Source organism: Metopolophium dirhodum, chromosome 1, assembly GCF_019925205.1.
Source record: "Metopolophium dirhodum isolate CAU chromosome 1, ASM1992520v1, whole genome shotgun sequence".
Classification (NCBI taxonomy): Eukaryota; Metazoa; Arthropoda; class Insecta; order Hemiptera; family Aphididae; genus Metopolophium; species Metopolophium dirhodum.
In genome coordinates, this window is record NC_083560.1 from 76948509 (window position 1) to 77020597 (window position 72089).

Genomic DNA, 72089 nt, shown 5'->3' on the forward strand with positions numbered 1-72089 from the left:
ACCTCCTAGGTGGCCGTTACCAGGACAGGTGCATGCCAACCGGTTTCGCCGCTATTATGTTCATTCCTTACACAAGGGATTATTTTTCCTTTATTCGTGCCCTCAGTGTAGTGGTCCATGACTTCTGAGTCCAACCAAACGTATTTTCTACCTTCTATTGTTATACTTTGTTACCACGTTGTTGTGCGAAGATAAATTTACAAACTTTGTTATAGGTAGTTATAATAACTGAGAAAATCGTGTTAAAAAGTTTCGATAGTCCAAGTGCAATATATTATACATTATTGTGTAGCGCAGAGAACTCGGATCGTGCAAACTATTTCAAACGACAACAATATATAGATAACTGGTTGTATACAGAAACTTCCGTCTACAATCCCTATCTTATTGCTCGGGGTGAAAATATACAATAATACAACCTATACAATAATTGGAGATTTTCACAATAAACGTATCAAAAATGACAGTCACCGCAAAGGTACCATGCCATATGCATGGGGCGCCATTAACGAGTATTATCTAATCCATTCAGATTTACCTGCAATTTTATTTTTAATTTAGGATTTATATTAATATATAGGTACCAGTCATTCGTACACATTTCCCTCGAATTATTTACTGGAGTAACCAGCGATGTGACGCCCATACTGATATATATTATACGTACATCGTATTTGCCCTGAGGAGTGTTTTCCGTCATCGTTGTTATCATTTCATCTACTTAGTCTTCAATTTTGTTGTACCGCGTCTGGGCAATAAAGTACGAAAAATCCAACGTCAGCACCCACCAGTCCCACAAACAACTTGTAATCGTATAATGTGAAAAACCACAACTGGCAAGCTGACATCGTTTTGCTGCCACCCAACCGCCGTGAATTATGATTTTGGTCTAAACGATTTCGGGTGTCAGGAACCAACCAACTTCTTGTGGTTACTTACTTACTTACTTCTGGCGGTAAGACAAATCGACGAACGAGTATACACTTGAGTCGATACAATTGTTTTTATTATTTTATTATTCTGGCAAATTACATGTAAATAATAAATATATTATAATATGTTATAATTAATATGCAATGGATATTATTATATTTATAATATATTTATATAATTATAATTATTGTTGTAAGTACGTTATTTAATATAATATTATTGCTCCAATTTCCCGGGGTTATATTATATATTGGTACACAATATTAATTTTATAGTTGATTGCTTTTATTGTTCTTCGAGAAGGATGTCGTTGTAATGAACTGGGGTCCCGTGGTAGAAAGGGCGGTAAAAACGTCCCGGGGTCAAACATTTGCTCTTCGACAGTGCGCTCGCATGGAGATAATGGTTTTACGAAACGTTTGCTCGCTGTACCAATATATTATAATATAATACATATTGTGTTTCGTTTGAACAGGGCCCGGTGCAACTAGATCTGTTCAAATAAAACGATATAATAGAATATATTTTACGTTTTCGAAATATGAGGATTGGTGAAACGAATCGCTGATGGTGGATGGTAGTTAGTTGGTGAGGAGAGGAGGGAATTGTAAAACGTTCGGTTGAGATCCCCCAAGGGTAACAGTGAGATATGGATGAGGGATAACAAACACAAAGACGCCACGAGAGAGGATGTTATAATAATATATTATTACCACAATAATATGTATTATATGCTGTGCGCAGTTACAACGAAAAATCTGCTAGGTATATGGACCATAATATAATGTTATTAATATTATTATTATTATTGTTGGGCTACAACACACATCGTAAATGGACCTCAACTGTGCGCCTCGTAGACGGTTTCAGCTTAACTTATTTTCTCTGAAAAGTACAATAGGTATACCCCGGCAACAGTTATCATTCGGTTTTATATATTTCGTTATATTATGTTACACACAATTGAGTTATTCGTCACTCAAATAACGTAATATTCTTACCTCCGAGGGTTAAATAAATAAATAATAATAACGAAACCCGTACTGATGCAGGATAACATGTTGCCTTTAAGCAACCAAAACGTGGTTACATCTGACCACCGAACACTTATGGTATCGAACCATAAGGTTACTAGAAAAAAACCGCACACAATTTTGAATCTACAAAAAATATGTATTCCAAACGTCAAAAACTTTCACCAAGTTTTACCTAAAGATTTGGAAGAAACATCTCATTTTTTTAAATTTAGATATTCTTACCACCAAAAGTGAAATAAATATAATAAATATATTATTAATATATTAGAAATTTAAATATATATACATTTTTTAAGTAAATAATCGTAATTTTTTTTATTTTTGGATAGGTCCAACCAATGTTAGGTAAAAAATAATACGATCGACGAGTTCTTAATGTCCAATATGTGCCGTTAATTGCTGTTTTTCCTATAGCTGAAATACAATTCTAATAATTACCACCATAATAATAATAATAATGCAAATAATTGTTAATTTATAAAGACGAGAAAATAAATACATTTTGAATTTTAGGTACTGTGCAAAATTATGATTTGGTGGACCGATGAAATATAACAACAAAAACAAAATTTAAATCAATTCTTACATAAATTTGGTCCGCATAAATTGTTATCATCGTTTCCGTTTTACAAGCTAATTTTGCTGATCGAGTTTTAAAATTTAATAAATTTAATAATATAGCATACATCATTTGTCCACGATATGAATTTAATTTAAAAAAAATAAATATGTAACTTAAATACATATTTTCGTATCGTATGAATAAATGTATGCGCATAAATTATAATAATATAGATACATCGGTGGTCTCACCAACATCGATGGAATTGTTAAACGAACAGTAAAAAATCTTTCGACACACAACTGAGTGGCGTATGTAAAAGCCACCGCCTCCCCCACTGGTCCTTTTACCTTTTTCGTGTGCATCACTGTTGCGGCCGTATATTATGCATATTAGTAAGAGGTAGGTACCTATCTATATAAATCGTATATATTATGTTGATAGGTAGGGATATGTTTATTTACAAAGGAGGGGGAGCATTAACTAGTTAATAAGTTTAATTTAAGTATAATGAAATTTTTTTTGAACATTTGAACTAGTTGATTAATTTGCGAATCAAATTAAGTTAAGAACTTAAAATATAATTTAATCGACTTCTGTTTAAATCATTTTGATATAGCTTTTTAGTTTTTTAAATTTAAAAATGTTTTTAATTGCTGTGTACATTAATTATTGTGTAGGTATCAATGTTTGTGGGGATACAATGTTTTAAATAAAAATAATCTGATAGGTATTTTAATAAAACTTATAAGTTAAAAGTTATTTAACGACTTCAAATCCACTACGTTTCAGTAATACTTAAAACGTTGAAGTGTATTTTAGATGGTTTTTTTTTCTAGAGTTGGGAGGGGAGTAGAATTATTTACAATATTTTTACAATTGTACAAAATACTATTTCGACAGTTCAAAACTTAAAATTAAAAAATACGTTTTTGGTATCAACATTTTCAGAAAAATCTCAAAATATTCTGGTAAAACGGCGTATACAACGGAAAAAGTAAGATAGTAATACCGGTTACAAGATATCCAGACGACCTTTTAATAATTAAAATAATCTACACAGAACTGTTAAAAGTTCTTATACCACATCAAATGTATGTTAATTGTTTACAACCTACACATTTTATAACAATAATTATGATCATTGCTGTTTGTATATTACCAGATTGAACAAAGTGGTTTTAATAGGTTACACACTGAACATCACTTGTATTGATAACACTTGATAACTAATTTCCCTCTAATTTGATATTATCATTTAACAATAAATCAACAAGTTAATAGATACAATATAGTATAATGTATATAATATAAACAAATACTCTATACAATTAAAAGGGCGTTTATAAAATTCAAATAGTTAAAAGAGCCTACAACATATACATTTTTTTTTTAAATTAATGTAACATTAAATATAAATTTAGTTTAAGCAATTTAATAAGAAATTTTAGTTCCATGGAGTCTCATGTTTAATATAATGTATAAATTAATGTTGTAACTTAAAAATTGAGTATTTAATCAGATTTATTGGTACCTATACGCTCTTAAACAAAATATCGTCGATTTTCATTTTTAAGCCAAACAATCCAAAGTAAAATGCTCCTACATTAGTGTAGGTCGGGTTTCGTTTTATTTTTAAGTATTAACCGTATAGACATAAAAAATGATCATAGATAAAAAAAAGGTAAACGTGTTAACATGTTAACGTATATTAACTAACATAGTAACATTTTTAAAAATTGTATAGGTTATATTACATTTTCTGATCATTAAAATGTATAATATAGTAACCGATAAAATTAATTTAAATCTTAAACAAACGCGTCGTTATAATTCACACTTTTTTTACTCGGCTATATTTTTTTTGCGAACAAGTATATAAACAAACACGTCATATACAAATTGGCGATTGTATACTAAACCATAGGGCCAAACAACACATGTGTAAATCGCTTTTTTATTCTTACGAGTTTCGGAAACGGTCATGCAAATTCGTGCAAATTGCATAGGTACTTACAAAATATTTTCATAGATAATTTTTATATACAATTCATTCAATTGTAATATTAGATTTTTTTTTGGGCGAATTTGAATACAGTAACGAATAATAAAGGACAAAACTCATAAAAGATTCGTGAATTCATTAATTTCAAATGAATAATCATATTATTTGTAGATCCGATATTGGGACGGCGGTGCGTTTTTAAACACATGCTGAATGAATATATACAATGGAATAATCGGTATGGCAGTAAAGCATATACGATTTTATAAAAGAGTATATTTCTTGTAAATGAAAAAAGGTCGATAAATGGATGTCGCTCTGCTGTACAGTAGGTTACAAGTGGGTTACTGTAATGGATGGTGTTAAATTTTAATTCAATGATATAATATCATTGTATAAGAAAAACGATTCGCTGAGCGAATACTGGTCAGTCATCTATGAATTCGACGAATTAAAACGTGAAATCTACCGATCAATTAATTGTATTCTTCTCAGACGGTGGCCGGGAACCTGTGGCCGCAGGTCAAATCCATTGAACTCCACACAAACAACAATTAAAACATGACTAATAATCAGATATCGTTTATTTATAAGTGATAATTAAAACAATTTTATCTGTATACTATTATTTTTCTTTATTAAAATAATTATTACATGTATGCGGTATGCTAATAATACAATATATTGTAGCATTTCAATATATGACAATAGAGTAACATTAGAGTAGGTATAAACAGCAGCCCCAAAAAATGGTAGCTCGGAGTGGCCGAGCGGACTAAGGCGTCGGTTTCGACGCGCACCGACGCCGGTTAAAACCCGGCCACGGGCGGAATTTTTCTCCGGTGTCCGGAGAGAGGCTGCCGCCTGCCATCCTCAATTAAAAATTCTGCAAAAACAAACACACACATATAATTAAACCTACAGTACCCAGGGCCGGCCCAAGGTATTTTGACGTCCCATTTTATACTTTTTATACTTACCTACATATTTTGTTTAAAATTCTTATATTAATGGATAGGATTGCAAAAATTATATGGATACCTACAATTTATTTTTATTTTTTATAATTAATATGTATTTAGATTATTTCTTTAATCGTATACAACATAATAATTTTTTTAAAATATACATTTTTTTCTAGATTTTAAATCAGCAAAATGTTGTATTGCTTCGTTTAGATCTAATTTAGAAACAATATCATTTTCTATACTGATTAATGCCAAATTGTTGAGACGTTCTTTAGCCAAAATTTACATAGTATCTATATAAAAATATACCCGGGACGCAGGGAAAAATCCAGGGGGGCTAGGGGCCTAGGCATTACTTCCGTGACGCCATCATATTGATTACCTATATCTACTATTATGACAATATTTTTAAATTAAGAATAAAGTATAATTTATTGTATTTGTGTTGTAAAAAATTTGTTGCCCCCCCCCCCTCCCCAGATCTTTGCTCTGGATCCGTGCCTGCCGGAACGCAATTTATATAATATGTACAAAAAATACCAAGACCGAAAATTACATAATACATTTTAAATGAGACGCAATTATCTATAGTAACCCATATATTTACCGATATGATAACAATTACAGGCATATTATAGGTATAGATACTTATATAGCTGCCACAAGAAAATTATAAGTACAAATTAAAAAAATATATAAAGAACAAAAATTCACGATAAACTTAGGTTTTTTTTATAATATGTAATACCTATTACCTATATGAATACTTGGGAGACTACCTAACCTAACCAGCATAATAGTGGTTTGCTACGCACGGCCATCCCGCAGATTTTTTTATTCAAAATGACGCTTTTTATATTTTAAATTAAAGGACCTAATCCAATTTAGGTCTTTTATTTTATATAGCAGACAATATCTATACTTACACCTGCAGTTTGCACGGTGTTGAGTACCCGCAGGGTAAATTAAATAATTTTGGACTGTTACTCAATTGAGCACAGATGCAATCAAACAATTGTAATCCAAAAATATGAAAATAGCATACGATTGAGCACAGAAGTACGTCCAACGTGGACGTTTTTACTAACTAAACTTACTAACTAAATAGCCAATAGGTAGGTACTTATTACAGCGTATATAAAGTAAGTTAGTTTAACTTATATTATAATATTTTTATTAAAATAATATAAAAATTATACGTATAAATAATTTTAAATATTGTTACCAGGCGCGTACTGAGTCCATTTTCCCTACCGGGAAACTGGATATAATTAGGTTCCACTTACTATGCACAATATACTTACTGATACAGGCGTATATAAAAAGTCGACCACCCTACGCCTATGTACTAATAGCAATGGGTCCCATGTATACCTATAACAATAGCCAGGTTATCTACCCATTTCTTACACTAGGAAAAAAACTATACAATTAACATGAACTTAAATAATAAACCAAATCTACATTTTAATTGAAGTTCTATAAAACTGAATAAATTCACAACAATATTAAAATAATTATTTTTATTTAAGTGATCTTGATTGTGTAGTATCTTGTAGTATCAGTTGGTGACAATATATTAATATGATATTTTGATCTGATTGAATGAAATAATTAAAATAAAGGAACATTTAGTTATTTCTGAATATTCATATGGATTAGTTCAATTTAAGATAATAATATTATACCTACCTAGTGCTCCTTGATTTTATATGAAAATTAAATTCGATATGGGTTTATTTATAAGTAAATAATATCAGCCACACGCATTTAAATGTGGCTTAATAAATATTTAACACAACGGCATAAACGCCAAATATTGTTCATACTATATAGCCGACGACGAGCATCTTATTAAATTATTATTTATTATGATCAATGCTGAATAAATAAATAATATACTAATAACAATTAACAATTATAGTTTTTGATAAATTATTATAGATTAAACATAAAAAAATATGATATTAATACCTATTAAACACGACAAGGAATAGATACTACGTAATAATAATTATTGAAGTTTTAATTTCAACACACAAATCTAAATAATAAAATTATTTTAACATTATAAACTATTTTCAATTCATTCAAATTATTATTTTAATAGTTTGTATTACTAAAGAATACAGAAATGTATTATTTTAGAAATTAAAAAAAAAAAATCAGAAACTTGCCTGTTTGAGCTGTATGGCAATCAGTCAAAAATGTTGAATTGTAGACTGAAGACAACAATTAAACAGTCTAAACCCGACGAAGAATTTCAAATGAATGAAATAAACTACGAATAATAATACTAGGTTAATAATAATATTATCGTCGATAATTATTATTAATCCAAGCAATATTTATAAATAACTTTATTATAAGCAGAAACAGACTGAGTATACGGTGTACCCGTATGCCGTTCTATCTTGTCTAAACATCTAGTGTTCACTAGCATTCTAAATAAAAATTATTTGTTTTTCGACGAATATATTACGTATTAGTTATTAGTTATTACTTATTAGTATAATATGATAAAAGCTAGTACAGTTAGTAGTAGGTACACCAAAAATTGCATTATCATCTACTAACCAATGAAATTCGTTATTTGTCCTTTATGTAATTTTCTCTTTTAATTTGTTCAATAATTTTAAAATAATTAATATTTATTTTGAAAAATAATAAAATTACTGAATTTAACTGAAACTACATGTACCTATATTTGGTAGGGGGCCCAGGTCTTATAATTTTTAAGAGGGCCTACAGGGATTTTCCCGGTATCCCGGTGGGCCAGTAGGCGCCTGATTGTTACTTATAATTTTTATACGAACAAAACGTTACGTAATGTACGAGTATTTTGTAAGACGTGCATGTGGCCAAAATTGACAATTTTCCATTAATTTGACTGTTCTCAATCGGGTTGTTAAAAATACCGAACCATGCTCAACAGGTTTTTCAAAAAAATAAGGACCACGCTCTATCGGGTTCCACCATGCCAGTGGATTTACCATGTCTTAAACTCCGTTATGTGTAATCTACAGTAACCTATCGTTATTGACAAGGATAAAAAAAAACGTAGAGATTGATGTTATATAATTCACTATAAATGTATTAGATCGATCTAACCTAACACGGGAGGGGGTCGTGGCCAACATTTTTTCTATGTACAATAGTGCCTTAGACTATATTATAGTACCTATCATAGTGATTACTCAAGTTCTAAAAAAGATGGAAAAAAAAATTGTGACCCAACCAAAATATTATCTGGCTACGGCACTGAATCGTACATAATATATTACACAATTGATAAATTGTTTTTATTTCTACTAATAATATGTTACTATATACGTGACGATATGACTACAGACCAGGACCGGCTCAAGTAAAAATAGTGAACTAGGCAAAATCAAATTTTGCCGCCCCTGACATTATAATATTATCAGTATTTTTGAAATGCCGCCCTCTTACTAAAGTGCTGCTTAAGTGCCGTCCTAGGCGTGGGCCTATGTCGCCTACCCCTTGAGCCGGGCCTGCCACAGATTATCAAGGCTGGGCAAGTTAATGATTTTTTTTAACTCAGTTAAGTTAAGTTAATATGCACCAATAACAAAAAGTTAAAAGTAAAAAGTTAATTTAACTATAGGTTAACTCAGTTAAGTTAAAAGTTAATACACACTTTTTGTTAACTTTTTATTAAGTTAAAAAAAAGTTAATTTGTTTATACAACGCTAGCGTACTTAATTTTTTTCCAACCCAAAACTAAATTATAGGATAAAGGGTTAATACTTCATACACTATTTCCATATAAGTTAGATTCTAATGATATACATTTTTAACTTTAAACAATTTACGATACATATTTTTTGACATGAAAACAAAATAGTGAAATATTATAAAATTAAAAACAAAATTAATTAACTTAACTTACTTCTTAAAATTAAAAATCAACTCATTAATTTCACGTTAATTAAGAAAGAAATTTAGTAAGTTAACAGTTAAGTTAATGAAAAGCCAAAAGTAACTAGTTAAGTTAAAAAGTTAAAATAAAATTAACTTTTTAACTAAACTTTAACTTTTTAACTCGTTAATGCCCAGCCTTGCAGATTATATTATAAAAACTTTTATATAATTTGTTTTTAATGATTTCATATTATAATTATTTGTGATATGATTAAAATTATATAAAAACAAATTACATACTGCAGCGGTCGTACAATGGTGATAATATTATGTATGAATTATTAATTGATGGGTATTTCGCATTCAACAGCTAATAATCCAAATCGCGGATAATATTGAGAGATTACTGTACTCATATTACATACCTAGATGAATACCAAATTGAATACAATCAAATGAAAAATTTAAAAACGATTTGGTAGTTAAAAATTTATAAAATGTCCAACTATTATAGCTAAGGATTAAAAATTTAAATCTAAGTTCCACCGTGGAAACACAGTTACCTACTTAAGTAGATTATTCTGAAACCAAAAAATCTCAAAAATATAAAAACACAGTTTTTTTTATAGTTATTTTATGTTCGAATTTGGACGAAATTACTTATTAAATAACCAAGAATAACGACTTTAGTTATTTTGTTGTAACTTTATAATAATAATTCAACTTACCGGCTTCCATATTAATAAAAAGACGTAATAACAACATAATTATAATATAAAATATCTACACTGATAAATCATCTCCGCTCAGAATCGTTTTTCGTATACAATTATATTATATCATTGAATTCAAATTTAATACCATACATTATACAGGGACCCACTGGTAACCTACTGTACAGCAGAGTGACATCTACTTACCCACCTTTTTAATATTAACTTTGTAGCAACGTTGTAGCTATTTGATGATATTTTAATTTGTATGTAACTATGTAAGTTATGAGAGTTTAAATTATTACAATAAACGCGTCACTCGCCTAATGTTAAATTCTTAGTACGACGCGTAAACGCATACATTAATTATACGTCATTTTTTCAATTTTACGGGCATTTTTTATACTTTTTTGAAATCTAGGTAATATTTTTTAAAAGCTCCATCTCGTACTCTTATTTTTAAAACTTTTGCACCCAATATACCTTTACCACCTAACCCTGTGATAACTAGGTGGGGAACATGGATAAACGCATCTCTATATTACTGTGAACACTTAAGTTCAATGAAAAATGTTATGAGAGAATTGAGTAGAGAAGAAGCCACTGCCATAGCTAAAGTCCAAGATTTGATCGACAATCAAACTCTAAAATGTAATTTAATTTACATAAAAACTAATTTTAGCTCATTGCCCGAGTCTATCAACCGTTTAGAAACTTCGGATTTGTCACTAAAAGACTCTATAAAAATAGTGGTCGATTTCCGACAGAAAATTCAACAATCTAAAAACGAAATTGGCATAGCTATACAAAACAAATTAAAAATGGTGTTGGAGAAAAATACTGGATTTGAAACGTTAAGTAAAATATCAAAAATAATTGATGGAAATGAATCAGACACGGCTCATTTCCCTGATGAGTTCAATATCGACGATATCACGTACATGAAATTTGCTCCGATTACTTCTGTGGATGTGGAAAGAAGTTTTTCATGCTACAAAACATTGCTAGCAGATAATCGGCGGTCATTTGTATTCGAAAATTTGAAGGAGCTACTGATTGTCCAATGCAACAATACAATTTAAACGTAATTTTCAGAATAAAAAAAATATACGTATATATTTTTTATTTTATAGTATTTTTGTTGTTTTTTTCAGAAAATTTTAAGCTGGTCGTTGCATGATAAGTCCAAACTTCAAACTTCATTAATAATATCAAGAAAATCCTAAATTAACATTTTTTATAATATTATAATTTAAATAATTTTTTACCGAAATATTAATTAATAATTATAATGCATTTTATAACATTTTAAAATCATTTTTTATCTTTTGGGCATTTTTTAAGGTCATTTTTAGGTTATTTTAAGGTCATTTTTTTAGGTCATTTTTAAGTTATTTTAATGTCATTTTTTTAGGTTTTTTGGGTCATTAAAATCCTAGCCCTAATAATAATATATGGATAAATGCTATTATTATATTGAATACAAATTTAAATATTGTAAAATAATTAATAAATATATTGATATCATTAGTTTTATTTTGAAAACTGTTCAGTAGTTATTAAGTATATTTTACAGACATACAGACAAACATCCATTTTTATATAATATATTTATGATTTAATCATAAAGAATAAACAAAAGGTAAAAAAAAAAAACAAACTATAATATTATATTGTGTTACATCACAATATTTTATATGGTTCATTAGATTATTACATATTTAAGGTATAAAACATCCGTTGTTCGTGAGTAGAACGCATAATAACGCATTTTAATTTACCTAATGAAAAAATGTAATTACAATAGGAAGGTTTTCAATTTTAATGGTTGAATAAAATGGCAAACATTTTGTGGAGGTCGAGATTATGTGGTCAAACGTGATAAGGGCCCTTTGATACACATCACATATGTATGGAAAGTATCGAAATCGTACATTCGTACGTATAAACTAATGAGACTCGGCCCGGGTGTCCTGGGTTGGTGGGGCATCCGGACGGAGTTTTGACTAAGTGTCATTTAAAAGTGTGCATGTATATATTTGTCATATGACGTTTTCGGACGGTTGTCACACATCAGTCCTCCGAAGGTAGAGTGAATTACCAGTTGTATATAAATAAGACATTCGGTCCCCATCCGGAATAAGGCCGAACGGAAAACATCTGTTCTAAGTTTAACGATCGTCGGACTAAGTACGTACAATGGAGCGCTAAATGGCGCTATCATATCCGGTTCGTGAACGGATCACGATTTCACAGATCTCGTGGCCCGTAAAATGCAGAATATTACCTATGTGTAGTAGCATTGCCATTCAGAGTAGACAATAGACCATTTATAGACAAGGGTCAAAGAGACTCACGGTGGTCAAAAAACTTTAACTTTTTTTAGTTAAAAAGTCAAAACATGTGTTCGTTGGAATGTATATAATCTATATAGTTATCGCTGTCATAAAAATCGATCATGGTTCACGGCAATTCATCGGCAGTGGATAGAGTACGGTATCCAGTGACGATGGTTTTTTTTTAAGTCAAAAAGTGAAAACTTAAATTTGATGCGGGGGGCTGCATGCAGATGTGGCGTCTTTATAATTAGATATTAAAACGAATAAAATCATAATATTATAGTTATTTTGTTGTAATTCAAAAATATTGTTCAGGTGGCCTTTGAAGACATCGTGAACGCGTTTTAAACGTTATTATTCCGCTTAAGATCGTGTAAGTAACAGGAACACATGCCGTGTTGGCTATGAATAAATGGCCCGTCGACCGTTGAAACCGAAGAACCTAATAAGTAGCGGTAGGTCAATGTGACCCTTGTACCACTGAGTCAGTTTTGACTTCATTTGAACCTCGTACGGTAGTAATCAAATTCCGTCATGGAAAATCCTGGGTCAAGATAGACCAAAGTATTGGCAAAAGTTGAGTTAAAAAGTTTAAACAATTAACTTTTTAACTTAATTAGTTAATTATTTTTGTTTCTAATTTATGAACTAATGTACAGTGTATAGTAAAATATTATTGGATCTGGTTTGTACATTATTGGAATACAATTTGAAAATACTAAAGTATTTTATTTATATAATTTTTACCCAATAGGTTTTTTTTTAAAGAAATTATATTTTTATCGTTATAATTGTATCACCTTTAAGATTTTTTAATGACAACATTTATATTTTATTTATTTGATATTCTAAAGTAAAATATTTTAAAAATTGTTGTTAAGTGTGTGTTATACAGTAAATAATATAACTCATATTATTATATTTTTATTACTTAGGTATTTATAAAATTATAACACTCTGCACTATGATAATTTATTAATATAAAACTATACAATTTAAAACTTTTGAGCTGTTTACGGATATACTCAGTTTCCAACTATTTAGGTTTTTTTCTATGAATGTCAATGAAACTTTATTTGTTGTGTAAAAAAGCTTGCAAATTTAATACAAAGCTCTTAATATATTGTCACAATGAGATTTAAAAAATATTAAAAATCCTTTGTCACAGTTTTTTTATAACCATTTAAAGTTCAAATCTTGAAAAAATACGGAAAAATCATAAAATTAGCAAATTATTTTGAGTTAAGAATTCAGAAAAATGTTTCTTTTTAAATCTAAGATTTGAAAATATAATACGAGATTGTTCATAAGTTTGTCTACCTTTATCTAAAATAAAATATCCACCATCAAATCAAATTAAAGTTTGAAGTTCGTATTTTCAAAATATTGGATTTTCACTCATTTCTCATGTAGCGACTTTGTTATTTTGTTGTAATTCAAAAACGAGAGTCTTTCTAGACCATAAACCATAAACCAAAATCGATTTTCGAATCAGATTTTTCGTAAAAATTCCCTTTTTTCCTTAATTTTTTTTTTGTTTTTCACGTCGCTTTTGAAAACTACTGAGAAATGTTTACTTTAGACCCCCCAAAGTACCAACTATCGTAGATTCTCTTTCCTATCAGAAAAGTTACTGTTGAAGAAAACCCAAGCATTTGTACTGTCCTAAAAGGTGATGACACACACATCATTATAAAATCAATACATTTATCGCTTAGCTCAAAATCTAAAAATGAATAAAACACATCATTGGATATTCAATACATTCATCGCTCCGCTGAGAATCTAAAATTACCAAAACAATCTACTTAAATAAGAGAAAAAAAATGTAATTTAAAAATAGTAATTTTATTAGAGACAGGTATGTGTTTGATAATGGGTGTCAGTGTAATTTAAAATATGAACTGTAATATTAATAGACAATAGTATACATTTAAATTTTAAGAATTATATAAAATTATTAAAACTTCTTTGATCAGCGAATGTGTGATAAAAATGAATTTGTTTATAATTTTGAGTTAACTTATATATACGCACCACACGGGGAGATTGCCTACCTGATAATATTGAACGCATTGCCGTGTCTACTATAGTATTATGCTTATAATATTATAATAATAGTTTATAGCCTGATTCAACGTCATAATATTATCACGAAATTTTCATTATGCCGTATAAAATAGAGATCTTATTATTTATTATATAGCTATGACAATAATAACGTTTAAATAAGTACCTATAGGACCCCAGAAGTCGGTTTGGCGCACAGATTATTTACTATTATATACTATATTTATAGATATATGTCGACGGGGATAAAAAACAAACGGTTTTATCGAAAAAAAAAATGAATAATTATATTTAGGTAACATACATAGTTTTCAAAAGGCCAGGGAAAAACAAAATGCAAATTAATAAAAAAGAGGAATTTTTACGCAAAATTGGTTTTTGAAAAACTTTCACTCAATGCTTATATTAGCATTTTGTATAAAAAGTTACTTTTTCAAAATATTTTGACTTGGTTTGAGCTGTTTAAGATCATTTTAAGATTCTAATATAATATTTAATAACGACAATTTGCGTATACTATCATTATATACTATTATATAGACGGCTAAAATGTGATGATTTTGAAATAATATGCTTTATAGTTTATAACATCTTCTCGGTAAGCAAAATATCAATTGCAACTGTAAATCTATTAACAAAAAAAAAACATTAAAAAAATACCCATTATTTATGGATTGGAGACTTCTCTAGTATAATATAATATTATACAGAAAACTGCCACACGGAGCAAGTTCGGTGTGTGGACTGCAAGAACGGAGTTAAACACAATAGTGAGACTTGGTCGGACACGATAATCGGTGGACGAAGAAAAAAAGATAAATCGATTATAATAATTGACCGGGATCATCGATGCATATTATTTTTTATGTTACGATATAATTGGTGGGTCCTACACCGTACGGCGTACATTAAATATGAGGGGAAGAGTGTGTGTTATTTCAATGTAGCAGTATTATCGTCATGACACCGACCGGAAGAGGAGAATAATATATTCGGAGTTGCCCGATTTCGGCCCGAGTTCAGATATTCGTATTTTATCCCCTATATAAGTATCCCGATTGAGTCCCGTCCAAGCACACATTCGTTCACAAAATGATTTATAATTAAGAAAATAAAGTATTTGAATAAAGTAGATATAAACGAAAATGTCTATCGTAAATCTCAAAATTCTTGTTTGAGCACCTACCGGGGGTAATTAATTCCCTTATTAAATTAGCCTATGACACTCACAAAGAATGAAGCTTTCTATTGGTGAAATAATTTTCGAAATCAGTTCAGTAGTTCCAGAGATTACCCTCAACAACGGTAACTAACAACTCCTCTTTATATAATAGTATAGATATAGACTTCTAAGAGTCAGAATTTTTTTTTTTACAAGACTGGTTTTTCAAATTTATCGGTATCAAGAACAGTTTTTGAAAATTTTGATTTTTTTCCCTTTAATTAATAACGTTAGATCCGATTTTATAATCTATCAACTTTAAGGGCTGACCCTAAAGCCCTAAAATATGTCCGATTTGTATAATTAATGTAGGTAGGTACAATAGGTACATACAATACAGCAAATTAATGTTCAGCAGAACTAATTTTGTGTTGTTAACTTTATGTTGTACCTACCTTTTTTTGCATACAACATAATATGGTTGAGATCATTATTCAATTACATTAATATTTAATTGTAATTTACAATAACATCACAGTATCACACTATATTACAGTATAATAATTCTATTGTTATATTATGCTTAATGCTTATGATATTTGAATAAAATATTAATTTAGTATAGAGAATGATTCCAACTAGTAGGTAGATAATAGCATTGATCTTAAATACGATTGTATTTAGTATTTATAATCAGTGGTAATAGGTACAGTAGATTTTAAGCAAAATTTTAGTATATTTTTAACTGAAGAATTCAAAATTACATAATAATAAATAATGATTATATAAATGATAATTTTTACAAAGTTTTATATTTTTATAATTTTTTTTATGACAATAAAAATATAACTAATATTTTTATCATTTCAAATTTATCAATATAAAAGTTTATATTATAGGAAAGTATTTCCGTGCAGTTCATTAAATGATATATTTATGAACTGAACATTTGATTGTAAATATTATTACAATACCATAGTATTATAGTATAAGTTTCCTTTTTAAGTATCTATAACTAGAAGTTTTCTAAGAAATGAAGGTTTCAGAATAAAATTAAAATAGAAGTAAGAGTGAACATTAAATAAATAAAAAAAATCTTTAAAAATAAGGATAGGTATACATTATTTGGTAAAATGTATCTTATAATAATATAAGCATTGGTATTTTTATAAAATATTCGAAAATATGAGGAATAGAAAGCATTAAAACATTCCCTTTTGTTGTTTGTTTCTTGCAGCATTTCTTCTGTTATGGTTCCCACTAAATGCTTTGTTCTCATTTTTCCTTTGCCTTTCCAATTCGACATTTGACCCAGATGGTTTAGCTGACGAAGAAGCTATTTTTGGCTTATCTAACATATTTAATAATTACAGATATTAAAAATAAAGTTTTATTTTTTGTTTTTTTTGGTAAATACTTACTTCGATTGGATTTTTTAGATTGCTTTGCAGCAAATTTCCTAGCTTGTCGTTCTCGAACTTCTTCAGGATTTTCACAGAATGGTTGAAAATTTGATACTTTCTGTGGTTCATCATCTGAAGACTCTTCTTTTACAACTTCAGTTATAACTTTTTTCTCCATTAGAACCCTTGGTACAACATCTGGTCTTCTCTTTGTATTTTCATCTACTGGTTCTGGTCGGACATATTCAATTTCATCATACGTATCATCATGTTCATCATTATAATATGAATTTAATTCAGCACATGTAACTTCAGTGACATAATATTTTTCATAAAATGGGCGCATTTCATTTCGGAAAGATTTATTGTCCAAGAGTTTTTTAAATTTTTTAAGTTTCTTATTTCTTAATAAAAATAAAACATAATATAAACACAAATTAATTATTTTGTATTGATAAATATTGTATATTAATACAATATATTGTAATACTTATATATTATTCCTTGAAGTAATAAAATCTACCCAGCTTACCCTTTAATTGAATGATCAAAACCAGTAGCATTATCCTCATACGCTGACATCAAAGGAAGATTTAAATCATACTGAGTAAGTTTTGAAGGGAGACAATTTTCCAAGACCATAATTACAACTTTTTCAGGATCCATGTCATAATATTCTAAACATTTCTACAAAACAATGAAAGATCAATTATAATTAAATGCAATAACGAGACGTGAGGTTTTTGGTTGGGGAGTCACTGAAAAAAAAAATGGCACTAATATGCATAGACTCCCCTCCCCATTTTTATTTTATCTATATGGTAAGAAATAAATGTTCAAAAACTAAAAAAAACTGAAATATTATATTAAAAAAAGTAAAAACGTTTCAACTTACTTAAAATGATAATTTAATATAATAACAAATCCAAATGTACACATTTTTTTTTTCGTATGAGTAGTTAATAATTCCATTGTTAAAAATGGCATTAATTAAATCATTAGCCCATGGCCCATGAGGACAAATTACAATATAAAACTATAAATATTAAGAAACAAGTACGACGTACCTATCATGATAGCGTGACAATGTGACGGCGGCGTCAATAATAAATATTGAGGACTGAGGTAATTACGAACAGTGAGACATGTCTCATGATGTACATAGTAAACCCCACTCACATTAGCATTCCCCCTGTACCCACGCACCCATATTTATACCATATTTGGAATGACCCGTATCGTCAGCTCGTACGCACGGCTGTTTCGCGCGCTTCTAATCTTTTTTCAGAATTCTATAACTGTACAACGAAAAACCGATTTTAACAAATACTGAAATATACATCATATATATCATATTTAAAATATAAAATAAAATTCACATTTTTAAATATTTTATAAAACAAAATAATAATTATTTATTTGTCCCGTGTTCTAATTTCTAAGTAGGGAGACATTGTCTCTTTGTCTCCAATGACGCTTCGCCACTGATTAAATGTTAGAATTAAAAAAATAAGAATTAACTAACCTGGATAAATCCATCTCCTAAATGAGGCAATAAATCTTTTACATTATTTATAAGAGACTGCAATTTTGCGTTCTCTATATTTGTACTAATGGTTTGTACCTAAAAAGACAAATCCATAATTATTATATATTATTTTTATTTATAATAAATAAAAAAGAAACTTGATAAAACAATAACCTCCAACTGTTGTTCTTGTAATTCTTTTTGTTTAAGTTCAATATATGGTTTATTAATTAATTCTAATGATTTTAATAAATAATCATATCTTGTTGAGTCTCTAAATGGGTTTTTTTTAATGAAATATTTACAAATAAGTTATGTATCATTAAAAGTTCTTACATTTCCATATTAGATTTTTGAAATTTCCTTATATCCTTAGTTAAATTATATACAAGAGTATAGTCATTGACAAATTCATTGTATTCTAGTAGCTCACAAATAACTTCTAAATATTCTTCTACTGTATTCTCTGATCTTTGTAAAAATTAAAAATTAAAAAATAAATAAATATAAAACTTTTTCATAAGTATAATTAACTTAAGATAGTATATATTTACTTATTTTTAATTTGGGTAGATATATGAAATAAACACTGTCTAACACTCTTCACAAGTAATAATCTTGATGCGTGAATCTTTTCTTGGAATTTTTCCATTTTATTCATAGCAATTACTTTCTTATAAACTATTGGTTTTATACTATGATAAAAGGAAGCTAATCTAAATAAACATAATATAAAAATAAAATATATTAGTTATTTACAAATAATTAGGTTTTAAGTTTATTATACATACTCAATATGAAATTTCTCTTGATAAAAATATGTAGAGGCCATTGGATAAATTTCCAAGAAATTCGTAATATTATATGATGTGTCTAATAAATAGTTAATATTATCTTCGATCAAACAAAGACTTCTTTCTTCAATGTCGGTAGAGGTTTCATTAATTTGACACAAGAGATTACCATACCCCATGTCTATTTCAATTTTATCTTGGAACTGACTTAAGCACTAATAATTTCGTTATTTAAAATGTTTAATATAAATATTATATTTAATCATATATTTACATTTTATGTAAAAACTCACTTTAATTGTAAATTGAATAAAGTTTTTTAAGTTTTCTTTGTATAATTTTTGACAAGTAAACAATTCATTGAAAATTATTTCTAATTCCTTTTTATATGATTGGCCATAAATTGAACATATATCAAACAACATGGGAATACTTATAATATTGTTATGACATAACAAGCTCCACATATAATGAGGTGACATACAACTCTCCTAATAAATTAAAACAAAAAAAATTATAAATTGCCTAAAAACGCTACGAGTATGAATACTTTATTTTCAAAGGATTTAGTTAATCGTTTAAATAACTTATAAGCAAAATTATCAATTTCATTGTAAATGGTTAACACATCACCATCCTGTGGAAGTTGATCCATCAAGTGAGGAGGAGCAGCTTCTTGAAGAAACGTACATAATCCCATAGTAGCTTGTTTGTTGAAAACAACTGTAGACCAAAATCTAAAACATTAAAATAATATTATTATAAACTCAAATATTATGTATTAATTATTGTGATATTTACTCTTTAAATGATAAATTGAGAAGTGTTTTAAAGTCTTGAACTAAATACTTCATCTGTTCTATCCAACATTCTTTTTGAACCAAATCATTGGTGATTGATTTTAATGGATGAATGTATCCCAAAAATTGTCTTTTTAAAGCAAACTTTTTATCCTAAAAAATAAATATTTTAATTCAATACTTTTAAATTTATTAAGATTAATTGTTATTATTGTATATTCAATGTTTCATTATTGTTTTAGGTATTCCTAATTAATGCTATAATAATAATTAGGGCTCGGAAGTTGTAGGAGTTGCATATTTTTCTGTATGCCCTTAATTTATAGCAGACCAAGCTAGAAATTCATTTTGTAGAATGACGAGCTTAAATTAAAATAATAAAAGTGCATACTTTTGCATATTTTTCAGTTTTAGAAAAAGTGCATATTTCTCAATTTTCATTTGCTTTTTATGCATATTTCTCAATTTTCATTGGATTCTTATGCTCGTTTAATATTTTTTAACAAATTGATGTATTTTTCTAATAGTTATGGTTTTATTATTTTATTTTTGATTAAATTAACAGTTGCGACCTACCTATTAACGGAGCGTATTTATCTTTATTGCACTAACGTCTATGCTATCGGCGTTATCGTTAATCTAATAGCAATTTGTTCTACCTATATAATAGTGTATTTATAGGTGTATGACTGAATTATTATATGGGCAAGTATATTTTCCCCGTCAGTCGTGTGTGAACTGTCGCGTGAAATAAATTCGTCCGTGCTCTGTAAAATCTACCTAAATGTTTTAAAAAATTATAATATGCCGACAATTTCACAAACTAGAAAATTCGTTTTAGAATTCGGCGAAAATGTTTTTTCAACAGACGGTACTATTCTATTTTGTAAGATCTGTGAAGTTAAAGTAAATTGCGAAAAACGATTTACGGTTACTCAGCATGTAAAAACGAATAAACATGAGCGGTTGTTGAATCGTCAACGAAATAGTATGAATAAGGTATCAACTACACAACAGTTTTTCTCTTCAAGTACCTCCAAAAAGTGTGAATATTCAAAAGATTTATGTAATCATTGATGTGTGCTAATATTCCTCTTAATAAAATTACGAATACTGAATTTCGGTCATTTCTAGAAAAATATACCCTTAAAGATATTCCATGTGAATCTACTTTAAGTAAAACGTATTTAAATGAATGTTACGAATAAACAATCGATAAAATTAGAAAACATGTTGTTGGGAATAAAATTTGGGTATCTATCGATGAAAGTACTGACGTCGAAGGTAGATTTATTGCGAACGTAATAGTCGGAACATTATTGGTAGATGGACCTGGTGACATATTTTTATTGACATCCGAAGTTCTTGATAAAGTTAATTTTTCAATAAAAGCTAAACTATTTGATTCATCAATGTTTACTTTGTGGCCAGATGGAATCCGGCACGATGACGTACTTTTATTTGTAAGTGATTCGGCTCCGTATATGAAAAAAGCTGGTACAGCTTTAAAAGCACTATATTCAAAAATGATTCACGTCACATGTTTGGCTCACGGAATGCATAGAATAGCAGAAGAAATACGTAGTAATTTCCCAAAGGTAGATAAATTAATATCGAGGGTAAAACAAGTGTTTTTGAAAGCACAGTCTCGTACTATACTATTTAAAACTGAAGCTCCTGGAATTCCACTTCTGCCGGAGCCCATACTAACACGTTGGGGGGACAAGGCTACAAGCAGCTTCATACTACTGTCAATATTTTAAAGAAATATACAAAGTTTTACAACTTCTAGATTCAAGCGATACGGTTTCTATTAGAGCTTATCTCCTATAACTTTCGAGCCCTAATAATAATTATTGATTACTAATTTTTACCATACCTACTTCTATTTTCCTTAACTATTATACACATATTTTAAAGAATGTCTATATTTTATTTACCCATTATAAAAGTTTTTATTTTGTTCATCTAAAATTCTAAAAGTATGAAGAGAACGCTACACAGACATTTGTTGTCTCCATTTTACAAATGCGTAATATAGCAAATTGTACGCTTAGCAGATCACGTTTAGTTCCGTTAGTTTAAAAATTAGAGTGAATTAACCTCTTATAAAATGTAAAGGTAAGATTATTACCTAGGGTATCTCATAGGCTTTTTGTTATATTTTAATTTTAAAGCAAGTTATGAGTATTTTACACATAGCCATCCCAAGGGGGGGGGGGCAAATGGGGCAAGTGCCCTAGGGCGTCAAAAGTATTATGAACTTAGGGGGCGTCATAAAAAAATAATAAAAAGAAAAATTTGGTGTTTTTATTTTAGATATTAGTTTTCATTTTATATTGTAATATCGAAAATAAGTACCTATCAAATTATATATTATATATGCCTTCAATAATATATAAATATCAATATTATCTGTGATTGACTGTGAATCATGATTATTAATATTAGGTATTAATATTAGTTTATTACCCAAAAAAAATATATATATATGTATTAATATCATTAGTTATTACCTATTGATTATAAATACTAGTATTTAATAATAAACTCATTATCAATTTTACCCACTTCTAAAAATAAATCGAGTTAGAGTAGTTCGAATGAATTCTGTAAATAAACATCGCTTATTCACTTGTACAAAATACAAATGTACAATCTACAATGTTGACTGTAGTGTTGTAGTGTTGTCTGTTGTACATGCCACACACAGCAACGCAGAACGTATGATTTAGGCCTAGCTATTAACATTATACATTCGTGGCGTTATAATCATAATATTAGTAACGTTTTAGTAATTAATATTTACCTTATTAGTTTTGTATTTTATTTTACAAATGGCCAAAAAAAGAACGAGTGGGACTCAAAATAGAAAAATATCAAGAAAAAAAATTGAAAAAGAAGAAGAACTAAAGAAAAAAATACCAAAATTACATACTCATTTTACTTCTCTAACTGATACTGTAAGTACATAATGCATAATTTAATGTAATACTCTTATTTTAATAAAATACCTCCATATTATATATCTAAACTTGAACTGATATTATTTAAGACTAATACAGTAAATTAATATATCAAGTTAATATTAATAGTCATTTTTTTGTTTATAGATTGAAAAAGATAGTGTAAATTTAAATGAAAAGTCTGCAGAGGTAATTGATAACACTATTCAAGAAATCAAATTGAAAGCTGATGAAGATGTAAGTATTACATACTTAATGAAATATATAGTTAATTACACAACACATTTAAGGTCAATAAATAAAATTTATTATAATATAATATTTAATATTTAGGTTGAAAACAGAATTGTAAAGAAAACTTGGATAATAAATGTATAATGCTTATTGATGTAACTGTAATTAATTTAAATATTTAATCAATGTAAACAATTAGGTTTTTATACTTTTATTTTTAATGATATACCTACGATATGAAAAATAAAATAGTTTTTGAAATAAAGTTATGAAAAAATTATATGAATATATATAAATATTAATTGCATTCAATATTTTTTTCCAGGATGAACACAATAATTGTAAACCAGAAAAAAATTAAATGAGAATTAACTACAATAATTTGTTTAGTAAAGATCCAGCAAAATGGGTCATTAATGAGTCAGGATTTGAATATTTTTTGAAGAATCAAGTAACAACCAATTTCCGAGAGATACAATTTAATAAAACTTTTCGGAAAATTGGCAAGTACAATAGAAAACTACCACGGAAAGCGTTTTATAGAAAATTACTTAATGGTGAATACAAATATCGTGATTGGCTTTTGTATTCCAAATCTCAAAATTCTCTGTTTTGTTTTTACTGTATACTTTTTGCTCCAAGCAAAACTAAATTTAGTCGTTCTGGTTCTAGTTATATAGATTGGAAAAATTGTTTGTTACATGTAATGAATCATGAAAAGTGTATTATGCATAGAGAATCAGTACGGATATGGTATTCTAGACAGCTTAATACCCCAAACTGTATTGACAATTCTCTTAAAATGAAAATTAAAAAAGAAGAAGCTTATTAGGTAAAATTACTTCATAGACTGATTGAAACTATATCATTTTTATCCATTAGAGGTCTTACATTTAGAGGAGATAATCAAATGATGAATTCTAAACATTATGGAAATTATTTAGGTTGTCTTGAACTTATATCAAAATTTGATCCATTTCTGGCTTCTCATATTGATAAATACTCCAATAAAGACCGTGGAAATGTATCATATTTATCTGGTAGAATATGTGATGAGTTTATTGATTTAATGAGCAAAACTGTCCTTGAAATTATTTGTAAAGAGATTAAATTAGCCAAATACTTTTCAATAATTGTTAATTCTACGGCTGATGTGTCTAAAGTGGATCAACTAACGGTCGCAATACGATATATCCGGTGTAATGGTTCACCAGTGGAAAGATTCATAGGATTTCTTCCATCAGTTGGCCATAAGGGACTTGAAATGGAATTAGCATTATTAAATATGTTTGAAAATTTAAGTATTGATATAACAAATTGTAGGGGACAATCATTTGATAATGCGAATAATATGTCAGGTGTGTACAATAGTTTACAAGCTAGAATAAAAAAAAAATAAAAAACAGCAGAATTTGTGCCTTGTTCGGCACACTCCTTAAAGTTAGTTGGTACATTTGCTGCTGAACTTACTTACTTAGGAAATAATTTCTTTCTTACTACTCAAAACATCTATAATTTTTTTTCTGTTTCTACTTCACGATGGGATATTTTATCAAAAGAATTGGATAAAATCCCCAATGCTACATTACCAAAAACCTACACGTTGGTCATCGCGTTATGCAGTTTGTTAATCAATAAAAGTTGGCTATGCTGGTATTCTTTTTGCTTTGAAGTTTTTGTCAACAGACATAAATCAAAAAAATGCAACAAGACATGAATCAAAATCAATATATGATAAAATTAAATCTTTAGAATTTGTATTTCTCTTAATTATTTGGACACCTGTTTTAGAACGATTCGATAAAACATCAAAAAGTCTTCAACCAGTCAATATTGATTTATCAAATGTTGTTTCTTTATATGATTCACTATTTGCATTATGTGTATGACCAAAGAAATAACTTTGAAATATTTCTAGAAGAAGCTCAACAATTAAGTGGTATTGATACATTTTCGGGGGACATGGCCAGAAAATGCATTTTAAAATGAGTTTTATTATTTTAAAATTGTAATACTTTTCATAGTTTTAACTCACTTTCAAATTAAAATATTAATAAAAGCATAAGCGATACCAAATCACTATAATATTGAAAATTAAACATAAAACGGATTCTGCTGAATGCACAATATTTTCTATATTTAATTTACTATAGGTACATACATGGCTGAAATATACAAAGTTATTGCAATAGTACCCCCACTATATCATTTTATCACATTAAGGAATTAAAATGACAGCGTAAAGGGACAACCTATACTGGCTATACTATGATATATACTAATATATGGACTGTACCCTTATGCTTCCATTTTATTTTTGTTTGATAACAATAGTGGCTATGTGCAATAACATTGTATATTTAAGCGATGGGTATATACGTATACGTTGTAGTACCTATGTATCAGTGTATACTATATTATAATTTATCAGATATAATAAAAAATACAATAGCGATGACTAAGGGCCCATTTTACAATCATAGTTTAAATCTCGGTTACGCCTAACCACTGATTTTACCGGCTGAATTCGGTGGTTAGTTTAACGATTGTAATACGGGCCTTTAATATGCAAGAATTGTAGACTAAAATCAAAAAGAATAATTATGACAATATCCATTAACTACTATAAAGTTCTGGATATTTAAGGAATAAGTTAGATTATGGCATAATGATGATGAAACTATTTTTCTGTTTTAAAATGTCAAAGTCAATTGTTATAGGTAATTGCTCGGGTAATTGAAAGTTATTTATTTAATATAAAAATACAGTTATTATACAACAGTATCAATTAAATAATACAATTAGAATTGAGTTAAATTTTTAGTGAAGATTACAATTGGCCTGTTTTACAATCATAATTTAAACCTTGGTTACGCCTAACCCACGATTGTAATATGGGCACTGATTTTACCGGCCAATTTCGGTGGTTTAACCTTAGTTTAACGATTGTAATATGGGCACTTAGTCTCTAGAATGTGTACTTATATAAGATTCTGTAAGCACATTAATAAAGCAATTCAAACCCAAAGACAGCATTGTAAGATAAGAATTTACCTACATAATATAATGTAATATAATATTATTTCAATATTTTACTTCGACAGCCATTTAGGCGTTAGTTTTGAGTTGACCACTGCGACGAAACTAAATGTTTAATACTTAATAGTAAGTACCACACAAGTTCAAGAAGAACAAAAATAGAAAGTATGAACACAGCACAGTTATAATAATACTAAATGACTAACTCTTAATTCACAAGTTATAAGTTAAAGTTATAAAATTTAAAATGTATTTTATGATAGGTATAAGAGACCGTGCAGTTGTACAACTAGCGCTCCCCATAGTCAATGTGCTTACTTTTACCGTGAAACAAATTACGGGCAAGGCGCAAAACGTATTATGGGTAAGACAAGCTAACGATACGCGCTCTGGTGGCATAATCCTCAACTCACATATTTGGAATGTATAGATATAATTTTAAATTGATTATTTTACTTTTTATAATAAATTAATTTGGCTATCGAAACTTTATACGCTTTTATAGCGAACTGTATTGGGAAGACAGATTAACACTGGGAGCGCGGTCGACGCCTATCGTACTGATGGTTAGGCGGGTTCCCCCTACGTGGGAGTCGGGACTCGAGTCGGGAGATTGTATGTATTTTTCCACATGTCGCATATATTTTCCTTCAAGTGAAGAATATTTGGATGTATTCGTAATATTAGTAGAAATTGCACTTACCAACATATTGGTATACAGTTAGCTATAAAAGCGTATAAAGTTTCGATACCAAAATTAATTTATTATAAAAAGTAAAATAACCAATATAAAACTATATCTATACACCGCGAATTGGAAGGTACAAATTGTTTCCACCAGAGCGCGTTTTGTTTATCGGTTTCCCCAATATTACGTTTGTAAGTACAATTATTTCTACTAATATTATCAAATACCTACATTTAAATACACTTCACTTAAGACAAAATGTATTTGAAATATCGGGAAAATAAATACAATCTCCCGACTCGACGTAGGGGGGACCCGCCTAACCATCAGTGCGATAGGCGTCGACAGCGCTCCTAGTGTTAATTTGTTTTGCCAATAATAATATGAATATTGTATCGTATTATATAATTTGTTATAGTCACGGACTAAGATATACAGGACTGGACACGAGATGAATATTGTGGTTACGAAATGTACTACAACAGCGGAGTTCGGGGGGATATTTTCCTTTTAGCATTACTAGCGCCGTCTTAGGGCCCGTTTTACAATCGTTAAACTAAGGTTAAACCACCGAATTCGGCTGGTAAAATCAGTGGGTTAGGCGTAACTAAGGTTTAAACTATGATTGTAAAACGGACTCTTAGTGGATACTTATGGAACTAGACATTTGTATGATATATTCTAGTTCCAAAAGTATCCGCTAAGACAGCGCTAGTAATGCTAAAAGGAAAATATCCCCCCGAACTCCGCCTGTTGTAGTACATTTTCACGGTCACCCCTCACACCGTCCAACCATGTCGTGTCGAGTCCTGTATATCTTAGTCCGTGGTTATAGTTATACCTACTATAATAAATAATAATATTGCAAGTTTTCATTGTGATTTATAAACATTTTGATAGATAATATAATATTTGTTAAATTATAATATATTATGTTGATTAGTAACTGATAAATCGAATTAATTGACGCTTTTCGTACGACCATATTATTGTACCTAAAAGCAAAATTGTTTAGTTCACATATGTATTTTGATTTTGTTTATAATAAATGAATATGAATAAACACAATTGGGAAAATAATGGAAAAAATTGTAAATAAACGCCTTATTTGGCACCTGGAAGCAACCAACTCTTTCACCGAAGAACAATGCGGCTTCCGCCGAAATCATTCTACAATTGACACCCTCGTAAAACTCCACACCGACATAAATAATGCAAAAAATAACAAACAACACCTATGTCATATCGCTCTTGACATTGAAAAAGCTTACGACATGACATGGCGAAACCGAATCCTCAAAATAATACCAAGGATCAATATCAATGGCAAAATGTTTCTTTTTCTGGGAAATTTTTTAAGCAATCGTACAATACAGGTCAAAGCACATAATGCAGTTTCTAAACCCTACCTTACTGAAAATGGTATCCCGCAAGGATCAGTCATAAGCGTTACAATGTTCCTCATAGCAATAAACGATATCTTCCGCAAAATGCCAAATCCAACAAAACATATTATGTTTGCTGACGACTGTTACATAATATACTGTGATGGAAATAACATAAAAACTACATTTAAGATCCTACAATCATCGCTACATATCCTCCAAAATTGGTCCAAAGAAACCGGCTTTAAATTTCCCCCCACCAAAAGTCAATGTATCGTCTTCAATTACAAACCCAAAATAACCCCTATCCTTATACAATACACCAATTCTGATAAACAAAACTATTAAAATACTAGTAATAATTTTTGATGTCAATCTTAAATGGACAACGTACTTAAAACAACTCAAAAGCTCCTGCAAAAATAAAATGAATATAATCAAAACTCTATCTCACCACACTTGGGGAGCAAACCAAAAGTCATTACTCACCATATACAAATCTCTTATTCTATCCAAAATTAAATATAGTTCACAAATATACAATTCAGCTAAGCCCAAGATTCTGGACCCTATTCACAACGAAGGAATCCGTTTGGCAATTGGAGCTTTCAGAACAAGCCCAATTGACAGCATCCTCAACTACGCAGGAGAAATCCCACTACAACTCCAAAGAGACCAAGATACATTAAAATATATCATTAAAAGAAAAAGCACACCCAACCACATTGGGCACAAGACTATTTTCAACAACCACATCACATCACCAATAAATACAGAACACAATAAATCTTCCACGATACGGGATATATTTAACAGATTACAACAATCAATTAATATTCACACCTAAGTCGTAAATAAAATTACGTTCCAAGCCACACCACCCTGGAAATGGGAACTGAAACTAAATACGGAACTTCTTGACCTTAATAAAAAAGCAAAAAATAATACAATAATCACCTCTATTTTTAAAAATACGATCCAGCACTCATTCTCCAACCACACAAAAATATACACCGATGCATCAAAATCCGAGCATGGAGTAGGCTTTGCCGTAATAAAAGATCCAATAACAACCAGTATTTTCTCTGCCGACAACTATGCCATCTACGAAGGGGTAATACTAACAAACACGCTAGAATCTAATGACATACTCATAATCAGTGACTCTCTTAGTACCCTACTAGCTCTTAAAAACCTATCCACCAAAAATGAAATAACTTTAAATATCCAATCAAAAATAATCGAAACAAAAAAAAATATAGAATTCATGTGGGTCCCTTCCCACACTGGCATTGCAGGAAATAAAAGAGCCGACAAATATGCTGACCTTGCAACAAAAAATATTTCAACCCCTACTTTAAATAACATATCTTCCATGGACATAATAAACTCTATTAATGAAAAAATACTCTCAATTTGGCAAAACCTATGGAATTTAATACCAACAACTAACAAACTCAAAAACATAAAAAAAGATATCAAAAGGTAGCACACCTCCCCTCAATTTAACAGACGCCTAGACACCGCAATCACCCGTATCAGAATCGGACATTCCGCACCCACACATTCATACATTATTAGTAAAGAGCCCCAACCAATATGCAACACATGCAACCAAATACTAACTATTAAACACATAGTGGAGGTATGCGCACTATACACCTCAATACGCACCGAACTGAAGATGCCACCTAATGTTGCAGAAGCACTCGGTGAACACAACACGCCAAAAATCATTAAATTCCTAAACATTACCAATATTATTAAAAAATTGTAAACTCTGTAAATAACAATTGTTAAAAAACTATTATTTCATAAATGTACACCTAACTTTAAGAAACATATATGTAACTTTCCCAGGCTAATAACCTTTGCTGTTGAAACCTTATTCTTTAAATAAAAAAAAAAAAAATATAAATAAAAAAAACCTAATAACAATAAAATTGCTATGTGGTGAATTGCTATAATACGTACAAAATTTCTGCAAATATAAAATTTTATAATTTCCCAAATCGGGCATATGAGAAAAAAACAAAAGACTGTTAGTTTAAAGCAATTAACAGAGTCTACTCGAGTCTTACTTACTCAGTAAATGAGAATATTAGAATAATACCTACCTATTATTTGTTACATTATTATAGTATTAATGGAAAACCTTGAATTCCAACAAAGAACAGTGTCATTTGTAGTGCTCTTTTTATTGAAAATAGAAAATCACTTGATCCAAGGAGCCCTTCTTCATATGTACCAACAATATTTCCAAAATTTACAGAAAGAAATCGAATGACCCATTACAGCAAAGTGCAAGATATGAACGAGCTATTAATCGTGAAATCCGAGTTATTGAAAATTAATCAAACAATACTGATTCTTTTCTAAGAGGTTCATCCCTTATTGTGGATCAAGATGATATAAATACTTCAGTTAGTATTTGTACAATATACACAAGTAATATTTTATGTGCCTCATGATAATTTTATTTTTTCTTGTGATTTTAATGGTAATAGTATTAACACTCAAGTATCGATTCCTAATAATCATTTCATAATTTTACTAAACCTACAATGGTTAAAAAATCGTGTGGTGTTAGATTTTAACCATTCAACACTTTGTTTTTTAAAATCGCTTTTCATGGATATGATTCAATCCAGTCAGAAAATTCATTAAAAGGCATAACTGGCACAACTTTTCAAATAGTTAACTTCTTTTTGACACTTTTACCTCAAAGTATTCGATTAATTATAAGTAAGGAAAATACTCTTTTAATTTGTTTTTAATGAAATTAAAACTTGGGCTAACCTATTCATACTTAAGAACATTTTTTTCAATTCACAGAACTGTTGGTAAAGTTTTTTTCAGAATACTTATGATTTTTAAGCCAGAAATGTAAACATTTGCCAAATCTAAGTACAATAATGGAAACGTTACCAGAAGTTTTTTTAAAAAAATACCCAATATTGTAGGTGCATTATTTATTGCACAGAAATTCAGACGGAACAGCCTAAAACTCTGGAACAGAAGGTTTGTATGTATTCACATTATAAAGGACGATATACTATTAAAGTACTTGTTGCCATAACTCCAAATGGAATTGTTAGCTTTTTGTCAAAATCGTATGGTGGTAGATCCAGTGACAGTTATATCACTAACGATTCTGGTTTTTTGAATAAACTTGAACCTGGTGACCAGGTTCTTGCGGATAAGGGGTTCCCAGAGATAAAAACAGGTGTTGATGGTCAAAACAGCATTCTTGTGATTCCTCCCATGCTCCATAATGGTAGATTTACTGTGGAAGAAGTTCTAAGCACTTATAATGTTGCTAGTATACGAATACATATTGAGAGGCTTTTTGCTAGGTTAATAACATTTAATCTACTGAATAAAAACAAAAATAACAAAATAACATCTGATCTATTGGTATAAATAGATAACATTTTATTTATGTGTTGTATGTTAGTACATTTAAGCAATCCAATAATAAAACAATAATACACATTTATGTAAAAACAATTTTTTTTTTAATTAACAATGTAAAATAGATGTAAGTATCATGACTATATGAGACGTATATAATATATATAAATCATATAAACCTGTTGCAATATGACTATTTATTTGATTTTACATAAGTTTGGTAAATATTATGATAATAAAATGAATCTATCTTAGGAATTAAGTTAGACAAAACAATTGGATCTCTTTTTATAACCAACAATAAAGGTTCAATAAAATTGAAAATATAAAAGTTACAATCACTTAAACATGTACAGTATATTAAAATTGAAGGGCTCCGTGCAACAACGAGACAAGTCCACTTTTTGAAATTGTTCAGGAGACATGTTTTATTTCACCAAAACTTTAAAAATTTATATTTTTATTTGTAACTACAACATAAGGATCTTGAATTACATGTAAATGGTTGAGTAAAGTGAATTTGCATTTTAAATAAATTTTAGATCTTATAAAATATCTTGCAAGTATGGAACATATGGACTTACCTGGTTTTTTGCTCATTAATTGTAAAAAAGTTTTCGAAAATTGTATTTGTTTTGTGTTTTACCATAAATTTATTTATTTATTTCTTAAAAACTAAAGTAAAATCCTTTAATGACAGTTTTATAAATAATTATAATACTAATCAATAAAATAAATTAATGAAATTTGATAAAATTTGTATTGCAATATAAAACATATGGACTTACCTGGTTTTTGCTCGTAAGTATGTTATGTAATTACTAATAAGGTATGCTATAAGGTTTTTTAAAAATTAAATAATAATTTTTTTATTCCAATTTTAACCATCAACAGGTACCTATAATCTATAAATATATTCATCAAGTATTATGTAAAATATTGTATTATATGTTTTATTAGAGTTATATTTTATTAAATACCTATAATTTAAACTTTTTAAGATACGTTGTGAAGGGTGTCAAATAACAACAAAGACTTTTTTTTATAATATTTATATTTTAACCAAAAAAAAATAGAGAATAGAAATCACCTTGTAATATTAATTTTATACAGCAAAATAAATAACATAACTTTTAGTTTTCTGAAGTACAAAAAAAAAATGATAATAACATTTCAATAAATTTAACAATAACCAATAAAATGAAATGCATATTATAACATTTAAAATAGTATATTACTTTTCCTAGTAATAATATAAATGTTATTATTTAACAATAAAGACTTATTTTTTATAGTATTTATATAACCATTTTAACAAAAAAAAAAATAGAAAATAGAGATCACCTTGTAACATAAATCTTAAAAAGCAAAATAAATAACATGATAACTTTTTGTTTTCTTATGTACAAAAAAAAAAAAATGAATATAACATTTTAATAAATTGAACAATAAATAATAAAATTCTGGTATAATATTAATTGATCCTGAGGGTGATGTTGAAAGTGGTTCAAAATTATTTTCTGGATCAGAATCAAAAGCCAGTATGCCACTGAGATCGTTATTTTCAAAAATGTTATAATCTGGATCTTGAGTGTCATCATCGAAATCAAAATCAAATGATGGGTCAGAGTTAGATTCATCATATTCAAGTTGTTTTGCTATATTATCACAGTTCATTTTGAAAAATAATAAAAACTAAATAACACTATGCCCGTTATGGAGCAGTTTCAAAACAATACATTAAAATGTATAATCAGCCTAATAATTTACAACTAGCAATAGAAACTAAATGCAAGAATTAACATGGTAACATATTTTCAACAATATGTATTATAATAATGATAATGTGTAAAACAATAAATATGACTATCATAATAGTACTATCAATACTACTGTTTACTACTTATAGCCAAAAGTTCTGTGTAAAAACCAGACAAGTCCGGACTTATCTGGTTCTTGCTCATAATATCTATAACCAGACAAGTCCATTTACTCAATAACTCCGTAAATAATCACTGGACATGTCTCGTTGTTGCATACAATTATAAAGAAAAAAAATCTCTATATGATAACATCAAAAAGTGACTTTTGAAAAAAAGTGGACTTGTCTCGTTGTTGCACGGAGCCCTTCAATTTGAATTTGTGTATAATATACATGGCTAGTGTTATAAACTAGCAATTGGGTTAACTGCTTAGTTTATAAGTTGCAGATAGCAAGACCGTTGGTAGAGGATTTCTTAGGTAGAGTTGATAAAATAATTAGACTGGTTGAAAGTTTAAGTTGTTTATTGAATTCTTCTGCATAAAATATTCTAAGTCTAATTTGACAAAGTTGTTATGTTGTCTTTCGTGAAGGTACTCGTCTGTACTATGGTGTCACACGTCTAATCCACAGGTTGTTTCGGGTCTGGTTTTATAGGGCCTCCTGCTCTCCTACTTCCCCCTAGTATATCAATTTCTCCGTGGACTTCGCAGGATAATGTTTACATTACCACGCCTGGTTAATCGGAGAGTCGTGTCCGTGTTATCGCGTTATCGTGTTTTGCCATATATGGTATACGCCATCCGACAATATTTAGATACTGTGCATTATATATATATATATATATATGTATATTTCGTAAGCAATTTCTAAATATTATATTCATACATTTATGATTAAAGCGAGGTTGTAGGACTTATTAAAATGCAAGATCGCATTGCCCTTTCGTTATATTCCCATAGGTTTTCTAATTGGATATATGACTTTGATTTATTTAGCCGAATTTCAATTAAGTACAATGTAATAATTAAACAATTCATTTATCATTTGTTAATTTTTTTTTTTTTTTTAGATTACGATTAGTATTACAATATATCATTATTAATTATTATCTATGTTAGTTTATACCAATGACATATATTTTTTTTTTTTATATATATATAGAAAAAAAAAATCTTTTCTTTCACAATATCACTTATTTTAGTGTTAGTATTTATAATATTAATGTTTAAGGTTATTACAATATTTTCTTTTTGTTTACATAATATATATATACTTTCCTTATGTATTTCAACTCCAACACCATTTTAACAATATTAATTAATTAATATAATTTCTTATTTACTTTCTTTTGTACCCTAGTTCTGTATTTTACCCTTACTTCCTACATGTTTTCCAACTCTTTTAGGTTATGTGTAAATCCTGAGGCTATCAGTAAATTTATACACCAAGAAAATTGTGAGGTATATTTGTACAATTCCCCGTATCAAACGATAGGAGCGTGTAATTTCAAATATCTAAGCCTAAATACTACAATCTGGCATAAGCTTTATCTGCAAAACACGTGGTTATATTATTGCATTTCGCAGGCAGTGACAGTAACATGCTCACAAAACTCTAGTAGAATCCTACTAACGCGCGGGTACAGGAAAAATTCAAATTTCCGATAATTGCGTTATATATATAGAAAATCTGATCTTAACACCATCGAGAACCCTATCATCAGAAATTCATAAAGATTTCGTTCCAGAAAATCCAAATCTGCACGCAATGTTAAAAATACCAGAATTAATTAACAGTCGTGTCCCCGAGAAAATAGATACAAAGAAATATTTTAAAAATTTTAATCAGTTTGCTGAAGATGCCGAAAAACTGTAAGAATTATCTAAAATGTACAACGATCCCAAAATATTTGTAAATCCATACAATAATTTTATTATAGTTTATATTAGTTTTATATTAGTTTATATTATTGTCATTTTAATAATAGCAGTAAGTCTGTACATGTTGATTAAATATAAGTGTAATCTACCCCGACTCTACAGACCGGAAGTAGCAGAGTTTGTGCAATCCATACACTCCCCTACAAATACTAAAAGCTTCAGAGCATATTATCAGACAATATTTTATATAATGGGTTGTTGGGTATCAATACAAATAATATACAGTTTGAATACCTATCATTAGCTAATTTTGATTGGAATTAACAAAATACTTGGTCACTAATAATATAAAATATCTATAATATTGGTAGGTAAGGTATTATATATATATAATATAATATAATATATTTAATGTAAATAATGTAATAATGTATGTATACAAGAAAAATAATATAATTAGTATGCACCTTGACAAATTTTTATTATTTTTTCACTTTACAGCTGTCCTTTAAATTAAAGAAAATATAAAAGTTAACTTATTTTAATTTCTATTTGTGTAAATGGAAAATTTAAAATTATTTAGTTTTGTTATATACTTTGATCACATTGTTGACTGAGTATCATATTGTTTATGTATTTTTTTTTTTGCCATGTAACTAATTTTTAATTTCCATTTGTGTAAAACAGAGAATTTTAAAATTATATGGTTTTGTTATACATTGGTTAATTTATTGGTTAATAAAGTATAAATTGGTTTTTAATATGTGTTTTTTTTTCGAATAACTAAATAAACAAAATATGTAAATATACTATATCTTATCTAATCAAGCATCATTATTTTATTTGCTAATACAAATCAAAACTAAATACACATTCTGATGTTTAAAAGAGTTATATTAATGTTGTTTTTTATTTTACTTATGAGTTACTAGGTATGTAATAAGTACATAGGTAAGTATATTTATTGAGTTTAAGTAAAAGCATCAATTTTAAATGATAATATTAATGATGTAGGTAATATGTGCACCAAAATGTACAAGTGTACACCTAATACAGGTGATGCTGTAAATTATATTATGGTGTTGAATCTAGGGTCCCCCGCATTAAAAGGTTTCTGGATATGCCACTGGATAGTTATTGCCAAGTATGAAAAAAAAACTGCAAAAAAATTTTTATCTATTTTTTTTATCTAGATAAATCACATTTTTCTATTATCTTTATCTAGATACTTTAAATTTTTTTATTTTTTATCTTTATCTAGATAAATTCCTACCAACAATCTATTATCTTTATCTAGATAATATTTTAGTTATCTATTCCCAACACTGATCTGAACTCACGGATGAGGTGAAACATGGTGATCATTAGACCCCCATGTTTCATGTAGTCCGGGGGGTGTTGTGAACCCCTGTCTGTATGCTATACGCAGAATGAGATATAGTAATAGTATAATATATGATAGTGTGTAAGCATATCAATATGTGAACAAGCAGAGTCACACGGTCTAAGGGAATTCGCTGTGTGGACAGTTTTGAGCCCGAGCGAGCCCCTACCGTGTCTCGCTGTCTGTATAAGAGTTAGTGTAGTACTGTCAGACCATCGAGCTGAACCTCTGTTAATCTTTTAAGTCTAATAAGTATTCTGTACAACTAAATTTCTTTTAAAATTGATTATATTAATAAAGTATTAGTGATAACTCATACACCACATATTTCTTTATTAACGAACAAACTCGGTTTTGGAGACGTCCATAACACTATGAAAAAATTTGTGGTGTTGTAAATATGTTGGATGAATACTAATTAATACCTAACATTATTTAATAATCGCTGTATTCGATAAATTCAATTTTTTTTTAATTAGATTTTGGGAATAGATTTAGTATAACAGCTCTAAATCATCAAAAAAAAAAATATAAATAAAATATTTATGATTCAAAAATATTTTTTTTTTATTATTATACCTTAAATTAAATATTTTTTATAAAATAATATATGATACTATTTGCGTTTTTTTAGTGCATACGTATTCACACATTTCATTGTTTTTTAGTGCATAAAGTTCCGAGTCCTGGTGATAAGTAATAAGTAATAATTAATACAAATTTATAGAATATATAATCAATTGTTGTTATTAATGTTAGTTTTAATGATATGAATATAATATGATACATCGTTGTATACACGATTATAAAGAACTTTATATAAGTTAAAACAGTAAACTGACTGACTGATCTATCAACGCACAGCTCAAACCATTGGACGGATCGGGCTGAAATTTGGCATACAGATAGCTATTATGTTGTATGCGTCCGTTAAGAAAGGATTTTTGGAAATTCAACCACTAAAGTGGAAAAAAAGGGGTCTTTTTTAGCTATGAGGACGATAAAAAATTGGTGCGCACATCTATGCATCAAGATAGATTTTCAAATGCTTCTGTGATATATATAGAAAAAGTAATTTCTGGTAGTACTAAAATTAAGAATATTAAATAAATTCGCTATATATCTAATCACTGTTTAAAATTATGAAATTTAACACTGCGTAACTATGTTATTTTATTTTTAATTACAAATAAATAATTAATTAGCATTAAGTTGTTAAGTACTTGAGGTGTATATTATTGTATTTCATTTATCAAGTATTTTATTTTTGCTGCTGAGTACCTACCAAACTAAATGTTTTTGTAATATATTATTACCGTAAAAATTATATTTAGTGGTGAGGGGGTGCGAGGGCGGAGCCCCTGCGGGTCTGTATTGGTTTTATAAACTTAACCCCCCCCCCCCCCCCCCAAATCAGTTATCCAAATTGCACCTATGCACCACTGTAGTCTCGGCAGTTTTATATTTACTGCCACTAAGTGCAGTTGATTGATTGTACTCATTGTATTACCAATTTTTATAAAAAATTAATTGTAATAAAATAATTATAAATGTGTATGTTTTGTTATGTCTACTTATGTAATTTGTTATATAAAATTAATCAGGGGTCCGTGATCTACAAAATGTTCAGAACCGCTGCTATAGATCCATGCGGTGGCATAATCTTTGTAATGAAATTAGAGCTATAAATTATAATTAAATAATGCGCAAGTTACCCAGTAACATGTTAATTTCGTTACAAATATCATGGTCTTAAAATTGACTTATGCAGTTAATGGTTATAGTATATTGAGCAATAACAAAAAAACAAATAGCAGTCGAAATAATACTTAGATTTTCAACTTCAGTAGGTATCTTGTCCAATGGTAAAGTGAATCTAGTTAGTGCATAAAGTGAATCTAGTTAGTGCATTGGGGTCTGGGGATGTCAACATTTAAAATTCCAAGTAGTTTACAAAAACACCGGAATAACAGAAAAAAAAATTAAGGAAAAACGAGAAAGAATTTTTACGGAAAATGGTTTTTGATTTTGGCTTTTGGTGTAAAACAAATAATTACCAGAAATATATGCAATTTACACTGAATGTTTATACATTGAATGGAGTGATGGAGGGCACCTTCCTTTTCCGCACGGGAACAAACTACCCGAGTGGGGGTACCATACCACCTGCTACAAACCAGTGGGCTTGGGCGAGGTGCGCCAGCTCGCGACGGGCGAAGCATACGCGGACCTCTGCGGATGCGCTGGCGCTTCTAGCACGAACCTGACTGAGAGGACACGGGCCCGACCAACTCGTGTGCGAATACGTGCAAGATGGAAGTCCGGCTGGGGGACACCCACCGACAAGCACTGAAACCCGAGCATTCGGTACGGACACGGCACCCGGCAAAAGAAAACCGTACCACTCAAAAAAGGTCGCACCGCGGCAGCGTAAGAACTGTTCCGGTGTCGATGCTAGTGGGAAAAGAGTCGTTGTGAGTACTCTGGATAGTGGATACTTCAATCTCATCCCGCGGGCGACGAGGAGAGCCCCACTGAAAATCCGACATTGCTAACGCCCGAACGGTATCAGTGCCCGTCGAGCTTTGTGGCGTGCGTCCGGCCGACGCGCGCGGATACCTCGCGTGCTCGCGCTCGCCGGCCGCGCGTTCGCGACATATGTGGATGGCCTCACGGGGGCTGTCGGGAGTAGCGCCTTAGTAGAAGGGGAGCTATTTGACTGGGTCGAATCCAGCGCTCGCCGACACGGTTCAAACGAAACCCACCGATCTATCTCGAACGAGAGCAGCCGGCGGGGGACCGCCAGTCTGGCGCCTGGACGCCTTGACGAAACCTGTCGGAGGGATGTGACCGCGTCGTAAAAAGGCGTGAAGAAGCCGCCCTCGCGACATATGGATAAAGGTGTAAAAACCCCCGAGGGAATGGTCTTATACTCCCCGTCACACAGTGGTTAGTAATGAATGTTTATACTAGCATTTTTTGTACTACATAAAATTATCAAAATATTTTGACTGGTTTTGAAATGTTTACGGTTTCCAATATTTTTAGTTTGTTTTTCTGTAAAATTATCAATACAATTTTATTCGCTGTGTATAAAACTTTGAAATATTAATACAAGGCTCCTAATATATTGTTACAATAGCTTGTACAATAGTTGAAAAATATTAACAATGCATAGTCACAATTTTATTTTATAAGCATTTAATGTTCAAATTTTGACAAAATTTGTAAAATCACGAGAAAGTAAAAATTATTTTGAGTTAAAAAATGACTAAAAATTGTGTTGTTTAAATATAAGATTTGAAAATGTAATTCAAGATTCCTCGTAAGTTAAAAAAAAACTCTACCGGAATGTCAAATTAAATTTCTATGAGCGTTTGAAATTCAAATTTTTACAACATTGGATATTCACTCAATTTTTCATGTAGCGATTTTCTTATTTTGTTGTAATTCAAAAACAAATTACTGTAGATACTTGAAATGTACCTACACTATATGTTTATTTTATCAATTCTTCTAGGTACTTTTTATTTTTCATTTCCATAAATGTCAATAACATTTTATTCGTTGGGGCAAAAAGCTTGACAATTTAATAGCAGGCTTCTGATAATCTTGATAATATATTTTTACAACATTTCTAACCACTGTGTGACGGGGAGTTATAAGACCATTCCCTCGGGGGTTTTTACACCTTTAGCCATATGTCGCGAGGGCGGCTCCTTCACGCCTTTGGGTGACGCGGAAACATCCCTCCGACGGGTTACGTCAGGGCGCCCTGGCGCCAGGCTGACGATCCCCCGCCGGCTGCTCTCGTACGAGATAGATCGGTGGGTTTCGTATAACCGCGTCGGCGAGCGCTGGATTCGACCCAGTCAAGTAACTCTCCTTCTACTAAGGCGCTACTCCCAACAGCCCCCGCGAGGCCATCCACATATGTCGCGAACGCGCGGCCGGCGAGCGCGAGTACGCGAGGTACACGCGCGCGTCGGCCGGACGCACGCCACACAGCTCGACGGGCACTGTTACCGTTCGGGCGTAAGCTAGGTCGGGTTTTCAGTGGGGCTGTCCTCGTCGCCCGCGAGATGAGATTGAAGGATCCGCTATCCAGAGTACTCACAACGACTCTTTTCCCACTAGCATCGACACCGGGGCAGTTCTTACGCTGACGCGATGCGACCATTTTTGAGTGGTATGGTTTTCTTTTGCCGGGTGCCGTGTCCGTACAGAATGCTCGGGTTTGAGTGCTTGACGGTGTGTGTCCCCCAACCGGACTTCCACCTTGCACGTGTTCGCACACGAGTTGGTCGGGCCCATGTGCTCTCAGTCAGGTTCGTGCTAGAGGCACCAGCGCGCTGACGGAGGTCCGCGTCAGCTTCCCACGTCATGCTCTGGCGCCTCTCGCCCAGGCCCACTGGTTTGTCGCAGGTGGTATGATTCCCCACTTGGGTAGGTGGTTCCCGTGCGGAAAGAGGAAGGTGCCCTCCATCACCTCGGTCGTCCTTATGCGGAGACCCACGCCGGGGTCTTTTGACGTGCCTATCAGGTCTACCCTTCCTCAGTGCGTTGATACGCCTGGAACACGGTTATTGGTTTTCCCGTGAGTCCGCGCTCTGCGTTTCGGTCCGCTCCGATCGCTTGCACCTTGAGTGCGGAACTTTTTCGTAGCTAACGGTTGGGCAGTCGTATGTGTAAGCAGATGCTCTGCGATCCTTGAGGACCTGCATTTGGCAAGCTGCCCATCTCCGGGGTATACTGTTGGAGTGGCTGGTCTGCTGAAAACTGCCTAGCCAGTCCTCTTTTCCTTCATTGATGACCCTTTCCCGTCGCCACCGGTAAGTCTCTGAGACCACCTCAAGGTGCTTCCTATTGCCCCGGGAAGCTCGGTTTGGAGATGCGCCCTCCACTGGCGTTGAGATCGGGACGGGGCCCTCAAGTGGCCCGGGGGTGCGAAGACGCCTTCCGGCCGTTCGTCATCCACCCAGTCCTGTACCCGAGCAGGACATCGTCAGCCGCGGTCTCAATCCCGCGGCTCTTTTTGCTCCGCATGGTTCTGCACAATCATGAGTGAGCTTTTCGAGAGGGCGCTCGAGGGTGTAGCCTTGTGCGAGCGCCCCCCGCCTTCCTACCCATTTCAAACCTTTTATGGCTTATCGTGTTCTAAACCACCGGGTTACCACCCTGGAAGGTACAGGTGGTCCAGGGAACTCGGAGGTCCTTGGTCATTTCGCTAGCACCAAGCATGGCCTGCCCCGAGCCCTTGTGATTACAGTTCATTTAACTCGAAGCTCTAGGGCTAGCTTCTTTAAGACCGTACCCCGCCTGCCCCTTTCCCGGACCAGATTAGTCAGCCAGTTTCTCAACGTGACTCGTCTTGGTGCGGCCGGTAGCAGGTGTGTACTTGTACTGGTCAGTCTACACGCCTGGTTTGTCGTGACCTGGTTGGGCCGTCCTTGCCAGGCGGGTGAGCGCCAGTAAGTCTTCACGGGGTTACCTCGATGCCCTTTCAGCAACCTAGGTCAGGCCGCTCCGGGGGCCCGCCAGCCCCTCCCCGACCGGCGGGCGCTTCACCCGTAGGGGCGCGGGAACACCGGCCCGGTGTAGCCGGCGGTCCCCCAGACCCGCCTTCGCTCTGCCGCCTTCAGAGTTCTGGTGGCCTCGTGTTGTCTGTAGCGGTCGGTTTCCGCTCAGCAGCGGGGGATCCGAGCCCCCCGTCGCCATCGTCACCGCAGTTTCTTTAGCAGTTCTTACGGCAGCGATGGACCTTAGCCCCCGCTTCCTCGCTTCCGCCTAACGTTACTAAGATGTTACCTGCCCGTAGTTCAAGTATGTGGTTCCTGGCCCCGCCCACTCGTCGGTGGTTTCTGTCTTACGGTAGCAAATTGTGCTTGTTTTGACGACAAACTGCGTTTGCCGGCCCCGACGGGCTGGTGCGTTCAATGTTTTGCCACTGACGGCGCCGTACTGTCTAGGTTGGTTCCGGTGCACAACGAGCGGTTGACTGAATCCAGATCACCGCTTCTCTGTGGCCGGGTCGCGGGTACGCCTTCCCATCCACTCGGTTTGATCTCTCCCGCCAAGGACACATCTTTGCACTTAGCTAATGTGAGCCATCTATCGGTCAAGGTACTCATGAGGGATGTTCGGAGAAGTAATCATCCGACGCGTCGCCTTAAGCGTAGAGGAGCGGGCGTAACACGATTGCGCACTTTTTACCTTTTTACCTGAAAAAAAACACAACACGATTGCGCACTTTTTACCTTTTTATCTTTGAGAAAACCCAACACGATTGCGCACCTTTTACCTATAATATTTGAGCAAATACAACAAAGATTGTGCAAAACAAATATTTTGTTTTTTTGGAATAAATTAGAGTAATTAACAATAATTGTCCTATAATATATTTAATGATTTACTTACTATATTAAAACTTAGTATAATATAATATACCAATAATACGCAATAAAAATTCAAAAAATTTCCCAACATTAACAGTAACGTATTTAAATATTAAAAATACATCGTAATTTTATAATATTAATTAATAATTAAATAATTGTAAACGGAGAAAAAAATGACCTAGATAAAAACCATTTTTTTTAAGGGGCTCGTTGAAAATTACGGTCCCGGGGACCCAATCATTAACCAGAACAACGCTCTAAAATAATAACATCCGTCATATTTTATAATAGCCGTATAAATGTATAATAGATAGATGCTAGCTATAGTTGTTTAACTGTGTCGGCTATGGACCTACCTGCAGAACCAACATTTTACATTTGTAGCAGTGAACTATTTATAATATTTATATTATAATCCATGAAGTATTTTGTCCAATAATGTTGATTATCTGTTATTCTGTCCAGCATTCCAAATTCTGACTTTTTGAAGCAGCTAGAGTCGACGATGTTTGTTTTATATTTTTCTTATATTTGTTTATTTGCGTCCAATTATTTATTCTTATTTTTTTTCGATCCACGCAAACTTTTTGTTCAACAAAAATATTATATAAGTTTAGGAGATTTAAAAATAAAATAATTATATATTTTACTGTCATTATGTTGTCTTATATTTATCGGAGCCCCGTAGGTCTTTTTATTATTATTTATTTCGACCCCCGTCAGGCGGGCTCTCCACCACCGCATGCAAAATATACGCCACAGAAATCATAACATGTATAATCTAAATAGGCGCAATTCATATTATATTATTCAATATTATAATAGTCAGTATTGACAGGCGTTCGCATAACCGCGGTGTACAGACTATTATACTATCAGGCTAATCGGCCCGGCCGAGAATGGAATATCGATAGCCATAAAACGATAAACACGTTTTTCGACCTGGGAGTTTTCTCAATTTATATTTTAGATCAGAATAAAATGTGTTTACTCAGCACATCATAATATTGGGCAGCGGACAGAGAAACCTTATTTGTTTCGTCTCTCGTCATCCATCTTCGTATTTACATTAATTATATTACATTTTAATTAAGAAGCGGATTTCAATGCATATAGCATTTTTTTCTGAGTGTCCTAAATACGATACAGATTAAATCAAAAATTTCTCAGGAAATGAAATATATACGATCATATTGAAAAAAATTAGAGTTAAAAAATATTATATATCGCGGTCGCAACGGCTTTTTTGTCACCCACCGCTGTCTTTTCCAGTATGTCGTACAATTCGTACATACCAAGTTGTATTGTTCTATACTCAATAAAGTATTAGTTATTACCTTAATAGGTAGTGCGTTAATATTTTGACTCGTGTTAAGCTATTATAAACTATTATAAACCTCAACATGACATATAATGTATATAGACATATGTGACATTTTCGATAATTATTAGTTTTTTTTGAAAATTAATGTCGATAAAAAAATTTTTACCTGGTCAAAAAACATGAAAATGTAATACAAAGTTCCTCGTAAGTTGTTGTTGTTAACTTGGGAATTAAAAAAAAGTTGAACGCAAATTCACAGTAATATTTTATGAGCGTCTGATTTTCAAACTAGGTAACGAATTCTCATAAAACGATTTTCTTTTTTTGTTGTAATTCATTAATTCAAAAACAAATAACAGTAGATACTTGAAATGTACACTATATTATGTTTATTTAATCATTTTCTATACTTGATAAAATTTTAAAAAATTTTAACTTGTTTCAAGTTGCTTACAGACATTTCCAACTTTCAATTTTTTTTTTTTAGTTTTTTTTCCCTCAAACGTCAGTAAAATTGTATTCATTTTGTAAAAAAACTTAAAAATGTATTATGAGATTCCTCATATGTTTAATTTTTTTTATAAGTATTTTAAGTTTAAATTAGATATTTATAGGAAGAAGAACTTAAGTTTTGTGTCATAGGTTAAAAATATTATTTGTGGGTGCTTGAAACTTTGTATATTGAAATGTATATTATTAATTATTATATACAAAAAATTTTAATTCAACTTACCAGCTACTATGTAACTATATAAATATAATACAAAATATCCTTGGCTTATTAAGTATATTCAAAAACTCCAAAAATTAGATAGAATAAATAAATTATAAAATGAAATTGGCTTGATCATGCTTGGCGATTCACCTATGGTATAATATAACCCCGGGGAGCTGTAAACAAATCGCGGTTGATAATACGAAAAAAAAGGTATAATATAACTCATTAACGCGTACAGGTTAGGTACCTATAAATTATAATATAACTTAATACAATGCCATGTAGCCATGTAGGTATATATATTCATAACTAAAAATATTATTTTGTAATGTTTACAATAAAACGCATACCTATTATAATTCCATTATCATATTATTTATTTATTGTTTCGACATAAAAACTTATCTTCGGCTCCTGGACAATATATTTTCGTCACGAGGTTCTCCGATGGGGATTGCACGAAGATTCCTTTCGGGGATTTCGAACACCGTCCCACTGGTGATAAGAGTTTCCCGATGATCCTTTTTTTCGGGTCCGACACCGACTGATCACACTTGACCTTGAACCGGTAGATGGTGGACGGCATGGGAAACTCTCTTGGAAACAGATAGTTCATACACACTTGGAATAGACTGACGTAGCACGTCTCTTTGTCACTGCCTTGGCGTATGGAATGGTATTCTGAGTTACCGCTACAACTCTGGTCACTATTGGATAGTGGTGAAAACATTAGCTTTCGCTCGGGTAGTGATTTTGTGAATGATTTCACTAGTCGTTTGATTATCATTCACGTGATATGAAATTATATTGCAATAACGGCTGTAGGCTTGTTAGATGGAGTAGAGGAGGGTCAGCTCGTATAATAAACGATCTGAAGAAGAATAAATAAGGCTAGGTAATACATATTATAAAACAGTCGCGTCATTTCAGTTTTTCAATTGTTTATGCCAAAATATTTGCAGGTCGTTTTAAAATAATTACCAGGTATATAGGTTAAATCAGTATATACATATTATTTTTGTTATTCCTTGTGTTATTGCAACTTGTGGGAGTACGTTATCATTACTTCCACCCCTTACCCGTTAGCATTAATTTGCCGCACCAGTACTTACATAGTTACATTACATATGGTACCTAGTAGGTTTAGGCAATACTGGACAAATGGATGCTATTTTTAACAAGCTAAGTTAAAGTAACTATTTTTTCAATTAAGTTAAAAAACTAATTGACAAATACGATAAACTTAACTTTAATTATAATAAGTGATGTATTATTATAGATAATTATAGATTAAAAAAATTATATAAATATTTTTTTAAATAATAATTTTTTTCATTTGGATAGCAATTTAATATAATAATACCTACTTAATGAATGTGGATGCATATTGTATAACCTATGCATTTTTGTATTTTTAAACCTGTAGCATATTAGAACTCCGTTTATTCAGACTCCAGGATTATTTAAATTAAAATTTGAGTGTAAATAAACTTATTGTATTCTTTAACATTTAAAATTTACACAACAAATAACTTAAACATTAATAAAAAATACCTACTATATTTACTACTTATAATCAAGGATGAATTGGGGAGAGATTTCGTCCGGTGGAAATACAAAAGTACCGACTCACTAACTAATTTACCAAATATTCAATGTTAGCCAACATGTATTATTTTTATTATTTATTTATTTAAACATAACTACATATTTTTTTACACATTTAAAAAGATATTATATGCACAATTAAAACTTGAATAGTATACATTGTACATAATATCAAGGTTTTTTTTTATTTTTAACAGCTTAAATACCTTTAAATACTTTAAATACCAAGATAATATTTTCAAAATATTTGGATTTGTTTTGAACTGTTTGCGGACATTAGAAGTTTCCGATTGTTTAAGTTTTTTTCTTATAAATGTCAATTAAATTTTATTTGTTTGGCCTAAGAACGTCAAAATATAATATAAGGCTCCGGATATATTGTTACTTTGTTATGAAAAATATTAAAAATACACATGCACAATATTTTTTAATAATTATTTAAAGTTCAAATTTTGACAAAATGTATCAAATTTAAAATTTAAAATGTAATAATTAGTTTTAGTACTTTTATAGTTAAGGATTGAAAATTTAAATCGAGATTCCACGTAAATAGTTTATAATATATAATTTACTTTATTCACAATTATATCATTGAAAATACTTAGTAATATCATAGACTAACCGGTCGGTCTTCGCTCAGAACCGTTTTTCTTATATAATGATATTATATCATTGAATACAAATATAGCACCATCCATTACAGTGACCTACTTGTAACCTACTTTACAGTAGATTGACACCCACTTTACGTCCCGGTTTATGTACGTTTAAAAATTGTTGAATCCAAAAACTTGACACTTTATAATAACTTTAAAACGTAAATTATTTAGTATGTAAAATAATATAAAATAAATAACCGTCTAAGAACAAATAACTTGACATAATAATTACATACGAATTCAATATTATTTTTATTTATTAATAAAGAGTGGTAAGATTGTAAGAATATTACAATTTATAGCAACACTTTGAGAGTTTACCAAACTTTTTTTTAACTTCGTAAAAGTGGTTTAATTTTCATATACATCTCTCTATGTCTGTAAATAAAAAAATAGTGTGCGTTTTAATGAGTTACTTATTACTGCTAAAAGTATACCATCCCCTTTTCCCCAATATACAGTTGAGTTCGTACAGTCGTACCGTAAGGTTGTGCTTATCTCTCCGTTTCTGTCTTATTCTGTTGTCTTAAGATCATGCTTTTGTCTTATATAGACAAAATGTTTATCTGGCTTTAAATTTTAATTCTCTTGTTTAATTATTATAATTATTATTTAATTCTAAAAAAGTTATCTTTATCTTTTCCGTGTAGCCAATTATTGTTAATTAATGATTTTTACTGTTCTATATATTTATTCTTTTTTGGCTGTTAACTATTTACATTGTTACAATTAATTTTACATCATTATTGTGTCCAAATTATGTTATAAGATAAGCTGAACTGTACTTATGTTTTTTTTTCAAATTGCTAAAGGGTTTAATACCCGTTTATTATACATAAATAAATAAAAACAAATAAATAAATATCAAAAAACGTACCTATATAATAAGAAAGAATTTTTTAAATAATATTGAATGATTTTAGGGGGATGGGCAAATTATTATTTAGAAAAATAAATCAGTGGTGTGATATTATTTTTTAACAGGATGGGGTTTAGAAGGTTAAAGTTTTAACCAGCCATATAACTGAACAAAAAAATACAGATAGTTTCGCTCGCAAGATAATTTCCACTTGCATATTTATCCTGATAAAATTCCCTTCTTACATAACTTAATACATATCCGAAGAAAAAATAGCCTTTAGGTTTTTTCGAAATCATAGATAATTTTAAGAGTGATATAGGTAGTTTATTTTTAGAATTTCTAGAGTATCAGCGTCTACAAATAAACTATAAATATTTATTATTATTATTATTACAATAGTGCTTAGTGCTTACATGATAAAATATTTCCTTAAAATTATAGTTGTGTTATTTCGCCAACAATCGTCCGAACCATTTTACTCCAATAAGCAAAAATTAAGAATATAATAAATATATTTTGAGGTTTTGTCCAAAAAAAATATTCGTAGTAAAATGGTAACAAACAGAAAAACTTAGTGAAGGAAAATCACCTATCAATGGATAACGATATCTCATTTTTGGTGGAAAAATGGAAAATGGTACGGTACCTATACCTATAATATGATGTACACGTACTTTTTGGAACATATACTGCAATTTACTCTAACGCATTTTTTCTCCAAGCATCTATTCCGGCAGTTATTCAAACGGTTTCTGAGATCTCTCATTACTTTTGCATTCCTTTGAAGTACGGTATCGCTAAACCGTATGGATTCCCTACAACTTGTCGCAGAACTACAGCAAGAATTCATTTTTTAAATCTTTGATAATCACAATAAAATATATTTAAAAAAATAATATACTGTCTCAATATTGTTTATAATTGACAAGAAAAATAAACTGATTTAGACTTTATTAAACAATACAGATGATTACGGAACACTTAAATATTATTTCTTCTAACCAGAATGTATATTATATTTTATTTTATAACAAATTAATTTAATAGGCAGGTATACAACATTGTATTATATCAAGACTCTTAAGTGAGCATGTGCAGAATTTTTTCGTGGTGTGTGAATTATTTTTTAAAATAAAACTGGTCATGAAGTTAGCTCCCCCCTCCCCCAATTTGGCTGATTCACTTCAAACCAGCACCAAATATCATATAATGATATTTTTAATCCAAGTTATTCAACATGTGTATTATATTATTTTAATTGTAATTGATTCGCTAAATATTGACTTTAGATTTGGATCCGGTCGGAATAATTAGGAATGCTGACCAAATTTGCAAAAAAATTCGCCAAAATTACAATTTTGATTTGCAAATTCTAAAAACCAAATTGATTCTCTCAATATTGACCTTGGTTTGGAGCGGATCAGACAAAGTGCCGGCTGCATGAAGTTAGCCTCTCCAAATCTTTTTTTTAATTTGTGACTTTGTACTAGATTTGCAATTTCTAAAAAACTAATTTGAAATTATTTGCAATTAATTTGCTAAATATTGGCGCTGGTTTGAAGTGAATCGTTTTTGTAACCATTTCAATAACAACTTACAATTGACGGGAAAATCATAGGCGTCACTAAGGGGTATCGAGGGGTATCTTTGCTACCCCAGACATTTTTTTGGGGTAGCAAGGGTATCGTTTTGCTACCCCAAATAAAATCTTAGATTTTAACAGTATAATCGATGTTTTTTTCAAGTGGGTACAAAAATAGACTATAATACTATATATTATTGTGATTATGTTCAAAATAATAATATTTTGTGATAAGTCCAATACGGACGATTAAATAGCGTGCACTGAGATAGATAAGAATATACTTATCTATCTCAGTGATAGCGTGTACCACGGTTAAAGATAATATAGTATATAGCTGATATATAAAGTATATCTTTAACCGTGGTGTATATAATATACGTCATATCAAGTTCTAAAACGAAAAGGTTAGCCAGTTATCATGATATTTTCTGATTGGCTATTGTCCGTGACCCGTGTGTCATATATGCTAGATCAAAAGAGCGGTTTTCATACAATACGTCTTGTTATCAATAATCTATATTCTATCTCATATGATTGCCCGAGCGTTATGCTTGAGCTGTCTCGTTTGTTGTTTCTGTATTATTGTTACAGACTTACAGTGTAAATTGTGAATTTTGGACTCGTGCTTAAAATTTCAAAAGCTTAAAGATTATTATCTATTTTTTAATTTTTGAAAAACGCTATTGTTCTGTTTAGAACAGTATGGGTAAAATAACAAAAACAAAAAAAACATTACACCAATATTTCAATAAAAAAATCGACATCTCCTGGCAAAGATGAAACAAATGATACAATCGTCAGCAATGGTAAGTTGCTAAAATACTTTATACTGTTCTGTGTTATAACTAATTATACTAAAATGTATTATGTACTAATATTAAATTGTTTATGTTTAATTTGTTTATTTTGTTAGATGTACAATCAGAAACATTCATTGAACAATCCTGTCCTGATGATCTATTACATGCAAGTTCCTCAACTTCAGTTACAATAACAGCTATAGAATCTACTGGTACAATTGCAGAAACTGTTATATTATAACTTGTTTGTCGTTTGTGTCATTGTTGTTGGTCGTTGGATATACTTACCTATCCAGGTTTTTTTTTTTGTGGACATAACTTGCTAGTTAGACATTTATGTGCAAATAGTTATTGAGGTATGAATAATAATGTAACGGGTAAGTACCCACTACTCAGTGTTAAGTAAATTATTAATAAAGTACAAATACCAGTGGACAGTGGCGTTTTTCTATAAATATGTGTAAACTGTATTACTTAATCATTGTGTAACTTCATGCATTACCTAACTGCTTTACTAAACTAGTAGTTAATGCTTTATATATAATGTAGTTAAATATATAAACATTCAATGCATGTATATATTATGTAGTATTTTAGTTATTTATTTGTATTAAGATTATAAAAAATTGATCAGTTTTGTTGAATAACACATTTGGCGCCTATTTCTTTAACTTAAAATGATTTGTTATTTATTTATTTATTAATTTTGCTAATATTAAATCAAAATAAGTTTTTAAATTTATTTTTTAGAGCAAAGTGATACCTCTGTGGTATTGGATACAAATTTATATGATCGTGATCCTGCCAAAGGTGTTAATATTGCATATAAATTATTAAGTTTGAATACGGGACCATACCAGCCAATAAATATTGAATTTTTATCTCATAATGGTAGAAAATTTCTCCAAAGGTGGTACAACATTTATAATTGGTTAGAGTACAGTCCTTCTACTCATTCTGCTTACTGCTTTAACTGTCGTGCTTTTTCTCCAAATAATTCTGATTCAAGTTTTATTGATGGAGGCTTTTGCACTTGGTCTAAAGCCACATTTGCATTTAACAAACATGAAAAAAGTTTATCTCATAAACATTCAACTTTAAAAGTAAATAGCTACAAGGCATCATTTATCAGTGGTAGTGTAGCTGATAAAGTTGATAATCACCACCAACATGAACTAGCAGAAAATAGAATGTACTTATCAAATCTTCTTGACAGTCTACTATTTTGTGGAAGACAAGGGATTGGTATTAGAGGTCATCGTGAGGATGAATCATCATTAAATAAGGGCAATTATTTAGAATTATTAAACTTGAGAGCTAAAGATAATACCATTATAAATCGTTTCTTTATTGAAAAAGAGAAAACTTTTCGTTATGTTAGTGTTCCTTACACCAATATGTTTCTCAATTATATGGGAAAAAATATCAAGGACTCTATTATTAATGATATTCAACAAGCCATTATTTTTAGCATAATTGTAGATGAAACGCAAGATCTTGCTAGACACGAACAAGTGTCAGTATGTGTAAGATATGTTTCGAAAACATTGGAACCTCATGAAGTATTTTTAGGATTTTATCGAACAGCATCAACAGATGGAGAGTCATTAACTACTTTAATAAAAGAAGTAATCTTATCAAATGGTTTGAGTATTAACAACATAAGAGGCCAATGTTATGATGGCGCTGCATCAATGTGTGGCTCTTACAGTGGGGTCCAGGCAAGAATTCGTGATGAAAATAAACTAGCTGTATACGTTCATTGTTACGCTCATATTCTTAACCTATGTCTTGTAGATCTTTCTAAAGTAATACCTCATGTGAGGAACACATTTGGTACTCTTCAATCATTGTATTCATTTATAGGTGCTTCATCAAAACGATACAGTATTTTTGAACAAATAATGTTAGAAACATCTTCTAATGGAAAAAATAAATTAAAATCCTTAAGTGACACACGGTGGAATTGCCGCATAGAATCAATAAAAGCGCAAGAGATAGTCAATAGTTATGATTTCCTATCACCTAAGATGCCTCGCAAAAGAAGTTTACCAGTTAAAAAAATTGGTGGTGGTTCAATTCATCCAGAGTTTACAGATGACAAGGATTTTTATAGAATAGAAATGTATTATTTAATTCTTGACGCAATCACACAAGCAATAAAAGACAAGTTTAATGAAAATGATTTAAAGATTTTAAACTCAATAAACAACATTTTAGTTAATGAGAATCCTGATTTATCTGATATTCAGGAAGTTAGTGCAGTATATAGATTTGATGTAAATGAATTGAAGTCTGAAATAATTATTTTCAATAGAATGTTTATCAGTTTGAAAAAAGAAGTTAACTTTGAAAATAAATTAGCATATATAAAAAAAGTTGAAGTTGGGAGTGGTTTCCCTATATTAGTAGATGTATTTAAATTATTTTTGACTATACCAATGAACAGTGCATCGTGCGAAAGAAGCTTTTCGTGCTTAAGAAGATTAAAAAATTACTTAAGAACAACCATGGGCCAAACAAGATTAAGTGACTTAGGTTTATTGTATATACATAAAGATAAAGAAGTAAATAAAGATGCAGTTATCGACAAATTTTGTGCTGACAACAAACGTCGAATTAATTTAAAATAAATATTTGAGTACTGATACATTTAATATATGTTTGTATCTAATGTTTTCTAATGTATATAATTTGTTTTTAATTAATGTAACAGTTAAAAAAAGTAATATAGTTCAATCAAAATTTTAAATATACATATGCATTTTTATTGTACAAAATAACGATTAAACCTATAAAAAATTATTTTTTCACTTTCTAAAAATAAACTTTGCTACCCTAGAATTTGGACTCTAGTGACGCCCATGGGGAAAATCATAACTTATGCAGATGATACATGTTTAATTTTTGCTGATGGGAAAATGTAAAAAAAAGCCAATTATTAAGACACAAAAAGTTATCGAACATCTCAATTTTAAGAAATTGACGGTAAATTATAAAAAAACTATGTTCATGTGCTTCGAGATTTATAATTCAAATAAGCTTTTAGATGAATTTACATCTCTCCATTTGTGTGAAAACAATATCAGATGTAAAAATACTCAGTGTCAAATCATATTAAGAGTTTCAAGTGTCAGATATTTAGATTTAATTTTTGATAAAAACTTACGCTGGAATTTACATGTCAAAATTGAAATTTATGAAATGTAACCCCTATAAATACCATGCGTATATAGAGTATTTGTCCATCTATCAAGCAATTTTACAATTTGGTTTATTAGTATGGGGAGGCCTGAATGATAATGGTTTATACCATTTAATAAATTAACAAAAACAAATTTTACGGATATGTTGTGAAAGGGTACATTAGAAAACTCCTCAAAGGAAAACTTTAATACATTCAATGTGCTACCAGTCAAATTACTATATAAGAAAATAGATATATTGTGGCTTGTAAAAAATTTAAATTACTGGGTAAATTTTAATGATAAAAATAGAAAACATTTAGCCTATAATGCCAAAATTATGTATTTTAAAAAATCGTTCAGTAAAAAATTTGTGGACTATCTTGCACCGACCTATTATAATTCTATGCCTTTATCTTTAAAATCTAATATATAAGAGTTCTAATAACAAAAAACCTATTCTTGAATGGTTGTTTGCATTAATTATTTAACTTTTAATCTTTATTATTTAATAATGTATAAGGTTTTTTTTATAAATCTATAAACCTCTATAATAACAAACCTTTTGTATTTTTTTCTAATTAAATTCATTTTGTCGTTTTTCTGTATGTATTCAAGAAAGTCTGTTGTTATATTTTTCTTATTTTTTTTTCTAAACAAGTATAAAATTATGAAATGTTAAGTCAAACTAATCTATATTTCAGCTCTCAGCCTTCAACACAAGTGTTAGCTTAAAGAAAGTAGATAAATTATTTTTTTTTGTTTTATTTGTAAAATTTTAAATAACGATAAATATGTATAATTTAATAAAAAAAAATATCTACTTTTGAAAAATATTACCTAATAATAGTATTAAACTTTTAACTCTTTAAACTTTTTTCATTAAACACTTCAAGTCTAAAGAAAATAAGCACTGATCTAGGATGACTATATAAATCTATCATCCATTTTTTATTTAGCATATAGATATGTTTCTATCCCCAGGATCTCAATTAATATATAATAATTAATAATATAGATAGGTAATAGCATTGATTTTATAATATACTATAAATACTATGCATATATTATAAAATCAATGGTGATAGGTACAACCGAGTAATAAATGCTTATGAAACGGTGTTCAAAATATATGCATTTTAGTAGCACGTAAGTAATATGAATACTAGTATTAACCTCAATATCAACATATGAATTGTATTTAAAATAAATATAATACCTAATGAATAATGAATAATTATTATTTGTCAACTGTGACACTTTGAAAGCATTGTGTATGACAATTTAGTGAATCAACTCTTACATTTTTCATATATTTTTTTGTACCTAATAGGAATTTTAAACATGACAATATTTAAGAATATTAAAAATATTAAAAATATATTTAAAAAAAGGAAACATTTAAATACTTCCATACAAATAATTTAGAACATATTAAATGTCAATTACATAATATAACATTTTGAATTTTATTCCTTAAATCATAATATATTTTCAATTTCCTATAAATTTGACGTACAATAGTGTTCAATTATCGGGGTCCATAGGACATATAGCGCTCCCGGTGGTGATGACTGTCTGTAGTAAAATTTTTAAATATTTGGGCCAAGCAATGTGTAATTGGGCCAAGCCAGTGGTGTATTGGAGGGTATACGCGGGTATACGACCTATACTAGAGATGTTCCGTGTACCCGGCAATTAATCGATGGCCGGGTACTCGATATCATATTTTAGACTCGGTTCTTACTCGGTACCCGGCGTAATACCTACATTTTTACTTGGCCCTTACTCGGTATCCTGCGAAATACTACATTTTTACTCGACTCATATCCAATGGCAAACGCTGATAATCTATTTATAAGTATATGCGTACCAATTAATATAACGGGGAAAATCTAAAATTCTAGGGTAATAAATTATAATTTATTCTGGTTAACCTAACCTAACCTAACCTACATATTGGAATAACTGAACCGATTTACAATAGTCAGTTGATTATAAACAAATCATGTTTTTCTTCTACAAATTACAAAAATAAATCTCGAGTTTACTGTCTAATGTTGATACTTGGTACTTTGATAGTAGTATAATACCCATTTTGTATTTACATTTCTACTTGGCCTTTACTCGATGTCCGGTTAGTATTAAAATGTTTACTCGGCCAATACTCGATCCCAATTAGTACTATGAATTTTACTCGGCTAATAATCGATACCCGGTTAGTATAACAAATTTTATTCAGCCAATACTCGGTACCCGGTGTAATACCAGATTTTCTACTCAGAACATCTCTAATGTATACCATATCGGCCATCACCAGTTTACTGATTTAGCGTATACCCTGTAAAATTACTAGAGATGCGCAAGTCTAGGAGCGTATACCCACGTATACCTTCAAAATTAATCAAAAACTTAAGTAAAATAAAATATTAATTGCTTTCAAAAAAATATTTTTTTCTTTATTTTCAACGATGGAAAATTATCAAATTTGTTTTAATGATAATCAACTAATAACTATTGTATCAATATCAAACAATAATTCATATATTTAAAATTATAATATGGATACAACTATTTAAAGCTATCAATGGTTAATATTATATATACATGTTATGGTCACAGTCCACAGATATTTTTATCCGTGGTTATGGTTGACTTGAGGGACTGCCGATTATAAGAATGATATTGTATTTATTGTATCGAAAGCGGCTTGAAAAACAAAAGAAGTTAATCAGTTAGATTTGGTAGAAAATAGCGACATTGATAAGGATTCGCAGATTCTATAGTCTGTCAATTATTTTATATTTATGATTTTATGTAATATATTAATGAGCAAATTGCTAAAAACAAGAAAACACCAAAAAAACTAAACAATTTTTCAAAATTAGTTTGAAGTTTGTAAGATAACTATTATTGAATAATATTACAATACTAATAATATACCTAATCATATAATAAAATATGCAAAATATTTTAAACATGTTTTTAGAGTTTTTTATGATCCAGACTAGTATTAAAATTAGGAGCAAAATTATAATAGTTTTAATTTAATTTAAAGATTTTAATGATGCTAATATCTAAAAAGTGACTAAATTATACATCATATTTTATAATTGATGTCTAGGTACTCGATAAAAAATATTGCAAATTATTAAAATAAAAATGTAATGAATAATTACAGGCTCCAATTTATTATGACAACTTGATTAAAAAAAAAAAACTTTTTATGATTCAATGTTTTTGTAAATACTAGCTTCAATTTCAAAAAAAAAATAGCATTTTAATTCTTATGTTTTAAGACATTTTGCATTGAACAGTATGAATACACAGGCCTTCATAAGGCAGGAAGCGCGCTCTGGTGACTATAGAACTGTGGTAATATTTTCAATCGAGAGTGTATACCTTATCAATACCATAGACAATATAAGAATGGATAGGACATAAGAACTTATCACATGAAACTTTAGTGATACTATTTTTAAGGTTATACGGGGCAAATATTGATATGATAATTGATAAATAATAATAAATATTTTAAATATTTAACAAAGTTTAGAGCATGGCCTTAGAAGATGAGGTCGGGACTCTTTGCTTATTATTGTGCCCGCTTACAGAGGACATTTTAGTACTTATTTAATCCGCTATTTTAAGGGGACGCTAGATATGTATAAATTCGTCCGTAAAAACTGCTTCACGCGGGAAAGAACCGAGAAGGCTAGAGTCATAACTTAGAAACGAAATTTTCACCACATATTAAGGAGAACTTAAGCTGTGAAATGTCGTTTTTATTTTTTCGATATCACTTATATCAAAAAAGTAATAATTGTTTAAAAATCGATTTTTTTTTTTTTGATTTTTTAAATTTGAATAACTTTTTTTGAAGTACCAATATCGAAAAAATAAAAACGACATTTCACAGCTAAAGTTCTCCATTATTTGTAGTGAAAATTTCGATTCTTAGATATGACTCTAGATTCCTCGGTTCTTTCCCGCGCGAAGCAGTTTTTACGTAGAGATTTCAGTTTTATTTGGCTGTAATGTGCTGCTGCCTACGGTCGTTACGGCAGCCAATAAGATTTACCCCACCACATTGTGTCCAGTGCCGCGCGCTATGATTATCGGCATTCAGTGCACCCATCATAATTTCCAGAAATAGTTTTGTTATGATGTTATTATGAAATAATTTAATAATAAATGACACACTGATATATATATTTTTTTAAATTTATTATTAAGCCAAAACAACAAAGATTATTGGCTGATGTTAAATTTTACATATAAAGATAAAAACGAGGGATAGTTATACAATTCAAGTTTGGGGCGTGTAGACGTATTTAGATTAGGTTAAAAAATTTTGTTAATTTCAAAAAAGTAAGTATCTTATGGATGTTGTCCGGATCAGGGCCGAGAGCTTCGTAGAGATTATCCGCTAGTTTGAGGTTGACTCTGGCGTCGTTGTGTTCTCGACAGAAGCATATGCCTTTGACTGAAGGTGTTTCGCCGCAAGAGAGACAAGGTTCGGGATTCGCTTTGGACATTAGGTGTTTGTGGGTTAACCATGTGTGACCAATTCTAAGTCTGTTAAGGATTACTTCTTGACGCCTGGAAAGTGGAAAGGTAGGCCATGGGAGAATGCTGGGTTTGATTTCGTTTAATTTAGTACGTAGGGTTGACCAGGTGTGTTGCCAATTTTTAAGAATATAATCAGCAATGGAGTGTTTTGTGTTTTGTAGTGTGTGTGAGCCAATGATTAGAGAATGAGATGGACTGTTTGGCATATGTATCTGCTAGCTCATTTCCAGGAATGCCGATGTGACTTGGAATCCATATCATGGAGATGGTCTGTGCGTTGGTTTGAAGATAGGATATCTGGTTCTGAATTTTTTGTGATATGCTGTTGGGTTGGAAGTGATTTTTGATGCTTGTGAGTGTGCTAAGGGAGTCGCTTAGTATGATGGATTTGTTTATTGAATCTTGTTTTATAATATCTAGAGCATGGGAGATAGCCAGGGCCTCGGCCGTGTAGATTGAACAAAAGTCAGGGAGCTTGATCATTCGTCTGGTTTCACAAAATGTTACTGGAGCGCCTACGCCGGCATCTGTTTTGGATCCATCCGCGAAGAAGAGAATATGGTCCTGGTATCCTTCGAGAATTGATTGCAGTTCGCTTTTATATAATATGTTCGGTGTGGTTTCGCTTATCAGGAGGGAAGACAACTTGAGGTTGGTGTCAATGTCCATAATCCAGGGGGGAGTAATCGGACATTCGTGTTTGATTATGTAAGAGAATTTGAGATTGGAGTCTTGGAGTTCCGTTCTGATGCCGTGGAAGATGTCTAGGTTGCTCTGGAATCGTCTTGCTGATAGGAGCATGATGTTCTTTTTTCTTATGAGGCTTAATGGTGGAGTAAAAGAGATGTTAAGCAAGCTAGGGATTGAACTCGAACGAAATGCTCCAGAGGCTAATTTGAGTCCTAGGTTATGGACGGTGTCGATCATTTTTAGACTAGATGGTTTAGAGTTAAAAAAGAGGAAGGAACCGTATTCTAGCTTGGATAGAATGAGTGATGTGTATATCTGTTTAAGGATTGTGGAGTTTGCTCCCCAAGAGCTGTGAGCGAGAGTTTTGAGGATAATCATTCTTATCATGGTTGCTTTTCGAAGATCTTTAAGGTGTGGGTTCCAGATATTTTTGCGGTCGAATGTGATTCATAGTATTTTGATTGATTTTGAGGTTTGTATTGGGATGTTATTCATTCTGATATCTAATGATGGATATTTTTTGGATCTAGTGAATATGACGCTCTGAGATTTAGAAGGGGAAAAACAGTACCCTGATGTCTCGGACCATGCAGCAAGTGATGATTTTGTGTCTTGTAGATAAGGTTGGATGCAGGATGCGTTTTTTGCGGAACACCAAATGTTTAGGTCATCTGCAAAGAGAGTAGAATTTACTGGGAATTTGATTCTTTCGCAGAGGTCGTTGGTGGCTACTAGGAATAAGGTGACTGATAGGGTAGATCTTTGGGGTACGCCATTTTCTTGAATGAAGATTGAGGAAAGATGGCCGTTAATTTGGACTTGGAAAGATCTGTCTTCCAGGAAATGTTTGACGAAGAGCAGTAGGTTACCGTTGCCTAAAATTTTTTGTAATTTTTTGATTATCCGGGGGCGCCATGTGGTGTCATATGCTTTCGCTATGTCAAGGGCAACAAGACCCATGGCTTGGTTGGTTTCTAGGGACTTAGATATGTCTTTTTGAATGTCGTGAAGGCTGTTGTATGTGCTCCTGTGTTTACGAAAACCATTTTGTTGAGCCGAAAGATAGCATGTTTTTTCGAGAAACCATCTCAGTCGTGAATCGATGATCTTTTCAAGTATTTTACACATTGTGTTGAGGAGAGATATTGGTCTATAACCCTCCGTACTAAATTTGTCCTTTCCTGGTTTTAAAATCGGGATGACGATTGAGTGTTCCCAAGGTTTTGAGATTTGTCCAGAATTCCATATTTTATTGTAGAGGTGGAGGGTGAACTGTATTGCTGATGAGGGTAAGTTGTATAAGAAGCTGTATGGGATTTCATCAGGGCCAGGATAGAGGCTAGAGCCTTTGGACAGGGCCCAGCTTAGCTCCTTTTCGCTAATGGGGATGTTTAGTTGGTGTTGATGCTGATTTAATGGGCTGAAGTTGGGTTGGAGCAAGTGCTGTCTACTGGTCAGGTTCTTATTTAGAAATGATTCGTTATAGTTGTTGTTGGAACTGTTCAAATAGAAATAGTTACCAAGAATATTAGCAACCTCAATTGGATCGGTGTTGCCGTCTATTATGAGGGTCTGTTTTTCTTTGCTGTTGCCGCGTAAAGATCTGATTTTGCTCCATACAGAGCTGGGATCACTTTTGGGGCCTATGGTAGAAGTGAAGTTCTTCCACGATGATGATTTACTGCATTTTACGAGGTATTTTGTTTTTGCGCGAAGTTCCTTTAGGCGTATATGATCCTCAATTTTGACAGTTTTTTGAAACCGTTTTAATGCGGTATTCTTTTCCTTGATAGATAGTTTGATCTGGGGGTTCCACCAAGGGACTTTAGGTTTGTTTAAAGTGCAATTTGTTTTACCAATTGCTATGTTTGCTGCATTAATTATGGAGTTGGTTATGTGGGGAACGTCATTTTCGGTAGTGGCGTTTGGAGGGGGGGTTTGTGTTTACATAGGTTTCGACTAGTTGAAGTGCGTTGGGAAAGGTTTGAGCTGCATATTGATAGGTCAATCGCTGAGAATTTTCCATTTATGGGATTGAGTCGGGTGGGTTCACCGTTATTGAGTAGTATAATGTTGTCAGTCTCGAGGACTTTCTCTATTTGTTTGCCCCGGTTGTCGGTTTTAGCCGATCCCCAGCTTAATCTATGGCTGTTGAAATCCCCCAGGAGGAGGAAGGGGGGCGAAAGTTGTTGTATTATGTTCTCATTATCAGAGGACTTAAATTATTTTTGGTTCGGTATATAAATATTGCAGATGGAGAACATGAGTTGCACGAATTCGATTGATTTAATTTGGTTGTAGGTTATGTAATATTTTTGGGATTGGTAGATGATGAATTTGAGTTTGTTTTTTTTAGTGAGTGTAAGGTGTTTGCTCTATTGGGATTTGGTGGGGAGGAGGGCGTTTTGCCCGAAGGGTTTCTGTTCATTTCGAAATTGCCAAAGATAGTAAGATGTATAATTATGTATTAATTATATTACCTGATATCGATGCAATGAGATATGACTAGGGTATTGCTATCGAAGCTATAAAAACGCACTCGCGATAGGTTAACACTCGTGTTGCTCTGTTGAGTGAGGAACACGTACTGACACTGATATTATGTAAACTCGTAATATACAAAAATAAACACATTATAATTATTGTAATAGACCCTAGATACTATACTTATTATGCATTACCCCATCAGCAATTTACTTTTAGTTGAACATTTGTTTAGTGAAGAGTATTCACTGTTCTATCATAAAATTACTATTACTACTAATATTATTACTTAATTTTATGTTAATTTATTATTTATACGATGTCATCCAAAAAAAACACGCACAAAAAAACGTTCCACTGGAAAGAAGGCAATTAGTAAACGTATGAAAAATTTAGTTTTAAAAAAAAAGTAAGTAAAACATTTATAAAATAAAAACTTATAAAAAATCGAATATTTCATACGTCTACGTATAAATAACTAAAATAATCGAAATATTTAGAAAATTCAATAATCTAAAATCGTAATCGTATACGATTACGGTAAATTCAAATTTTAGACTCTCATATTATTGTTTTCCATAATAACGCTCGAATTTTTTACTGTACTTATCTGAAGAAAAGCTTATGGAACACATTGTATTGAAGTTTTTGAACTTTAGGTATAAATACTAAAAAATAAAGGGGTAATGATGTGGGTAACGCTCTGCTGTATAGTAGGTCACTATAATGAATGTATTAAATTTTAATATAATGTTTGATAAAGAGCGGGTTTTTAGGTTCTTAAAAGCTTAACATATGATGAATTGATGAAAATATCTTCTATAAAAAAAACTAAAATATTCTTGAAACTTGTAAGTAAACAAATAATATATTTTTTTTTCTAAAATAGTTGAATAAAAACAATAAAATAATTGCTATGCACCATTCCTTTGGTAACAGATAAATTATATATAATTTTATACTTTGCGCCACAGAAGTAATGCGAAAGCATTTCCCGTGGCGTTGTCGGTTCAAAAATGAAAAAAAAAATTATATATCTATAATATATACAAGTATAAATATATGTATAATATAATATATTTATTTATTCTATTTATCTGCGACAATCACGGATTGAGAGTAACAGAATGACCACTATTATCAATTTGATTACAAAAAAGTAGGTAATTTAATACATTTTATTTTTTTTTTATGCTTAAATCAAATATTTTTTTCATAAAAAAAAGAACAAATTATAATTTGGAAATTTACAATTTATATGATTTTTTATAAATAATTTTAGAATATATTCTAAAACATACAAAGTAAATTTTTTCCCACAAACTCTATGGCGGATAAATCGTCCACTTTTTTTCAACCACTTAAAATTGCATAAAGCCAATAAAAATATGTTAAAACCTAAAAATCCGCTCTCTAATGATAGGTATCCTTTGTATACGAAAATTGTACAGTAAATGTCAATTTAATTACAACTGATGTATATTTCAAGTTTTTACGATTAATATTTTTTAACTACCTATAACAAAAATAAATTTTTTTAATTGGCCAACGTTCAAGTTATTTTATAATTATTGTAAGCCAAACTTATGGAAAATCTAGTATTAAATTTTCAACTCTTAGCTAATTATATAACATTTTTATAAATTTTAACAATTGTTTTGCAAATATTTATGATTTTGACGAATTGTCACTATAAGACTAACTCAAATGCAGGGCTAGGATTTGTATACAATAAAAAATTATAAAATATGCATTTTATTTACCAAAATACTTGAGATTAAAAAATAAATAATATTTATTTATTTTTCACGTGCATTAATTATTATTTTAGTAATAAAATTTATAAATCTCAATCAATAGTAGAAATATATTGTTATGGACGTCTCCAAAACCGAGTTTGTTCGCTAATAAGAAATACGTGGTGTAGGAGTTATCACTAATACTTTATTAATATAATCAGTTGTACAGAATACTTAGATTTAAATAATTAGTAATAAGATTAACAGAGGTTCTGCTCGATGGTCTGACAGTACTACACTGACTCTTATACAGACAGCGACAGACACGGTAGGGACTCGCTCGGGCTCAAAACTGTCCACACAGCGAATTCCCTTAGCCCGTGTGACTCTGCCTGTTCACATATTAATATGCTTACACACTATTCTATATTATACTATTACTATATATCATACTGTGTATAGCATACAGACAGGGGTTCACAACACTCCCCGGACTACATGAAACATGGGGGTCTAATGATCAGCATGTTTCACTTCATCCGTGAGTTCCGATGCTCTGAAGCTTTTAGAATTTGTAGAGGAGTGTATGGGTTGCACACACTCTGCTACTTCCGGTTTGTAGAGTCGGGGTAGATTACACTTATATTTAATCAACATGTACAGACTTACAGCTATTATTAAAATGACAATAATATAAACTATAATAAAATGATGGTCTGGATTTACAAATATTTTGTTATCGTTGTACATTTTAGTTAATTCTTTCAGTTTTTCGGCATCTTCAGCAAACTGATTAAAATTTTTAAAATATTTATTTGTATCTATTTGCTCGGGGACACGACTGTTAATTAATTCTGGTATTTTTAACATTGCGTGCAGATTTGGATTTTCTGGAACGAAATCTTTATGAATTTCTGATGATAGGGTTCTCGATGGTGTTAAGATCAGATTTTCTGTATATATAACGCAATTATCGGAAATTTTAATTTTTCCTGTACCCATTAGTAGAATTCTGCTAGAGTTTTGTGAGCATGTTACTGTCACTGCCTGCGAAATGCAATAATATAACCACGCGTTTTGCAGATAAAGCTTATGCCAGATTGTAGTATTTAGGCTTGAAATTACACGCTCCTATCGCTTAATACGGGGAATTGTACAAAGATACCTCACAATTTTCCTGGTGTATAAATTTACTGATTGCCTCAGGAATGAATTACTTTTTTTTACAAAAATGATGTGGGTTTTTTTATACGCGGGATTAATTAGTGCAGCATAGATAATTGCACTGTATTACTATTAGGTACTCTATATAATTTACAATATATTTTCAGTGATATCAGTCACCAAGTACCACTAACTTTAAAATCCCAGTAATTCAAAAGATATTTTTGAAGTTGAAAAGTAAATAAAATTAAACATTTTTAAATGATGAGTTGTGCAGTTCTTTATAAATATATCATGCCTACCAGTTACTAGAATGATTAGAATCTTATTAGATTTATACCACCAAGGTTGCAGTAGAAGTGTTATAACTTATAATAATTAAAGTCTTAATAATATATCATGAGGATGTGATTGTATGGTAAGGTTGTATTCAACTTGATATTTATTAACATAAAATATTTATACACATTATTATATTTTACAGATACTTTTCAAAAAAAGTTTCCATCCACTACCCCTGATGCAATAAATATACAAATAACAAGCTTCTTACGTCACTCAAATGAGGGATTAAAAAAAAAATTAGAATAAATTCAAAATTGTTTATTTTTATTATAAAATTAATAAAATGAAAGTCTTGACAAGTATACGTTTTTAATTGTTTTTCAAACTAAAAATATTTAATTTAATGTTAATACATTACAATGCATTACAGAGTTGATAAATAAGAAGCATCATAAAGTATTTAGTATAGTATTGTACGTTCTAGCACAAATGCACAATACACAAATTATAATTTTAATATTGCTATTATATGCTTCTTTTAAAGGATTCCTTTATACATCCTTTATAGGAGTCCTACGGCTATCCCACGAAGGACTCCCTGGGAGTTCTACAGCTATCCCACAAAGGACTCCTGAATTGGTGTCCTTGTGGCAAGCATTCAAAGATTGTGAGGACAGTCATGGGAATCCATTAGGAGTCCCTACTTTCCTGACAAGGACTCCCTACTTTCCTGACAAGGACTCCGTAAAGAATCCTTAAGGACACCTCGTGCTACTAGGGTACGGTGATCATTGCAATATCATCTGCATCATTATTAACATCATTCTTCAATAGCGTAAGTCCACCAGCAACCATTGTTCGTTGTGTGAGTGGCCGCCCAGGTCGTCCAGGTGCAATACGCTGTGGATCGGCCAACCATATAATAACCATATAACCATATAACCTCCACCTCAGTCACTGATTTGTGGACATTCAGGATCGTTCAATGGATATTGTGACAACTGGACATACTTCCGTAGCATAAGTTAGTTGTAAGATTATATCCAATTGTTGTGAGCTCTTTGGTCATTGCACCACACCGATCCGATCACAGATATACCCCCCTACTTAAACTGTATAATACTATTTCACATTGTATAACTTGTATCCTTCACACCCACGCGTTTGGGTGCGTTTCGGTTCCTTGTTCATCGTCGCGTATTCGCGTCATTCCTACCCACCGGTCACATCAGAGGGCTGTATGTTGAATTGCCTATATCTTGGAAGTAGGCGTTGTCATACTGTCGCTTCTGAAACATTAATAGTGCATGCAAATTTGGTTGCCTATCCGTGACTCCTTCAATCTTTTCGGTTGATACAATCACAAGTTCAATCGAATGGTTAGGGTAGGTTAGGTAACCTATAGATTATCCCGGAAAATAATTGAACGGACCGTACAATTTCGGAATGTAAATATTCGGACCGTTAAAATCCGGAAAATATAAATGAACGGACCGTTATATCCCGGACCGTAAAAATCCGGAAAGTAAAAATGTACAGGCCGTTATATCCCGGACCGTAAGATTCCGGAAAATTAAAAAAACGATACTTGCGCTCTCAAGTAGAGTGCCTTAAGGGGCCTGCTCGTGTGTCTTCATAAGGCGCAATATTTAGGCAATATGCAATTTCGTCGCCGCCACCTATGGCATTTGTGTTAGTTGTAAATAATGATTAGTGTGAGTAATTGTATGCTGTATCAGGCTATCTACACAAGCATTGCATGTGCACAAGTATTGTCAACGGCACCACCGACCGAAAATCAAATGCATGATTTTTTGCTCAAAACATACTTTACGGGAAAAACTCTCACGCATCGTAGAGTGGTCTGATTTGATTCCTTTTTTTTTCTTATTAGAAAAAGGAAAATTTTTTACATTGCCCATTGGACTACGATTTTTAATTTCGTTGCTTACAACAAACATAATAAAAATAACAAAATCTTGTGAAAATTGGTCATATTCAAAATCGTATTATATGGTTTAGACATAGAATTTTAAAAATCTAAGTCCAATGCGCCCTGTAAGAAGTGTTTCTCTTTCAAAAAAAAAACAATATCGAAATCGGAAAACTCTACAAGGCGTGGGAGTTTTTCCTGCAAGGCATGTCTTTGAGCATTTCTAAAGCATATAATATTATGTTTAATACCTATATTATTGAATGCATTAAAATATTTGACTAAGATTTTTTAAGCTATGTATAAAGTTCTGAATAATATTAATACAATCTGTAACTGTGTCTCATTTCAATCCGCAAACTTTGTTAAATAGGTACCTACCTCGGTATTGATCTAAATAAATAAATCTATACATTTCAAATGCTTACATATACTAAAATATATTACTAAACACTATGCAGTAGATTTTATCAGTATATTCTTATGAAATATCCAGGTGCAAAGTGGTGTCTATGGGTATAAACTAGGTAAGGCTATACCTTTGTATACCCACGTGTCAAAAAAAAAATTATGGTTGGATTTTATTTTTTCTGTGTGTCAACTAATTTGATGACCTTTTTTTAAATTTAAAAAAAATCCTACCTTATCAATGACTTGAATCATAAAAAAGATGGTTAAGTGGATTTCGCTCTGCTATACAGTAGGTTACAAGTGGGTCACTGTAATGGATGGTGTTAAATTTGAATTCAATGATATATAATATCATTGTATAAGAAAAAAGATATTTAATATCATTGTATAAGAAAAACGATTCTGAGCGAAAACGGTCAGTCAGCCTATGATATTACCAAGTCTATTTAATGATATTATTTTGAATAAAGTAATTTATATATACATATAACCTATTTACGTGGAGCCTTGTTTTAAATGTTCTATCCTTAGCTATAAAAGTTAAACATTTTATAAATGTTTAACTATAAAATAATTATTAAACTTTAAATTTGATACATTTTTTCAAAATTCGAACTTTAAATGCTTATAAAAATAAATTGTGCCTATGTATTTTTAATATTTTTCAACTGCTATTGTAACAATATATTATCAGGAGCCTTGCATTACATTTTCACGCTTTTTTACACAACAAATAAAATTTAATTGATATTTATAAAAAAAAAAATTGAAAAAATTGAAAAAATTGAAAACTGACAATGTCAGCAAACAGCTCAAAAAGAGTCAAATTATTTTCAAAATTTTATTGTGTATAGAAAATGCTAATAAAAACATTCAGTGAAAATTGCAAGTATCTACAGTCATACATTTTTTAATTACAACAAAATAAGAAAATCGTTACAGGAGAAATCAAGTAAATATCAAATGTTGTAAAAATATAAATTTCAAACGCTCATAAAAATTTAATTTGACGTTCTTGTAGACATTTTTTTTTTTTTGATTAAGGTAGATAAACTTATGGATAATCTTGTATTAAATTTTCAAGCTTTTTTACCCAACCAATTTATTGACATTCATAGAAAAAAATACTAATAAAATTGGGAACCAGATAATGCCCCCCCCCCCCCAAAGTTCCAACTAGATTCACTTTCCCATCGAACAAGATACTGAAGTTGAAAATCGAAGCATTTTTTTGACTACTAATCGTGTACACAGACCCAAAAATAAAAAATAAAAAAAACACACTTTGTAAAATCAATATATTCATCGCTCCCATCAAAATCAAAAACAAATCAAACATTACATTATAAATTTTAATCTACGTCACTATGTGCTAATAAGTGGTTTTTGATTACAAACTTTTTCGACGAATGATCTTTTTAAGTATTGAATTTAAGAATCCTTATAAAACAAAATATACCGATATTAAGTCTAAAACCAATTTATGCTAAAGACAGTTTGCTAAATTTATATCACCTCAATTGTAGTGAATTTTTTTTAATCATAATTATCATTAATCATAGGTACCCGTCAAAATACGATTATTAGTGTTTTTATATTAAGTAAAATAAGAATTTGGGAAAAGTGATCCTCTTATAATTAGTAATGGTATATGTGTAAGTAGTATATAAATGTATGTCCTGGGACAGTTTTCAATTTTCATATTATATCAATAAAAGATCACAAAGAAAACAATATGCAAAAAGATCAGAAAATCGAAATGCAATAATAATTAAAATATTTTTTCATAATACTTATGTTATTAATTAATTAAATTGCAAATGCAATATTTCTTAAAAATATTTTTTAATAGAATTGTTCTATTTAAAATAAAAATCTAAATGAAAAAAAATGTATTAAAAACTTATATATTTAAACGCGTTAAATATCAAATATTTTTCTAACCTTTTTGATTTTGATTTCTAATTAGTGTATTGAGATGGTTTACAAAATCATTTCTATCTATATTTATTTTATGATGTCCCCAAGCTAATGTATCAATACAATTTTCCAAAATAAATCTTTTATCATCATAAACACTTAAAGCTTTTTTGTTTTGTTCTACAGTAAAAATATCATGTTTCTTAGTTCTAAATAAATTTTGTTTAATATATTTTGATTTTTTTGTTAGTAAACAATTTTCAAAATCATTAAAACATATTTTATTTTCTACAACATTTTTTTTAACACCTTTAGCTTTTTTAATTTCTTTTTCAGTATCTAAGATTCGATGTGAATATAATTTGGATCTTAAACCTATAAATTCAGTCATAATTTTTCCATTCAATTCGTCTTTGAACTTGCCTAAGACTTTTTTGTTAACTAAAGGCAAACCATAAATATTATCTTTTGGATAATCTGAAGTGTCAAAATGATCTAACATAATTTTCATATCTTGATAAAAATCATTAGTTTTTATTTCTAATATAAGTGAATCTGTATCTGTATATAACAATCTAACTCTATTTCCATATTTTTTCTTTATAATATTATAATAAAATTCATACATTAACATTTTAGATAAATCTAAAATACACATTCCTAAATATATTGGTTGTTTGAAAGTTATTTCACATCTTTTCATATGTACTGCAGCTAAATTTTCTGTAAAAATTGTTCTTCGATCAAAATTTGGTTTTGCAATTAATTTTTCTAGTTGGACTGCATTAGAACATAATCTTATATCAACATGATTTCGAACATTCATCATAGTACGTCCATAAACACTGTTGTTCATTAATTTGAAATATTTTTTTTCAAACTCATTCTTAGCTTCTGATCTGAGATTAGTATTAAAATTAATATACACTTTTAACCAAGGAGATTGACTAAATTCTAACACTCTGTGAATTTTCTCTATTTTTAAACCTAAATTAATATATAATTTTAGTGTTTCATAATATATTATATATTTTTTCTTGTCATACAAAGTTGTTAATAATTTTGGGAGTTTTTTGTCATCAAAACGTCTTTCCGGTGCTAAAGGGAAATCTGAATGTAGATCATGAAGTTCTTTAGGGTAAGTTAAATCGACTTCTAAAATATAACCTTTACATGGTTCATCAGAAATATTCATCACATTAAAATCATTCAGATTATCAACCCATTTGAAATCTCCAGTAGGTAAATATTTACTCATTGCCCACCCATAAAGATTATTTACATCCAAGTATTCTAAAAATATTAATTCCTCTTTTTTTTTTAATATATCTCCCATGTATTTATTGTTTGCTTTTGAATACCTTAGACTACATTGAGATAAACCATCTCTTATTCCATTTTCAAACATCAACAATTGATCGACATCTGTTAATAAATCTAATTTTACTTTTGTCATTCTTAACATACTATTCCACGCAAATCCTGGTGTTGTGTAATACCACATAGGATCTAATTTATAATTTTTTAAAGAAATGTTTCTAAAATTTTTTATTATATCTATTAACAATAAAACATCGATGATATTATATAAACTAGTGAATTCACGCATATTTTGTATATTAAAAACTTTCCACATTTTTTGTGAGTTTTCATATTCCTTTTTAGTTATATTTTTATCAATGAGAGAACTATAACATTTTTCAATAGGAGGTAAACATGTTTCATTGAGTTTTTCTTCACAATCCATATACTCATAGGGATAAGCTAACTTTCTAGTAACTAAATCTAAATGTTCTTCAGGAAAATATTTACTAAGTTCTTTAAATTTAATTTTTAAATTTAATTTTGAATCATTTCTTAAATTATTTGTTAACTTTTCTAAAGAACTAGGTAAAAATTTGAATGAATCTATAAATCTTAATTCTGTAGATAATGTTATGTTTTTACCATTCCTAGTTACTACACGTGATATCACTTTTGAAAAAGAAATATATTTTTCCTCATTATCTGCGATTACTTTTATTCTTTCATTATCGTTCCCAAATTCTTTTATAAATAGATGGACATCATAACCTGAAAGATTATGAAAAACAATTGGAATAAAACGAGGATTTTGGTAATTAAGATTACATATAGAATGTGCTGCTCCTCTATATTCTCCAGTTAAGTGGTCATGATCCCGAACTTTTCTCATATTTTTATTTTTATTTTCTATTTCGTTTTTAAGTTTATCTTCATGCAATTTTAATTTTTTAACATCATCAGTATTTTTATAAGATTCAATATCGTCTTTAATTATTTTAAGTTTATCTTCATACAATTTAAATTTTTTAACATCATCAGTATTTTTATAATAATCAATAGTGTCTTTAATTATTTTAAGTTTATCTTCATACAATTTAACCGTTTGAGGACGAAGAACTTGTTTTATAAGATTTTTTATTTTACTTTTTTGTTTCAAAATAAATTTGTTAAATTTACAATATTTTATAATATTTAATAGTTTATAATATTCAATAGCGTCTTTAATTATTTTAAGTTTATCTTCATACAATTTAAATTTTTTAACATCATCAGTATTTTTATTATAATCAATAGTGTCTTTAATTATTTTAAGTTTATCTTCATACAATTTAAAATTTTTAACATCATCAGTATTTTTATAATATTCAATAGTGTCTTTAATTATTTTAAATTTTTTCTCTAACATTGGAGGTAAATCTGATAAATATCTTTCACAAATATGACATTTATCAGATTTATTATAATAATTATTTAATTGTTCTGCATTCAATGAT

General features: G+C 30.4%; 3 protein-coding genes and 1 pseudogene across 5 annotated transcripts; 2 read left to right on the forward strand and 2 right to left on the reverse strand.

Moving 5' to 3' along the window:
- Window positions 1-16661: 16661 nt before the first annotated feature.
- On the reverse strand, window positions 16662-26741 carry LOC132935487 (activating signal cointegrator 1 complex subunit 2-like). 3 transcript variants are annotated; one of them, XM_061002055.1, is made up of 12 exons: window positions 26496-26741; window positions 20201-20352; window positions 19950-20136; window positions 19693-19890; window positions 19397-19614; window positions 19160-19321; window positions 18942-19076; window positions 18780-18879; window positions 18603-18701; window positions 17610-17764; window positions 17096-17481; window positions 16662-17025 (listed from the first exon to the last, which is right to left on the reverse strand). In XM_061002055.1, the coding sequence occupies exons 1-12, from the start codon at window positions 26505-26507 to the stop codon at window positions 16877-16879; spliced, it is 1953 nt and encodes a 650-aa protein (XP_060858038.1). In that variant the 5' UTR covers window positions 26508-26741; the 3' UTR covers window positions 16662-16876. The 3 variants fall into 3 exon arrangements, with proteins under 3 accessions (XP_060858038.1, XP_060858039.1, XP_060858040.1); XM_061002056.1 differs by having other exon boundaries at window positions 26458-26741; XM_061002057.1 differs by lacking the exon at window positions 26496-26741 and having other exon boundaries at window positions 20033-20136; window positions 20201-20232.
- Window positions 26742-31141: 4400 nt separating this feature from the next.
- LOC132941729 (uncharacterized) lies at window positions 31142-32000 on the forward strand (annotated as a pseudogene).
- Window positions 32001-45770: 13770 nt separating this feature from the next.
- On the reverse strand, window positions 45771-49373 carry LOC132941739 (uncharacterized). The gene is made up of 2 exons (XM_061009891.1): window positions 49198-49373; window positions 45771-46101 (listed from the first exon to the last, which is right to left on the reverse strand). Exons 1-2 carry the CDS (start codon window positions 49371-49373, stop codon window positions 45771-45773), a joined length of 507 nt encoding a protein of 168 aa, XP_060865874.1.
- Window positions 49374-51266: 1893 nt separating this feature from the next.
- On the forward strand, window positions 51267-53541 carry LOC132941745 (zinc finger MYM-type protein 1-like). Its single transcript, XM_061009902.1, has 2 exons — window positions 51267-51285; window positions 51659-53541. Exons 1-2 carry the CDS (start codon window positions 51267-51269, stop codon window positions 53539-53541), a joined length of 1902 nt encoding a protein of 633 aa, XP_060865885.1.
- The last annotated feature ends 18548 nt before the right edge of the window (window positions 53542-72089 follow it).

Bases quoted from the DNA above. Each gene is read 5' to 3' on its own strand.
- LOC132941739 (XM_061009891.1), bottom strand. From the start codon at position 49,373: ATGAATTCTTGCTGTAGTTCTGCGACAAGTTGTAGGGAATCCATACGG. The intron at 46,102-49,197 runs GTACGTGTACAT...ACTATCCAATAG, and splicing joins TGCAGTATATGTTCCAAAAA to TGACCAGAGTTGTAGCGGTA.
- LOC132935487 (XM_061002055.1), bottom strand. The intron at 17,765-18,602 runs GTTAGTTAATTC...ATTGTTTTGTAG, and splicing joins TAGGAGATGGATTTATCCAG to AAATGTTTAGAATATTATGA. The intron at 17,026-17,095 runs GTAAGTATTTAC...TAAATATGTTAG, and splicing joins ATCTAAAAAATCCAATCGAA to ATAAGCCAAAAATAGCTTCT.